A 62,214-nucleotide genomic window follows, 5' to 3' on the forward strand; every position below is an offset into this window, starting at 1 on the left:
TACCTGTCTACCCTCCTGGGAAACGGCCTCATCATCACCACCATCGCCTGCGACCACCATCTCCACACCCCCATGTACTTCTTCCTCCTCAACCTCTCCCTCCTCGACCTCGGCTCCATCTCCACCATTCTCCCCAAAGCCATGGCCAATTCCCTCTGGGACACCAGGGGCATCTCCTATGCAGGATGTGCTGCCCAGATCTTTTTATTTATTTTCTTCATTGCAGCAGAGTTTTCTCTTCTCACCATCATGGCCTATGACCGCTACGTTGCCATCTGCCAACCCCTGCACTACGGGACCCTCCTGGGCAGCAGAGCTTGTGTCCACATGGCAGCAGCTGCCTGGGGCACTGGGTTGCTCTATTCTCTCCTGCACACTGCCAACACATTTTCCCTACCACTCTGCAGAGGCAATGCTGTGGACCAGTTCTTCTGTGAAATCCCCAAGATCCTCAAGCTCTCCTGCTCTGACTCCTACCACAGGGAAGCTGAGCTTCTTGTGTTTAGTGCCTGTTTAGCACTTGGATGTTTTGTTTTCATAGTGCTGTCTTATGTGGAGATCTTCAGGGCCGTGCTGAGGATCCCTTCTAAGCAGGGACAGCACAAATCTTTTTCTACATGCCTCCCTCACCTGACCGTGGTCTTCCTGTTAATCAGCACTTCATTTTTTGCTTACCTGAAACCCCCCTCCATCTCCTCCCCATCCCTGGACCTGGTGGTGTCCGTTCTGTACTCGGTGGTGCCTCCAGCAGTGAACCCCCTCATCTACAGCATGAGGAACCAGGACATCAAGGATGCACTCAAGAAACTGATTCAGTCAATTGGCTTTCATCAGGAATGAGCTGCCCATGTCTCTTCAGAAGACGTTTGCAACACTTATTTAAAACCTTGTCTCCTCAAAATAATTTCAAATTTTTCTCTGAATACTTCTTTGTATTCAGCATTTTGTCTGTGAAAATCTTGTTTCTTCCAAACTGTCTGCATCCACTCCTCTTCCTCAGAGACATGAACCAGCCTCTCTGACCCAGAGCCCTTTCTACATGTGTCTGGTAGGACAGTACAGCTGGCCTCCCATGCCGCACATCTGTAATAAACAGGTTTTCTCTGTGCTGATATCTGGAGGTTGGTCTCTTCCTCCCAAGCTGAGGTCAGGAACAGGCTGAAGGAATTGCCCCTCTGAGCGTGCTGCTGTGCTGGGGTTCTCCAGGGGTTCAGGGCAGGAGGGCATGGGGGGATGTGTTAGGGAATAGGCCTGTGCTGCCCCTTCACGTGGGGGTGCCCAGTGCAATGGCAATGATGGCTGATCCATGGGGATCTCCCTGGGACCATCTCCCCGTGGCTTTCAGCCACCACTGCCCTGCAGAGCAGCACTGCCAGCTCAGGGCTGTGCCTGAGGTGACATCCCGCGACAAGAGCAGACCTATTTCTGGAGGCACCAGTTTGGGCAGCTTTTATCTCGCTGGCACAGCAGGAGCTGCCTGGGGAGCCCCCAGTGCAGGAGTCTTGTGCTGGGGAGAGGGACGGGCACAGAGGGGCTGCCAGCACTGGGCAATCAGGATCTCTTGGAGAGAAGAGCAGCAGAGAGAGGGAGACGCTGGCCTGCGTCTGCTCATGGCATGGCTGGCGCCAGCCCTGGGGCTGATGGGGAGGCTGAGAGCCCTCTGTGCCCCAGGAGCTGCTGTGACCTTCCGAGGGGCTGGGGCTGTGGGGTGAGTGCCCAGAGCTCTGCAGCACCCTGCGCTGGGCAATGTCATGGGGACAGCCAAGACTGGGATGTTGTGCTGGGATGGGCTAGGGAGGGTGTGGTGGGCATGGGGAGTTCTGGGAAGGTGCTGGACTGGGTTGTAAACTGTCTGGGAGAGAAAACGCCATTGCACAGCTTATACTGAGTGAGCATGCAGTGAGAGCACTCGTGCTAGTGGTTGCAATTATGAATAGCAGTTATCTACACAAAGCGGATAAGCAGTCACTTCTTTATTCCAGCACTCAGGAACATGGGGGATAGATCCACCAAAGACATGTTCACCAACAGGTACAAGGCACAATACATTTATACACTTTTTTTAGCAGAGTCATGGTTACTGTTGTGATTTGAGCCTGGTCGGCAGCCAACCACCTCACAGCTGCTCACCCACCCTTCCCCCCAACCTGGGAATGGGGGAGGGAATTGGAGAGGGAAAGGGAGACTCACAGGTTGAGATAGAAACAGTTTAATAATGCTAATAAAACAAAAACAGTGTCAGTAATAGAAAATATAAACAAGCAATGCACAATGCAATTGCTCACCACCTGCTGACCAATACCCAGCCCGTTCCTGGCTAGCAATCCCGAAATACCAAGATCCTGCAATCACAATCATGGAAGCGAGACGGAAAGAATCCCTTCCCGACTGCACCTCCTCTATATAGTGAGCATGACGTTCCATGATATGAAATATGTCATTGGCCAATTTGGGTCTGGTGCTCTGGCTGTGCTCCCTCCCTGCTTCTTGTGCACTTGTACACGGGCAGGACTTGGGGAGTTGGAGAGTCCTTGAAATCTCAGCAGCAGCTGAAAACATCAGTGTGCTATCAGCATTCTTCTCATACCAAACCCAATGCTGAATCTAAAACACAGCACTATTCTAGTTACCAAAAGGAAACATTAACTCTATTCCAGCCCAAATCAGGACAGTTACATAGCATCAACAAAATTCATAAAGTTTAATTTAACCTCTATAATGATTGGCTTTCAGTTACCTCACCTTACCTCTATTTCTATTCTACAGAAATCATTGGTCATCTTTAGTGATTGACTGGAATAGAATGAGGGGAGGGTAATGATTAGCATATTCATGTTATTCCTGGAAATAATTGTCATATGCTAATGTCTCTAATGCATACGTAGTTATGTTGGATGCGGGTGCTCTAGTAGTCGTCGATATTCTTCATCACTGTGTCTGATGATTGAATTCCATCCCTGTGCATGCTTATTTCTTCTTTGGCTGATCTTCCCAACCAAAACCAGCATCTTCTGGTACTTATTGTTTTGACTCAAGGTCCATAACCAGTACCCGTTGTTTTAATTCATAGTCCATAACGATTCTCATAGTGATCAAGGCACACGCCATACTAGCTACCTATTCCTAAGGGCCTTAACATGCTTTATATTCTCATAGCTGCTATAACTCCATTTTAAAATCAAAATCATATTCTAAACTAAAATCAAAATACTAATCTAGGATTCAAGCTATTTTATTAGGGTAACTGCAACATTTCCCTCTTTTGAAAAGCTTGATAATCGTACTCAATACTTTCACATATTCAAATTGTGGTCTCATTGAGTGCCAAACTGTCATATGATGGTGGATCTTTTAATGACTTGTCTCGTTGCTTCGCCTCTGCTTTTCAATTAAACTCTGCTCTATGGGTCAATTCATGTTTCAAACAATTGTATGTCAGACCAAGCCCTACGAACACCATTGGTCACCAGTGTCAGTCCTGATAATGATTTATTTTTCCTTCATCCATGTGTCCACCATCATACACTATAAAATTTACAGGAAAAAAAAAAAAAAAAAAAAAAAAAAAAAAAAGAATCAGATACTTAATCATGCTTCAGAGTCAATTGTTAAGGTTTCTGGATCTCCAGTTTGTAGACAATGGCTTCTTCATTCTGGTATAATGGATCCAGGCATCTGATTCAGCAATCTTGATTGTGGTGAATGTAGTTAGCAGCACTTGGCAATGTCCCTTCCACTTCTCTTGTAGGGGCTCTGCTGTACAGGTCTTTATGTAGACATAGTCCCCAGGTTGGCAGTCTTATACGGGATTCCACACCACCACACTCCAGAGTCTAACTAAACTTTTTCCAAGGGAAAGTAAGTAATTATACACTTTTTATTTTCTTGGTACATGCATATTTGTATTGGTTTCCAGTGTCTCATATGGTTTTCCGTAAAGTAATTCATAGGGGCTGGCTGACATCTCACTCCTCGGCTGTATTCTAATATGCAGTAATGCCAGTGGGAGTGCTCGAGGCCATTTCAAGTTAGCCTCTTGACATCTTTTGCTAATTTGTCTCTTGAAAGTCTAATTCACTCTTTCTACTTTTCCACTGGATTGTGGTCTCCAGGGAGCATGCAAAACCCAGGTCATCCCTAGAGCTTTGCTCGTGTCCTGCACCACAGTTCCTATAAAATGCGGACTCCTATCTGATGTTATTCCTATAGGCACGTGAAATTTTGGATTATTTCTTATAAAAGCCACTTAACTGTTTCCTTAGCTTGATTTGTGTGACTGGGAAGGGCTTCCGGCCATCCATAAAAAAGTATCCACCCCATCCAGAACATACCGATAACCTTTGCATTTGGGTAATTCTGTCAAACCAATCTGCCAGTAGTCACCAGGTTCTACTCCTGTTTTAAATTTACCCATTTGAACCCTTTTTTGTACCACCGGATTATTCTTTAAACATACTTTGCACTTTGCAGCAACTGATTTAGCCATTTCTAACATCCTTACTGTTACTATGTGCCTCTTCAGGAATGTCACCAGGGCTTCTACACCCCAATGGCATTCCTGATGTTTTACCTGTTAGTATTGCCCTCATAATTAATGGGGGCACAACCACCTGACCTTCAGCGGTTGTCCACCATCCCTCTGGATTTTTCTCTTAGAAGAAGCACTTAGAAACTGAGCTAATTTCTCATCTTCTTTTGAATATGTTGCTGGTTCTTTAGGGAGAATTACAGTTCTAGTAGGAATTACTGCCATTTGTAACCATCACTGTTTAGCTGCATTATGAGCAGCTGGGTCTGCCAATCTATTTCCTTCTGCTACTTTTGTATTTCCGGAGTGATGTGCTTTACAGATCATGACTGCTATTTGGGCCGGTTCTTGAACCGCCAGTAACAATTGTAAGATTTCCTTTTGATGCTTAATATTTGCCCCCTGGGAGGACAATAGTCCTCGTTCTTTCCATAGAGCTCCATGGACATGGACTACTCTAAAAGCCTATTTTGAATCTGTCCATATATTCACTTTCTTTCCTTTGTTTAGTTCCAGAGCTCATGTCGAGACAATCAATTCTGCCTTCTGTGCTGACATAGTGTTGGGCAGTGCATTTGTCTCTGTCACAGTATTTTCAGTATCCTGCGTAGTGAATTCCATTCTGTACAAAGCTACTGCCATCCCTGACCAGGGTCACTCACATTCAGGGTTTTCAAGAGGGACATCCTTCAGGTCTTCTCGGCTGGAATACACGTGCTCAATAGTCGTTATGCAGTCATGCTCGGGTCCTTCTTCTTCCTGTGAAGCACTCAGAAAAACTGCAGGCTTTACAAGGTTAGTTGTTTTTAGGACCACATCATCTTGTTCCGTAAGGATTACCTGATATTTCATCATTCTGCTGGGGATAACCAATACCCCCCTTTTTGTTCCAGCACTGTAACAGCCATATGTGGAATACAAACCGTGAGGATTCTTCCCAAGGTGAGCTTTCTGGCTTTTTGTATCAGTATTCCTGTTGCCGCTACTGCCTGCTGGCAGGAAGGCCATCCTTCGCTCACCGTATCCAGTTCTTTAGAAAAGTACCCCACAGGTCTCTTCCAGCTTCCCATCCTCTGGGTCAGGGCTCCCAGGGCAAGGTGCTGTCCTTCATGGACAAACAACTGGAAGTCTTTAGTTAAATCAGGCAATCCTAAAGCTGGTGCTGACATTAGACCTTGCTTAAGTGTATGAAAGGCCTCTTCTTGTTGTCGGCCCCACATGAAAGGAACAGACCTCTGGGCCTCATATAACGGTTTGGCTACCAAGCCCATATTCATAATTCAGAGATGGCACCACCCAGCCATTCCCAAAAATGCTCTTAATTCCTGCACAGTTCAGGGCTCAGGAATGGCACCGATTGTTTCCTTTCAATCAGTCCCCAACTTCCTCTGTCCCTTTGAAATCTCAAAGCCTAAATATATTACAGTTTGGCTTGATATCTGTGCTTTCTTCTTAGACATCTTATAGCCATTAATTCCCAAAAAGTTTAAGAGTTCAATGGTTAGCTGAATACAGGTCGACTTTTTTTCAGTATCTACCAAAATGTCATCCATGTACTGTAAGAGCAAGTGTTCTGCTCATGTGGTCAGTGTTTTTTTCCTTTGTCCATGGAAAAATAGGAGAGAGCACAACCTCACAGCAAGTGCAGACAGCCCTTCTCTGGGGTCTGGCAGGGTCTGCACCAGGAGAGAGGCCGGGCAGGGCTGGCCGGTCTCCCCATACAGGCACTGAGACCAGAAGGAGGATGGAGATGGTTTAGCAGCAACGCTCACCCATAAACCCGGGTGAGCAGCCAGTGCTGGAAATGACCAGCGAGATAGGCTGGGGGGTGCTGCAGAGCTCTGGGCACTCACCCCACAGCCCCAGCCCCTCGGAAGGTCACAGCAGCTCCTAGGGCACAGAGGGCTCTCAGCCTCCCCATCAGCCCCAGGGCTGGGGCCAGCCATGCCATGAGCAGACGCAGGCCAGCGTCTCCCTCTCTCTGCTGCTCTTCTCTCCAAGAGATCCTGATTGCCCAGTGCTGGCAGCCCCTCTGTGCCCGTCCCTCTCCCCAGCACAAGACTCCTGCACTGGGGGCTCCCCAGGCAGCTCCTGCTGTGCCAGCCAGAGAAAAGCTGCCCAAACTGGTGCCTCCAGAAATAGGTCTGCTCTTGTCGTGGGATGTCACCTCAGGCACGGCCCTGAGCTGGCGGTGCTGCTCTGCAGGGCAGTGGTGGCTGAAAGCCATGGGGAGATGGTCCCAGGGAGATCCCCATGGATCAGCCATCATTGCCATTGCACTGGGCACCCCCACGTGAAGGGGCAGCACAGGCCTATTCCCTAACACATCCCCACATGCCCTCCTGCCCCGAACCCCTGGAGAACCCCAGCACAGCAGCACGCTCAGAGGGGCAATTCCTTCAGCATGTTCCTGACCTCAGCTTTGGAATAAGAGACCAACCTCCAGACATCGGCACTGAGACAAGCCTCTTTTATTGTGGATATGCAACATGGGAGGCCAGCTGTACTGTCTTACCAGACACATGTAGAAAGTGTCCCTGGGTCAGAGATGCTGGTTCATGTCTCTGAGAAAGAGGAGTGGATAGAGACATTTTGGAACAAACAAGAGTTTCACAAATAAAATGCTTACTGCACAGAAGGTTTAAGATAAGAGTTGCAAATCACTTCTGAAGAGACATGGGCATCTTATCCCTGCTGAGACAATTGACTGAATCAGCTTCTTCAGTGCGTCTTTCATCTCCTGGTTCCTCATGCTGTAGATGAGGGGGTTCACTGCTGGAGGCACCACCGCGTACAGAAATGACACCACCAGGTCCAGGGATGGGGAAGAAATGGAGGGGGGTTTCAGGTAAGCAAAAAATGAAGTGCTGATTAACAGAAAGACCACGGTGAGGTGAGGGAGGCACGTGGAAAAGGCTTTGTGCCGTCCCTGCTCAGAGGGGATCCTCAGCACAGCCCTGAAGATCTGCACATAAGACATCAGAATGAAAACAAAACACCCAAATGCTAAATAGGCACTAACCACAAGGAGCACAACTTCTCTGAGGTGGGAGTCTGAGCAGGAGAGCTTGAGGATCTGGGGGATTTCACAGAAGAACTGGTCCACAGCATTGTCTTGGCAGAGTGGTAGGGAAAATGTGTTGGCAGTGTGCAGGAGAGAATAGAGCAACGCAGTGCCCCAGGCAGCTGCTGCCATGTGGACACAAGCTCTGCTGCCCAGGAGGGTCCCATAGTGCAGGGGTTGGCAGATGGCAACGTAGCGGTCATAGGCCATGATGGTGAGAAGGGAAAATTGTGCTGTTATCAAGAAGACAAAGAAAAAGACCTGTGCAGCACATCCCAAGTAGGAGATGTCCCTGGTGTCCCAGAGGGCATTGGCCATGGCTTTGGGGAGAGTGGTGGAGATGGAGCCCAGGTCGAGGAGGGAGAGGTTGAGGAGGAAGAAGTACATGGGGGTGTGGAGGTGGTGGTCGCAGGCGATGGCGGTGATGATGAGGCCGTTGCCCAGGAGGGCAGCCAGGTAGATGCCCAGGAAGAGCCAGAAGTGCAGGAGCTGCAGCTCCCGTCTGTCTGTAAATTCCATGAGCAGGAACTCAGTGATGGAGCTGCTGTTGGACATTTGTTCACTGCAGGCAGGGAGATTGAACTAGAAGACATTGACAAGTTAGGACAGACTTCTTTTATTCAATCTTATGCTGTTTACCAAAAAGTCTCCTCAAAATTATTTCTCTTTCTTTGGGGAAATATATTCAATTCCTTTACATGAGCTCAGATTTGTGATGTTTCAGAGGGGTCAATCTTTGAAGGGATAGAAATCCTCATCTTTCACATTTCTCTCAGACTGAACACAGGGGAGACCTGAGGGACAAAAAGGCTCCCTGTGCCCTAGAACAGAGTCAAGAGAATGCTGGAGCAAGTCCTGGCTCTCTGCTCCCTGGAGCTGTTTTCTGCCAGGAGCCATTTCTGTGTCCCCATGTCAGCACCCTGACAGTGCTTCCAGCCCCCACCCCACCCTCTGTGTGCTCAGCTCTGCCCTGCAGACCCCTCCTGGCAATAGGGCACTGCCCAGGCTCCTTCCCTACTTCCAGATACAAAGGAGAACAGCAGGCAAAACCAGAACCCTCAAAGGTGATGCTGGTGTGTCTGTAAGTAGAGGAGTAGGTGAAGGCACTTCATAAAGTCTCTGGCAAATGTGTTGATCCCTCAGTTTAACACTTCAGGAGTCTCAGTGACATATTAAAATTTCACCGCCCCTTTCTATGTTTTCTTAGAAGAAACATGAGATCATAGAGCCTAGAAAGGTTCACATTTTTAAGGTGGCCCCTGCTTTGAACTTCCTCTTGAAATGCCAATGTCCTAGAGGTGATCTGGAGCTGTGAGCATCCCTGATCCACGCAGCAGCCTCTGGAGAGCAGAAGGAGCCTGCCCTGGCGGGGGTCTCTCCTTCCCCCCACAGTTTCTCCCCGCAGCACCGTGGGGAGCTCCGCGGGCAGGCTGAGTGCTGACCCTGGCAGGCGGCAGAGTCCCTGCCCCAGCACACAGCCCCCTGGGGTGCAGGGACCCTGCTGGGAAGGACAGCCCTGGGCACCCCTGCCTGCACACTGTGTCTTCACAGCTATTCAAAATTGCCTAAAAAGAGCCCCCTCCTTGCAGATCCCATAATCTGTGGGCTGTTCCAGCTTCAGGAGATGCCTCCAGGAACTACAGACACATCACCCTGCACCCAGAGACTTACTGTGTCAAGGGCTGCAAAGATTTCTCCTCCTTTGAACTCTCAGTCATCCTCCCAGTCCTGACCACCTTTAAACTCTTAATCTCCCTCGCTCATCTCCCTGAGATACCCCAGGAGTACCCTTCATCCTGCTGCGCTTTGCAGAGGAGCTGCTCCTGGGCAGAGCTGTCTCTCTGCAGCACTGCCCGCTTGCCATCAGCTCCCTCTGTCCCAGCAGCTGGGACCAGCTCAGCAGCAGAGGACCAGTCCAAGGCATTTTAATGATCCCTCAGGTGGGCTTGGTGCCCAGTCCATGACCCTGAGAGAAAGCTGATGAAACCTCTCAAGAAGGCAAAGTCAGATGTAAATGCCCAAGTTTCTTGGAGCATTAATGGGTCCCCCAGAGGGACTTTACTGCCAGAGCAAACCTGGGGGCTGGTTAGAGCAGAAAACTGGAGGCAGAGTCAATGTAAAGGTGGCTCTGATGCTGAATAAGCCTGGATGCATTTTATCAAGCCAAAGGGCAGCCCTGGCCCCAGCCCCTGGGAAAGGAGATGCTGTCCTACACCCACGGCTCAGGGCTCTTCCTGGGGCAGAGTTTTGTGGGGATGTGCAATGCCAAGGGCAGGATTGTGGTTGGACACCTGCCAGGCTCTTGGGTGGAGATAAGGGGGCCAAGAGGCCCCAGTGCTGTAAGGATTAGGTGTCTCCTGGTAGGCCTTGGTGACACAGCCAACAGCCAGAGCCAACAGGAGGAAGAGCTCAGCTCTGTTGGGGCTTTCAACCTTGTCAGCTCCCTTGGCCAACTCCACCACAGGCTCTCCTATGGTGGCCTACGCCTGCACTTGTTTTCTTGAAGTCTCCGGACATCCACCGTGCTTACCAGCCTTGCTCTCACTTGACCATCTTCCTACCCTTACTGATATCTCTCCATCCTCACAGGCTGATGGTTGGAATGCAAAGCTTTGGCTAATCCAGACTCTTTCTGGGTGGCCTATTGTACTGCACTTGGAGGGACGCTTCATGTAACTCAACGTAACACAAAATCCTCACATCCAGTCTCAACTTCCAAAACTTCACTTTGTGCCATTCTTTCTTTCTTATGTTGTTTCTCAATTTAGGGAAAAACCTCCACCATCTCTGAAACCACACTTCATCCAGTCTCAGGATAGTCTGGGTGGCCATGCTCATCCTAGTGCAGACCTGTATGCAGGTGGCCTTGTTTGTGGCCAGCATGCACCGCTGTCTTGTATGGTGTCCCTCATAGTGCCCAGGCCCTTCTCCTCAGGGTCCCTGCTCAGCTACTCAGGTCCAAGCCTGCCGCGAGAAATGAGATTATTCTTCCTCCTAATGCAGGACTGGACACTTCTCCTTGTAAACTTCAAGAGGTTTCTGTTGGCCAGAATCCCAGAGTTTCTCAGGTTTCCCTGGGCTGAAGCTCCACTTGGTCAGCTGTTAGTGACTCTGTGCAGATAGCTCACCTTGATGGTGGTGGTGTCTCTCACATAATAACAGCCCTGAGGAGCTGCAGGGCTCTACAGCCCCAGGTAGGAATTACCATCAACACACTCTTCAAAACACCAAATGAGATCACAAAACAAGCAAAGCCAGGGTCAGTGGAGAAAGGGTAAATAAGGGTTGGGCTGTTTGTATGTTAGACCGTGTTAGTGGAAAATATATACCTGTATAGAGATTGAAACAATAAGGATCTCTCCAGAAGCTGGTTTTAGGTCCTCCAGCTGTCTGGGACCTGGATCCAGAATTCCCTCATCCCCCCAGTTCCTCCATACACAGACAAGCACACGCACACTCTCTCTAGCACAGAATCACAGAACCGCTGAGCCTGGAATGCAGTCAGCTTCCACCTCCTCTGTCCTTCCTCTTCATGCTTGGTTTCTGTCAGGAGCTCCTTTTTTATCCATGCCATCCTCCTGACACCTTTTCTTGACTTCCTGCATGTCTGTGTGGACGGTTCTGGAGTGTGAAGTGGAGAACATTAACCATCAATTCTCTGCACCCTTTCATCTTCAGGGCTGTATCCCATGGGATTCTTCCAAGCAGATCCTTCAGCAGGTCAAAGCCTGCTCTCCTGACGTCCTGCCCCTTGCTTTCTTCCCTTCTCTCAGCATCCTACACTCTACTTTCTCACCCTTGATTGTTACAGCCCTGAGCAGCTCTTTCTAGTTTGCAAGTATCAAGTCCTGCTGCAGGGCACCTCACCTCACTGGCTCCTCAGTCACCCTTGTCAGGAAGATGTCACCAGTGAGCTCCAAAATCCTCCTGGGTGGCTTGCACCTCTTCAGCAGTGGCAATTGGGACAGTTTCAGTCTGCCATGAGGTCCAGGGCCTGCAGGCATGAAGCTCCTTCCAATTGTCTGAAGAAGGCCTCATCTACCTGATCAAGAGGTCTGGAGCAGAAATCCACCCACCCTCCCACAGTGCTGCCCATGTTGTTCTGCCCTCTGATCCTGGCCTATCAGCTCTCAGCTAACTCACTGTCAGTCCCCAGGCAGAGCTCCATGCATTCCTGATGCTCTCTCACACCAAGGACAACCTCCCCTCCAGGTCCAGACCTGTGGCCTTATCAGTACCTGACTGCAAGAGCCCACATTTTCTCCAGGTGCTGCTTTGGGCCACTTTCTCCCTTGAGCAACCAACTCACAGATACTCTGGGCTCACCAGGGTCTAGTCCAGACATAGGGTCTCTAAATACATGGCTCCCAGGACTCTCCTACTTGCTGGTTAATTTGGTTTGATGTGCATTAGTGGTTCCTCCCAATGACATAAGCACCAACATGACACATGCACACAGCCTGATCTCTCCAGTTGCTGGCCCTGAAGTTGCATGAGCCCCTTTGACTCGTGCTTCCCACTCCAGGGATGGGCCCTTGGGCCTCTATCCGTACCAAGAGCAGACATCTACTCACCCCAGAAAGTTGTGGAGGATGGAATTTCATAAGAAGACAGGACAGACTTTCAGTTGCATGGTGTGCATAAACAATTATGCTGACCAGCCACACATGACCAGCTCCTTTCATCCCCATTTCCCCCTGTTTTCCGATGCTTCTTTCTCCCCAAACCACCTTGGTCCTTCCCTTTCCCTGCCTTTGGTTCTTTCATAGGCATGCCACAGCAAGCCTGGCACAATCCCCAGTGCTCTCTCTGGCATCCCATAAGGACTCTCAGACCCCCAGAGGCAGAAACCCCCACCCTCGGTCGGCAAGGTCACTCTGGGAGACTCCTCCGATTGACCCACTTGTTAAATGTCACACCCAGATCTTTTGGACCTCTCTGTGAACGAGTATTTTTCACTTTGGGTTTTAAATTGTTTCTCTGAAAACAGGGTGATTCCTGTCCTAAGAAATGGAAATTATTTATGTTTGTGGAAGTGTTGGAGATTAGGTCAGATAAATATGTCCATGGAGGTTATATGTGAAATGGAGCACAGTTTGTCTGACCATGACCAAGTCCTGATGACATCGACTCCACGAGGCATTTACTGGCACTGATCACACATGATAAGGACCGTAACATGCATGAAAATACAACAGGCACGGAGAAAGGAGACTGGAGAAATGTGGAAGCTGCCTGAGGAGCCCCAGGGCAGGGGGTCTCCTGCTGTCCTGGGCAGCAGGGCTGGTGGGGAGGCAGAGGCGGGACAAAGGCAGCCAGGGCTGAGGGTCACTTGCAGCATGAATGCAGGACAGAGAGAGAGTGCCTGGCCTCTGTTTCCTCATGCCCTTTGGACCAGCTCAAGTAGTGGGGACACTGGGGAGGCTGCCATCCCTCTCTGGGTTTTTTCCTCAGTTTTTGCTTAGGTCTTTCTGGTGCTGGTTATTTCTCTCTCTTATCAGTCCCAGGCAGCCCTTTTCACTGAGGGCTACTACATCCACCTCTCCCCTCATCCAAAGGGCCCATCATCTCATTGTAAATGGTATTCAGGTTGGTCAGGCACAATTTGCCCTTGTTCAGTTTTTACTGGCAGTTCCAAATCTCATTCTTGTCCTTCAGGTGCTTCGAAATGGCTTCCAGGAGGATTTGCTCCATCACCTTCCCAGGGACAGACGTGAGGCTGAGCAGCCTGTAGCTCCCTCATCTTCCTTTTTGCTCTTCATGAAGATGGGTGGCATGTTTGACTTTTCCCGGGTGTCAGGAACCTCCCTGACTGCCACGGCCTTTCCAGGGTGACAGAAGCAGCCACACACTGACCTTGGCCACCACCCTCAGCACCCTTGGCTGAAACTCACCTCATAGAGGACCCAGAGAGGCATGTATGGCCAACCAGCTTGCTGAAAGTCTCTCCACATGTTCCTGGTCACTAGGCCCACTGCCACACTGAGTTTAGAGATTTGGGCCCACATATTTTTTTTTTTTAGCCTTGCTGTGGCTGCCAACACCCTTACTGAAGCCTCTTTTGCTACCTTCTTCATCCCTTGTTAGTTCCAGCTTCAGCTCAGCTCTGCTTTTCCTAGCTCCATCCCTGAACACACAGACAAGGTCTTTGTGCTCCCCCAAGGGGATCCTGAACCCCTTCAGCCCTCTGTGCATCTCTACCCTGTCCCACAGGCAGGCTGGTGTCAAGAGGGTGGCATCTGGGGACAGCACAGCAGTGCTGGGAGCAGGAGCACCAACAAGGAAAGGGGGGGTGCGAGACATGCCCTGGGCTGCACACAGGGGCACGGGGGGGCTGGTGCCTCGGTGGTTGGCCAGGCTGTATGGGCTTGGGGTGGATGCCAGCTTGAGAGTAGGAGCACTGGCATTTCCATGGAATTCCAGTGAAAATGTGGCTGCCGCGAAAGCAAGTGGGCAGGTTCAGGCACAGGCAACTGCAGTGGCAAGGGTGCACAAGAAAGTGTGCTGGCCTCCTGCCATGGTTGCTCAGCTTCATCCATAAAATTCCACGTGGGTTTTGCATTTCAACAGGGTTGGCCTTGAAGTTGAAACAGTTGTCCAAGGCCCCTTTGTTCTACAGGGCAGTTTCCCAAGAAATCCAGCCCAAGAACTTCCTGAGCAAGACAAAAATTTCTCCCTTGTACTCCAAGGCTCTGATTCTGGGGTTTATCCTGCGCACCTCTCTTGGGAGTTTAAACCCCACCATCTCCTGGTCACTGCAGCCATGTGACACCGACCCTCAGTGGAAAAGCTCATGTGCCCATGGTTACAAGTTCTTGGTGCTCTGTCTCAAATATTTTCTCCAGAATGCCACGACAGGACACATCAAGCCTCTCATCTTGCTGCACCCATTCCTGGAGGAACGGAGAAGTGACAGGGTTTGACTGTCCCATTTTCAGTGCTGAGGCAGGACTTGGGGAAGTGCGGTGCTTCCCCCTGCATCAGCTCCTTCATCTCACTGAGAGGTGGGGCTACAACATCTGCTGGGCAGCCAGCCCAGGTTCTGGATGCCACCAGTCTTCTCTGGGGACATGCTTCTTTTAGCCACCAGCCGTTGCTGGGTCCTGCTCCACCTGCTGCCAACCCAAGGGCAGCTTCATCGCCCTTCTGGACTTTGGCAACTTCTGCTCCACGTGGCTTCATGCCCCTCCGGGCAGCTCTTCTTGCCTGGCTGAGAGCCACTCACAGGTGACCAACAGCCTCCATAACAGTGGCTGTAGGGGAGAGGGAAGGTGGGCATGAAGGGTTGCACTGGCCTTTCACCACCAGGAATTGTCTCCTTTGTATCAGCCCTTAGGAAGCCCTGCCAAAGCATCTCCCAAATTCAGTGCTGGCAGGAGGATCTCCTATAGACCCCTCTGGTCTGAGCCTCCTCCAGACACCTGCACCCCTGGGCTGGATGCTCTGCCTGGCACGGGAGGATCAGGCCACTCTCCTTGTACCCACACCATCTCCACCTTGGGAAAGAAACACCTCTAAGATTTGAAGACAGGCTTCAGGCCTGCCCATTGCTCCCACCCCCCACTTCTCTGGATATCCAGAACGACCTGAGGGGTGCTTAGGCTCCTCTTTAATAGGACATAACCAGAGTCTTCACATTTGTCTCAGGAGAAAAAATGGCACCATCCAGACCCCAAACTCACCTGTTGCAGGTCCTGTACTGCACGGTGGTGATTGGTGTCAGGACCAACTGCCACTCCCAGCTGTACTTCTCAGGGCTGTGGTCACACCATCAGATGACATTTGGGGCACCAAAAAGGAATATTGTGGTTTACCCCCAGCTGACAGTTAAGCACCATGCAGCCACTAATTCACTATCCCCATATGTCCCCTGGTGGGATGTGGAGGAGAATCAGAAAAAAAAAAAAAAGTGAAAACAGCAAAAATCCTCATGTGTTAAGAAGAATTTAATAATTGAATCAAGATGTAGTAATAATAATAATATTAATAATAATAATAGAAATAATTGCAATAATTGTAATGAAAAGGAAGATAAAAAAAAGAGAGAGGAGTAAAACCAAAGAAGAAGACAAAGGGTGCCCAGTGCAATTGCTCTGTACCCACTGATCCATGCCCAGCTGGTCCCCCCAAGCACTGATCCACATCTCACGGCCAACCCACCGCCTTCCTCCCTCTTGTTTATATACAGGGCCTGATGTCCTGTGGTATCAAATAGCACTACGGCTTGTTCGGGTCAGCTGTCCTGGCCATGCTCCCTCTGAGATTCTTGTGCCCCCCCTCACTGGCAGCATGGGAAACTGAACAATCCCTGACTTAGGATAAGCCCTGCTCAACAACAACTAAAACATCCCTGTGTTCTCAACATTATTCTCATCCTAAACCCAAAGCACAGCACTGTAACAGCTGTTAGGAAGAAAATTAACTCTGTCCCAGCTGAAATCAGGACTTTGCAGATTGCTTTTCTTGGTAAGCCTGGCTCCTTGCAACCCTTTTTGTCAAATAGGCAAGTTCTTATGGGCCCCACTGCCCTCTGCATCTGACATGCACACCAGCTGGTTGGATCATTTGGCCTCTGTGACCAAAGGCCATGGGTCATGCTCATGACCCAGGCCTTTTGCAAGCAACAAATTCCTTCCTGTTTTTCTTTGCAGTCACATGAACTAGGATTGGAAATGTCAGGCTGTGCTCTACCTGTTGTGACAAACTGCTCAGCCCTCATCACGATCTGCCTTCAACGAAAAAGACTTTTCAGCGTGCACAACATTCTTGTCGGGGTGGCTTCTGCATCTGTGCCTCCGCTGCCTGCTGGCAGGAGTTTGCTGCAAGTTTTGGAAAGCAGCAAATGCTACTTTTTGTCGCTCCTATCCCCAAAATTGACGTTGTCATTGCCCAATAAGGTGTGGTACTGACCTTCTGAGTCACATAGATTTAGGTCAACCTCGCTGCTCATTGTCTTCCTGTGAAGTTCAGTGTGACTGAGGATGAGCTAGCTCATTGTTACAGTGGTGCTTTCCACCTTCGTCATCACTTCCATTAAATGAACATTTCTTTTTCTTACCCATACAGCCATACATCCACTCAAGTTATTGTCTTCTCAGAGGAACCATCTGCACACGTGCCTTAAATGCTGATGTGCTGGAGCTTCAGTGCACAGGGACCTTGAGATACTTGGGGCTTTGGCCAGCAGGAACCTCAAGTTGTACAAGGAGAAGGGGAAAAGTGGGACTGGACCAGCAGAGGAGTGAGTCTGAGGAGAAGGCCCTGGGCACTGTGAGTGATGCCATATGTGCTGCTGGTAAAGGCTCACCATGAATAGAGCCAGCTCCTGCATATGGAGTTGCATTGTAGCATGACCATCGAGACACAGGGAGTTATCATCCCCCTCGACTCAACACTGGTGTGGCCACACCTGTAACATACTCCCGGTCTTCCAATTCTGAGGAGCAGGAAGGAACGGGAGAGTGCCCAGAGGATGTCTGCAAAGGTGGGTTTAGGAGCATGAAGCACATGAAGTGTGTGGAGTAGCTGAGTGACCTGGGCTTCCTTGTCCTGATGGTGTGGAAGGTCGTGCGGGAGTAAAAAAGTAGCTTGAAATTAGGAGTTTGGGGTGGTTTCAGAGATGGTGGAGCTTTTCTTTGTAGTGGGAAACCACCTGAGAAAGGAAAAGCATCACAAAGTGTAGCTTGGGAGGTTGAGACTGGACAGGAGGAGAAAAAAATGTCCCTTAAAGGGTAATTGCTGTGATGCCAGAGGTCACCCAGAGCCTGGATCAGTGCAGTGCTTTGTGTTCCAAGGAACAGGCAGGGAGGAAGGAGAGATCTCAGGAAAGGCAGGGAGATGCCATAGGTTGGGTGTCCACAGCCTGGGGGTCTCTGTCCCCTTGTCTATGGCAGTTGTCTCTGCTACCAAGGCCTGAAAGGAGACATGATAATCGCATGGAACTGGGGCCTCCTGGCTTCCTTGAAGCCCCCCAGGGAGGCTGGGAGCTGTGGTATCACTGTCCTCCACTCAGCATTGCCCACCCCACCCCACAGTGCCCCAGGAAGAGCCCTGAGCCAGTGTGAGGGACGGGATCCCCCTTCTTGGGGCTGACCACTTGGCATGATAAAATATATCAAGTTTTACTCAGCATCAACTCCCCTTGCACAGTGCCTTTGCCTACCTGTACTCACAGCCTCCAATTTTCTTCTCTAACTAATCCATGGGGACACCTGATCTGTAATGGGCCTCAGAGGGGCCAATTAACACTCCAAGACACTTTGGCTTTTGCTTCTGACTTTAACCCCTTCAGTGGTTGGTTCAGGTCCTCTCAGTATCTGAGGTTCAAGCACCAAATACACCCCGGGTCTCATTAAAATGCAGAAAACCTGAACGAGCCACATCTCTTCCATCAATTATTTCAGGACTTCCAGGCTTGTACAGCTAATTAGAGAGGCTTCAGCAGTCTACTTAAAGTGGAAGATTTTAATGACAACTTCGTAAATATTTTTTTTTTCTTTGTTCATTTTAAAGGGGTTTTTAATCCTTTCTTAATTTTACAGAAGTGAGAGAAGCTTTCTCCAATTCTGATGGTCTTCTACGGAGGACAGGAAATGTAGCAACAGCGGTCTCCTCATGGTCCCCCACTGTATGGGAAACTTTCCTCCCCACCTCCCCAGCCCCACCATTTCCCTCAGGGGCTGCCTGGGACTTGCATTCTTCTACATCAGACTTCCTCACTGATGTTCACAGCTGAATGTTACAGCTCCTTTGCACCAATTCCCACCTGATTTACCCTGAGACTTGACTGTAAATAGTCACAGGAATATTATTAATTTTGAAGAAACGGAAGTAAAATATGAAACAAATTATTAAAAAACAAACAAACAAACAAACAACATTGAAGTCCTCAACTGTATGCCAAGTCCAAGCCTCCACTAAGGTCTACCTTCCTCAAGTGATGACCATAAAAGAAATATGCTAGACAAATAGATAGGAAATTATAACTATACGCACAATTAGCAAGTTGGCTAAAAAGAGAGTTTGGCAGTTTAAATCAACTTTTCCACCTTCTTGGCCAAATTTCTAGGCCAGAGCCTTGTTACGACCTCATGCCTCTAGTGATCTCCCTGTCTATCTTCCTGTGCCTCCTTATTCCATGCCCACCTCTAGCAAATTAATTTGGGGTGTTGTGGGTAACATTTTACAGGCAACAGAAAAATCATTTGTCAATGTTCAAAGCATTTCTGAGGTATAACTGAGAAAGAAATGCACTTATTTTACATCATGTGGTTGTTAAAAACATTATATTTAACAAAACCCATCCTCGAAACAGCCTGTTCTAAAAGCCCCCCTGCGACTGGACAGAAATTAAGATGCAAGAATAAACTAATTATAGTTTCTGCACTCTAACAAGCTCCCAGGGGAAAGTTACTGAGTCTGGAGAGCTATGGGAGGAATAAAGAGTCTTTGGGGTTTAGTGGGGTATGCTGAGGGGTTTGGGTGAGGAAGCTCCCTCAGGAGATTGATGTGAGCCTCTCTGGGGGCTGATTAGAGCAGAAGAACAGAGGCAAGTGACTTCAGGGTGACAAAGAAAGGAGACAGAGACATCCTGTGTCGTGTACCCCCTTGGATGTGCCCTGCCAAGGGGCTCAGTGCTAATTCCCAGCCCATCTGAATGGTGATGCCTTTGGTCATCAGCAGCTGAGGTTTTCCCCCGGTCACTCTGAGGACAAATACACGCAGAGTGCCACATCCTTGCCCCTCAGGCCTGGCACTTCGCAGCTCCCCCTAAACCTTTGCCTATAGCCTAACACCTAACCCTGAAAGGTGAGCTCTCATCCTTAGCCCTGCCCTGATCACTGAAGCTGAAAACCTCACCAGATACCTGAAATCTAAGCCCTACCTACCTCCCTAATCCTTTCCCTCAACACCCCTCATCTTCAACCAAGTCTTTCCCTGTGCTGGCCTAACCCTGGGCAACAGCCCTGGGTGGGGTGCAGCTCAGCAGAAAAGGCCCTGGGGGTCATGGTGGACAACAAGCTGCACATGAGTCAGCGGTGACGGCTGGCAACCCAGAAGGCCAACAGCATCCTGGCTGTTTGAAGAGGAGCATGGCCAGGAGATGAGGGGGAAGGATCCTCCGATCCCATTCAGTGCTTGCTAGACCACATGCCCAGTACTGCACTGAGTTTGGGGCCTCCTGCCCCCAGTACAGGAAGGACATTGATCAACTGGAGCAAGATCAATGAAGAGGCACCAATACAGTCGGGCATGTGTAGATGTGCAGGGGGATGGAGAGCTTCCCACCTGAGGAAAGGCTGAGGGAACACTCTCCAGTATGGAGACGAGAAGGCTTTGGGAAACCTCGTAGGAGCATTTCAGTACCTGTCAGGCAGCTAAGAAAATAGAGCCAGGCTCTTCATCATGGTGGATGGTGGGAAAAGGAGAGGCAAGGGACAAAAATGGAAAGAATATTCAGGCAGGAGATGAGGACCATGAGGTCATAACCATGAGGTCACTTACACACTGGAAGAGGTTATCTTGAGAGGCTCTGCAACCCAGACCCTTGGAGGTTTCCAAGCCTCCTTTCCCCCTACATATGGTCTCCCAATATTGAACAAAAAGCTCTGGCTCAGACAAGAATGAGGCAAAAGCCTATGGCACCAACACGAGCTCTTCCTCCCCTGGCCCTTCACTTCTCTGTGAGAGGTGTCTGCCACCAATCCCACACTTCTTTCTTCCTCAGCCTTTGCAGCTGCATGTGCCTGGCCTGCTCACTTGACTTTGCAACCATCACCTTTGTATTTAAGGCCCAACACATATCTTGTCACGCCCACTGTAAGCTGGCACCCACCCCGCAACTGGAGCCCACCTGGCCACAGGGGCAGGGAGAGGCCAGGCGCACTCTGCTTGAACTGGGCACAGCTTTTTCCTGGGAACGTCCCCAAGGAGCTCTCCTCATGTGTGTCAGGCTGTGGCCTGGCACGGGTGGCACAGGGACAAGGGCTGCTGGGTCAGGGCTGAAGTAGCTCAGCTGGGAGAGCGTTAGACTGAAGATCTAAAGGTCCCTGGTTCAACCATGGGTTTCAGCAATGCTTTTCTCCCTTAGGGTCTTGCAGAGCCCGTCTGCCTTTGTCCATCCTGCCCTGGCCCTCCTCGCTCCTTCCCCTCTTGCCAGAGCACTGCCCGTGTGCTGTAGCTGCACATCTACAGGTTAGAAGGAGCCTTCCTCTTGCACCACAAGCCCCCAGCCTTCCGCTGGGCAGGACTCTCCACTCAGTGTGTCTTTGGGGTGTTCTCCAGCTGGGTCTCCTTCCCTGCTCCACAGGGATCGGGATCTCTCCACTCAGGGGTCTCTGCAAAGACTGTCTCTCTCCTCATGGTCATTCTCACTGGTGCACAGACTGCTCCCCTCCTCACACACATCCTTCACCTCAACCTCAGTTCCCAGACCAGGGCACACTGCCCACGGGGAGGCCATCGTCTCCGCAGTCCCAGGGAGAGGCACTCCTTGCAGCTGAGCAGCACAATTGTCCCATGTTTACTACCACGAAGATACCACCCCTGCATGTGGTCAGGCTCTCAGCCTTGGAGTTAACAGCTGCCCGTGCTCAGCCACCCTGCCACGGAGACCCCAGCCAGTGCTGTCCCAGGGCACTGCTTTGCTGTCAGGACAGGCCTCAGCACTGGAGGAGTGGGGAGGTCCCTGAGCCCAACCCACACCCGCAGCCCCAGGGAGATGGAAGCCTGCTGTCCACCTCACCTCCTGGGATGCTGGTGGGAGGAGTGGTGCAGGGCAAGGCCCAGTGACTAGAGGAGGGGTTATGGGATTTCTGCCCCTGTGTGCCCCCACCACACACCCTGGGATGTCATCAGAGCCTGGGGGCACCTCGCCCTGTTGCACTGCTCCTCCTTGGGAACAGGGAGCCCAAACTCAGAGAAATAAGGCTGCTCTCCCATGGGCTTTCCACATCTGAGCTCTGCCCAGTGTGGGGCAGCGGTGCTGAGGGCTGGGGTCTCACTGCGACCCCCCTCAGGTAGATCCTCAGGAGCTGCAGGAGCAGACACAGATCTGGGGCACAGTGGCAATCCTGCTTTGATGCAGAGAAGGGACCCATCTGGGACGGGCCATCCTGTTAGGTCCCAAAATGCATGAAACAGGTTCTTTCTGCTCAGGGGTGCTGCCCCCTCAAGCACACCCACGCCTGGGGCTTATTTCCTCAAGGAGAAAGAGGCAAACCTCTACCAGGTGCCAGATTATGGGAAAAATATTACACCTGTGGGAGGGCAGAGCTGGTGGGGCAGTCACACCGGACAGGCACTGGGCTCTTCTCCCCAGTTCCCACTTGGGGCACCTGGAGTGTGCAGATCAGTGTCCATACTGTCCAGAGGCCCCCACCATCCCGTGTTCAGAAGATAACACTCCCCTCTTCTTTACTTCACCTTTATACCTTATTTCTCTGAGATGCAGGGCTGGAGCTTATCCCAGTGGGAGTTGTCCAGGCTGTGTTTGCAATGCCCATGGATGTCACGCATCATTGTGGGGGTCTTGCCCTGGGAACACTGCTCTCCCATGGGGGCTGCCAGCAGGAAGGCTCTCAGGTGTGGGGCAGAGGGATGTGTGAACCTCGGCTCCCCCCAGGTGCCCCCAGGGTCAGCCAAGGGGTGGAGGAGCTCCCAGCAGGGAATGGGGCAACACTGCTATAGCAGAAGATGTTGGCAACGTCTGCCTCCTCTCCACTTCTGCTCCATGGCCAGATCCTGCTGTTTGCAGCACTATGGAGCTGCAGCTACTCCCCACAGGCAATCCTGCCACAGACACCCAACACACCTTCCAGCCTGCAGCAGAGAAGCCCATTGGTGAAGAGCCGGTAGGAGTGCGGAGACCCACCAGCGGGAACAGGGAGGGCAGTTGGGCAGTTTGGGCGCCAGGTCCTGCCCAGGTGCCAAACTCTTCTCCCAGCCTGGCTTCTGCACAAAGTTTCTGTGCCGTGGGTGCTGGGGCAGGTGAAACCCCAGCTGAGGGAGAGGGACCGGGACCCTGGCTCAGCTCCCAGCAGCACCTGTTTTAGTGGAGGGACACAAAATCTCCACTGCCATGGAAATGTGCCCACATGAGCATCCTCCCAGATGGGTCCTTCTACAGGCCAGGGGCTGGAGCACAGCTTTTGGCTGCTGCACGCGTCTTGTGGGCAAGCTTTCTCCAACCCCCTGGCCCTCTAACAGCGCTGAGGGAACGGTGCCCTCATCCTCGGTGCTCCCAGCCCTCACGTACCTGCCCACAAGTACTGCCCCGCACACAACCCAAACTGACATACCTGGCAAGGCAGCAGGGGGGCAGGGGTGGGAGCTGCAGGGGAGCAGGAGGAGGGTTTCCCAGGGCTGCTCTGGGTCTGCAAGGCAGGAGGAACAGCCCATGGAGACTGGGGTCCTGGCAGAGCATGAGGAGAGAGAATCCCAGCCACGTGTTTCCCAGGAGGTGGCTCTGCACCCTGTGCCAGGGCAGTGGGGAGCAGAGCTGCCTCCCAAGCATTGTGGGAAGTAATCCGCGGGCCATGATCCCACCTGGGGCTGGCTGGGGTTTTCAGGGACCTGCGGTCACCTTAGTGCTCGCTTCTGTGAGACAAAAGCCCAGGGCTCACCCTGACATGGCAGCTCTGTCGTGGCCTCTGCATGGTGGGATCAGTGTGGCCCAGGCAGGGCCTGGGGGAAAGAGCAGCTGGAACCCTTGGGGGAAGAAATGGGTGCTCCCACTGGGGTGCATCATGGGACCTATCAGAGAGTCACTTTGATTAGAAACTGCCTGTGGGCAGCAGGATGGATGTCTCTCTCACCAAGATTATTCCCCAGGGACCATGGCCTCACGCAGCCCCACAGGCTGACCCTGAGCCTGCTGTCCCTGAGACGTGTCCCTTCCTTGCCATGGTGTCTCTGTTCTCTGCTCCCCCTGACCAGCCTCAGGGAGATGCCCTGACTACCTGGTAGGGAAGCATCAGCTCTGGGTCAAAGCCCCCAGAGGCTTTTAATAAGCAAATATAAGAATGCACAGCATAAAAATGGGAATAAAAACGGAGGAAACTCCCAGCGGTTTCTGCTGCCCATGGCTCAAGGGAGACAGTCCCCTGGTGCTTTCGGCTCTCCCAGCTGCACAGACCTCTCCTCCCTCCCGGCTGCACCCAGCTGTGCAGCAGGGATGGGCTCTCCTGGCCTGGGGCTCAGGGACTGCTGTGCACCAAGCTCCGGTGTCACAGCCTTTGCGTCCTCACAGGGAAGTGCCACAGGCACCTCTTCAGCATCATCATAGCCCATGCTCCCCGGGGACGGGGACGAGGTGTCTCCTTCAGCTCCAGGGACCTCGGCACTTCTCCAGGAGCGCAGGCTGCCCCCTGCAAGCAGCAAGGCCGGACGTTTCAGTTCACTCCATGGGATCTGTACACCACCACCCTCCCTGCTCCTCACCACATTCAGCTCCTTCTCCCACCCCCGGGCCTTTCAAGGAAAACTCCTATGCCAGGTTCCCCCTTCCCATGCAGGTTTGGGTGTCAGTAGGGTAGTGACTTGAGGGGCACCAGGGATGGCACCCTAGGAACAGGCAGCACTCTCTTTCCCTCTCACCTCCAGGTGCAGCCCTGGGCCCTGCTCCCTCCTCTGGCATCCTGGGCATTTCCCACTCTCCCTGCCCAGGCACAGCATCCTCCCCCAGGTCAGGAACCTTCCCTGGCATCATCGTAGCCATCTGCTGTGTCACCTCCAGGCAGGACAAGGACATCTGAAAGGAGAGGGGAGCTGGTGACAGTGAGAAGATCTGTCCTGAAGAGCAGAGGATGGGAGGATGTGCAGGGACACAGAGCGCAGACACTGGGCTTGGCAGAAGCACAAGAGATGCCCATGTCCTCCCCTTCTCCGATGGTGACACTCAGGGACACCTCTGTCCACCCCATGTCTGCAGGGAGATCAACCCCTTCCTGCCTCCGTTACCTGGTGCTGATCCCAGACCTTTCTCCTCCTCACTGACCCCAGGGTGGGGCTGCAGCTGGGTCAGGGACTCCTCTGAATAGGAGCCTGGAGAGATGCACAGCGGGTGTTATGGAGCAAGCCCCACTGACGTGGTTCACGGTCAGCGCTGCTGGGGAAGGGGGACCCACAGAGCTGGGGCTGTGTGGGGAGGAGGGCTGGGAATTCACCCTGCTCCCCCAGGACAAACCCTGTCTCAAAGGAGCTTCCAGAGCTGGCCCAGGACAGCCCCTTCCCTCGCTCCTCGGGTGTCTCATGGGGTGCAGGGGCAGGAAGAGAGGGGCTGTCCAGCTGGGACAGTCAAAGCTGACTGGAGAAAGCTTCTCTCCTGGGATCAGGACCTGGATGCTCTCCCCACAGCTCCCACAGCCCCAGCACCACAGGGACCACAGGCTGGGGGGCTTCAGGGCGTCAGCTCTGGGTTGGGGCCAGAGGAATGGGTCCTGCGGATGTGCCTCCAGGGAAGACCCACACCCACCTGAGCGATCAAACCTGGCTCGTTTCTCCCACGCTGGGCTGTACCCGATCTCCTCGTACACAGCCTCGGGGAAGGGCTCCTGGGCTCTTCTGGAGCCTGGGGACAGAGGCAGGGCTGGCACAGGGACAGGCAGAGGGGCAAATAGACCTCACTGTGCTCCCCCAAAACGGTTCCTTGGGCCACCTCAGGACAGGCCGAACAGCACAGCCCCACTGTGCTATCCAGGCATGTCTACCACATCCCCAGTGAGGGCAACATCGATGTGAAGATCATCTGGGGCAGCGTCACCCTCACATCATTGCTTTGGAGACAGCGCTCATGCCCCTCTGGCCTGTGCGCCATGTCCCCATTGTCTCACCCTGGATCTGTTACCACCCTTCCTCTCCACCTGGAGCTTGCCCCTTCCTGCCCCACGGGTCTATAGTAGGGCCCCTGTCCTGCCAGGGGGTGGGCAGGGCTGGACAGGGGGACAGCCTGGGGGCCTAACACCACAGTGATGGACCCTGCTGCCCCACACTCCTCCTAGCATCTCTCTTGCCCCAGAGCCCCCTCCAGCACTACCGAGAGCACAGCCAGCCTTGGCCATCCCCACTCTGCCATTTCTCTCCTCACCCCATGGCTAACTGCCCCCACCTTGGGGCTCTCGCTACCCCTTGTTGCTGGTGCCCCATGGCCAGTCACTCAATGGGGCAGCACATGTGACAGGTAGCAGCACACAGTCTCACCCTCCCGCTCTGCCTGTGCCCCTTGCTGATACCCCCCGCCGCACCCCACAGCCCTGCCAGGAGGTATCTCCCCCCAGCACCTCTGGGCAAGGACCCACCTCTGCGCCCAGCCCCGGCGCTCAGCACTTGTCCAGCCAGGAGGGCCAGGAGCAGGCAGACAAGGGTCCCCAGGATGATGCACATGATGACGGGCACTGAGACTCTCCCGCTGCTGCTCTGACGGCCTTGGGTGGGATCTGCATGGGAGAGAACTTGGAAGGGGCAGCACCAGTGCTGGCCCCATCACGCAAAGCAGAAGCAGGTGGATGGCCCCAAGGGTGAGTGACAGGGAAGCTTCCACCCTCCTGGGTAAATTACAGCTCTCCCCAACCCCCTGCCACCACTCCAGTATCTCCTCCAGGCAGTTTCACACCCCAGCAAGGAGCCCCTTCCATCCAGCTGTGGGTCACAGCCTGGCCCTGGGGTACCCAGCCTCGGGGGAGGACAAGTTACCTGCTCGGGGTGGGGGTGTTGTCATCCTGGGTGTAGCTGCAGAGGAGGAAAAGGAGAGCTGGGCTGAGACACTGGGTGTGTGGGTATCAGGAAACCTCCTCCCCAACACACCGTGTTTGTGTGTGTGTGTGTGTGTGTGTGTGTGTGTGTGTGTGTCTCTAGATGTCCCTGACACATCCCACCCAAATTGCCCCTCCTGTAGTGCCAGAAAGGGAGGCCGGGGCAGAGCCCAGCACCTCTGCTCTGGGAGGCAGGCAGGATGGCAGAGGCAGCCCAGGGGATAGCCCTGGGGCTGCAGGGCCCCACGGGCAGTGGCCAGAGCACGGCCAGTTACACCGAGGCTGCTCCCTGCCTGGCACCGGGCTCCTGCACTCCACAGGAATGTTCTTTCTCTCGGAAGGTCGGGGGCCATGCCCGGACCACGTGAACAAAAGGCCTTCCCTAGCTTCCCTGCCAATACCCGAGCAAGGGCTCCCAGCCCTGCCACTCACCTGAGCAGCGCACGGCAGCATCTTCCTTGTGCCGGCAAGCCCCGCTGTCCCCGGGCCGGGCCCAGCAGTCCTGCAGGGACGGCTCCGTCCCCCGGCACTCCACCTGCTCCAGCCAGATGGGGCCCGTCCCCATCCCAAACGCAGCCTCATGCAGGGCAGACACCACAGGGCCACAGCCCAGCTGCCTGCACGCCACCTCGGCATCCTGCATGTCCCACGAGTCGTCGCACACCGTCCCCCAGGAGCCACGGTGCCAGACCTCCACTCTGCCCGAGCACTCGTCCTTCGCCTCCCACGGCACGAATCTTCTCCCTGGCTGGAGAAAGGAAAGACCTCCCATGGCACCGGGAGAGCAGGAAGAGCCCTTCCAGACACAGAGGGGACCTCCCTACCTGTGCAGCTCGTGGAGTTGGGGCACGGCACCAGCGGAGTCGGGTGCATTTCTGGCTGTCCCCCTGAAGAAGGAAACACTGTGGTGACGGGGCTGGTTTGGGGGATCATGTAGAAGAGAGCAGGGCTAAGCTCTGCTCAGGCCTCCCTGCACCATCTGGGGCACGGCAGCAACTGAAACCCCATCATCCATGGGACACGTGCAGGACTGTGGGGGGACCCTGATTGCTCAGCCCCAGAAGGTCCCTGGTTCACAGAGCAGCAGTAGCTTGTCTATGGAGGGGAGGCTCTTCTGAAGCCTGTCGGGTCTCTTCTGAGACCTCACCTGGAGATGCCTCTGCTTCCTGCAGGCACTGCTGGCAACCCCCAGTTGCAGGCAACTGCTGCTGGACATGTGTGGCCGCGGTCATGTTTCTGCCACTGGGTCTGGCATGGAAAGTAAAAGCCTCTCCAAGCTCTTTCTCTGTGTTTGGCCATGCCCCGTGGGGAGCAGGAGCTGGGGTGACACTGGTGCCTGGGTGCCTCAGAGTTACCATTGCAGGTGATGCGGATCTCCTCTTCCAGGTATTCACATGACTGTGGGTTCCAGGGTGTGGAGGGACACTGCCAGAAAGAGCTGTTTGTCTCCCCACACTGCACGCGATCCAGCCAGGCAGGGCCAGACACCCTGCCAGAGGGCAGGCGTGTTTCCAGGGATCCTCCGTCCCCGCAGCCCAGCTCCTTGCACGCCAGTGTCACCGTGTTGTCAGTGATGGAGTTAGAGCAAATGCTCCCCCATGTCCCGTTGTAGAAAACCTGCAGGCGCCCGGAGCAGCCGTCGCTGTTCTCCAGCCTCAGGGCCACGAACTCTGGGAAGAAAAGGCCCCAAAGCGGGAACAGGCTGATCTGGGGCTGTGGGAGCCAGGACACCTCTGTACATCCCCCAGGACCTCAGCCAGGCAGGGGCAAGGCCTACCACATCCCCCTTGCACCCAGGGGCAGAGAGAAGTCCCGGATTTACAGCCAGCCCTGCCCTTCCCGCGAACCCTCTGGGGACAGCTGAGCTCCCCAGGGACCCCCCGTGGGACTGAGGGTGTCCGTGCACGGGTGGGCCTCGGGCAGGAGCTCAGAGGCAGCCAGGGGCAGCCTTGGCCATGGCCGGCTCTCCCCGCAGTCCTGCCCTCCCCGGGACCAGGCTCCCACCACAGCTCCTGAGGTGGCACAGACCTGAGCAGATGACTCCCGCATCCTCTTTGTGCCCGCAGTCGTGCTGCCCCCAGGGCCCAGCCGGGCAGTCCCAGAGAGCAGCTTCGGCCCCGGAGCAGTTCACACCATCCAGCCAGATCTGCCCGGAGCCTTCCCCGAAGCGAGCGGAGCCGGCTGCCTCCACTGCCTCTCCGCAGCCCAGCTGGTGGCAAACGACGGCGGCATCAGACAGGTCCCAGCCGTCGTCGCAGACAGTCCCCCAGATGCCCTGGGAGTAGATCTCCACTCTCCCCGCGCAGCGCCCGGCCCCGTTCACCAGCCGGACCCTGCCGGCTCCCTGCAGCGGGTGGAAACCCCAGTCGCTGTCAGGGCCTGCCCGCCTGCAGCAGACCGTCACCTGGGCGCCTGGGCAGTGCCACTCACCCCAGCAAATGACTCCCACGTCCTCCGCAAGCCCTGCCTACCAGCGCACGTGCTGGGCAGGGAGGTGTTGCAGAGAGGTCAGCTTGGCCTCGTGCCCTGCACACCGGACCCCTCGCAGCCCCACGGGAGCCCGTCCCTCGCTCAGGCTTTGGGGGGTTGTAGGCTGTCCCTGCCTCTCCGCACCGCAGCTGCCGGCACACCACGCTGGCCTCCTGCATGTCCCCACTGCTCATCCAGGACTCTGCCCCACGCCCCATCCTGGAAGATCTCCACTCGTCCGTCGCACCGGCTCCCTCCGCCCACCAGCCGCAGGGATCCAAAGCCGGCTGGGCCTGGGGAGAGCAGAGATGCCACGGCCATCGGCGGCACCGGGAGCATGGCACCCTGCAGGGAGCAGGGCGAGGGGGGATTTTCAACCAAACGGGACAAGGTGGAGCTTTGTGCTGACGAGAAGCAAGGGCAAAGCCTGGGCCCTCCCTGCAGCTCACAGCCAGGTCAGCTGCTGCTGGGGGCACCAGCTCCTGCCTGGGTGGGGGGATGAGGCTCTGCAGGGCTCTCTGTGGGGACGGGATGCAGTCGGCTGCAGCCAGAGGGATGGAGCAGAGCCCTGCAGCCCTGTCCTGGGCTCGCTGCACAGTACGAGGACAGAGGAGCCCGGGCCTGGCGGTGGTGCTGGGGCCTAAGCCACTGCCCTGGGGGCAGATGCCTGCCTCCGTTCAGTCCTCAGCTCTCCCAAAGTCGAGCGGTCAGTCGGAGCAGGGAAAGCCCTCCAGACGGTTCCTGGGGAAGCCAGGGTTTCCCCAAGGAGAAATTCAGCCTGATACAGCCATGGAACCCCTGCTTTTAGTGGCTATGTTGCACACAAGTGACAAATGGAGTTCATGCAGCATTTTTCCAGCACTCACCTGAGCAAATGACAGCAGCAGCGTTCCCTTGGGAGCACGGCGAGGCCCCCAGGCTGGTCACTGGGCACTGTTGCAGGAGGGCTTCAGTCCCGTCACAGTGGAATGAGTCTCTCCAGACAGGGCCAGTCTCTCTCCCAAAATGTTCTCCTCCAGGAATGGATTCAGCAAACCCGCAGTTGAGTTGATGACAGAGAACGTGGGCATCCGAGAGATCCCAGCGGGAGGCACAGAGGGTCCCCCAGGTCCCCAGCACCTGGACCTCCACCCTCCCCGCACACACTGTGCTGCCGTTCACCAGTCTGATCCCTGTGTACTCTGGGGACAGATGCGGAGAAAAGAGAGTGGATTAGTGCTTCCTGTACCCTCAGTAGCTGGTGGAGAGGCCAGAGGGACAACAGTGCCCTTGTTCTCCTTCTGCAGTATTGTCATGCTGCAAACAAACCCATCAACCCCTCCTGTCCTCACACCCGGCCCAGCACGGTCCCTGCTCTGTTCCCCAACCCCTACCACAGCCCCGGTGTTCAACAGCCCACCCTGAGTCCTTACCTGTGCAGTTCACAACAGCGCTGTTTGCGTGGGTGCAGGGCTGGTCCCGGGGGGACCCCTGGGGCAGGAGGCGAGGAGGGATTCATTCCCCACACACCGCAGCTCTCCATCCCACATGGGACCCACCCCTTCTCCAACGTGACTTCCTCCAGCGACAGGCAGGGCTGCGCCGCACTGCAACTCCCTGCAGAGCACGTCAGCAGCCTTGGGACCAAAGTGGGAATCACAGACACTTTTCCACAGGTTCCCATCATGGATCTCCACACGTCCTGAGCAGCGGCTTCTTCCCTTCCGACAGACGGAAAAATCCTGGAAATAAATCAACTGGGATGTTCCCAGATCTTGGTGGCATTCCCATGCCCACATCCCACACCACCTCCACTGCAAGCTGTGACCAAAATCACTCACTGCACATTCTCAGAAGAAGCTATTTAAGGAGTGATGGTGTCACAAAGGCATCCATGTCAAGTTACACACTTTCTCTCCACCATCAGAGCTACTCAGGGGTGTGTGTCTATTGCAGACCTCACAGCAGACTCTGCAAACCACGTTGGCAGCTGTTGGGACTAAAGTGTGGGTCACACACCGCTGTACAAAGGGCCTCGTCATGGATCACTATACGTCCTCAGGAGGATCTGTGCCCTTAGAGCAGCCAAACAGATTCTGGACCAACCAATGACCTCTGGGAGTTCCCACAGCCCTCTGGCAGTACCCTGACTACATGCTAGCTGATCTCCAAGGTGGCCACAGGCAAAAAGCCCTACGACATCCTAAGCTGCTCTCAGGGGGTGCTGGTGGCACAAACACATCAGGCCCAGCCCTGCTGCTCCTCAGAAATCAGCACAGCACTTGGGGGTTTGTTTCTCTTCCAACATCCACAGCCACAGGATTCTCTCCAACAAACTGCTGCTGCTGCAGAGACCTTGGGCTGCCCAGTACTGGTCCCTGGGCACTGCAGCCCCCATAGCACTCGGCGTTTGGGGAAATGGGGCCAGGTGCGTTTGGCTGCTGCAGCTTGCTCTGCCCCACTGAGCTCAGCGCCAGGCGTGAGGAGCCCCTTGGTGCCATGAGAAGTGCACCCCATGCCCACAGAGATCTTGAGCTGTTGGGGTGAGGCTGGTGGATGGGACATGTCACAGGACTAAGGGACTGTGAGGATGTACCCATGGTCAGTGGCTGGGCCACCACCCTGCTCAGGAGCCTACCCAGTACAGAGGTTCTCAGCCATGGCCAGAGTGCGCTGCTGGGCATGCATGGCCCTGCCCAGTGGCTGGGCAGAAGGCAGGAGAGTGGACAGAAGAGCAGCCCTGGGCTTACATGTGCTCCTGGTTCAAGGGTGGGCACAGAGGAGAGCCTGTAATTGCTGGCAAATCCCCTGTGGCACAGAGCAGCCAGGGGCTGGGGCAGACAGGAGAGGCTGGGTGGCAGGTCATCACTGCCTGCACGGTGCCATGTCCCCATGAGCAGGCACTCATGGGGTGACCCTGGGAGAGACACAAGGTGCCACGTGCCACCCTGCTCTTCTAGCCAAGCCCAGTGCTCTTCCTCTCTGAGCATCCCCTTTGCTTCAGCCAAGAGACTCGTGTATGCCAGCAGGGGATAACCCAAAAGTAGCTCCCCAGTCTCACGCCCGTCCCCAGGACAGGTGGGTGACCACAGGAGTCACTTCTGGTGCCTCTGGCATGGGGGCAGCTGGCCCGCAGCACCTGCCAGAGCAGCTCCTGGGTGAACAGGAGGAGAAAGATGGCAATCAACAGACCATGCAGGGCAGGGATGGAGGGTTCATCTGCACCAGCTCAGGGACCAGGCATGGTAAGGCACCCTTGGGCAGGTTCCCACTGGCTTTCCCCAGGGCACTGGGGACACCAGTAATGACAGTTCCAGCTCAGCAGTGTGACTGGCCACACTGGGCAATGCTCCGGTGCCTGACTGTTGCTCCTTGAGGCGCAAGCACGGTTCCTTCCACAATCTGAGCCCCAGAGGTATGGAATAGGTTGTCCTCTTACCTGAACACACCACTCCAGCATCATAAGCATGACCACAGTCATGTTCACCCCATCCTCCGTGTGTGCAGTCAGACAGGGCAGATTCGGTGCCATTACAGCCAACATCATCCATCCAAATGGGGCCAGATCCTGGCCCAAAGTGTCCGTACTGAGGAGCTCCAACAGCAGACCCACAGTCCCAGCTGTTTACAAACCACTGCTGCATCCTTCATGCTCCAGGAGTCACCACACACGGTCCCCCACTTGCCCTGTTGTTTCACCTCCACTCTCCCAGCACAGCGCCTGCCGCCGTCCGCCAGCCTCACCTCCACAGCACCTTCAAACACTGACACAGGACCAGTCAGGACAGCGCTCAGCCCCAGCACCACGGGTCTGGGGAAGCCCTGTGCAGGTGGAGTCAGAGGCACCAGGGTGGGAGCCCACTCCCCTCCAGGCTGTCCCCAGGGCAAGTTCAGGAGTCCCTTCTCTCCTCATGGGCTGTGCAAGGCTAGGGGTGCCCAGCTCCAGCCCTGCTGGGTCATTTGTGGCACCACACACTTTGGCACTTCCATCCACCCAACAGCCCCTCGTCCCCTGATCCTGTGCTCACCCAGGGCACCTGCTCCTCCCCAGACAGCACCCTGAAAAGGGACCTGTCCCCACCAGGGCTCCCCCAGGATCACACGGCTACTCCTCCCCAGAGCCCCCAGCTCCCCTGGACCACAGCCTGCCCTGGGCCCCTCCCAACTCACCCTCCTCCCTCAGGACTTTCCGTGTCCCCTGTGGAGCAACATGATGGTCCCAGTGAGGCCTCCCAACCCATGCCCCCTCCTTGTCCTTGGGCATCAGCCCAGACCCTGACCTTGTCTGGGATCCCCGCAGGAAGGTCACCCCTTTGCGAGCCTCTGGGAACAGATTCCCCAGTTCCCTTGTCTCCACAAGCACAACCCACCCCCGGTCAGGCCCGGGATCACTCTGACTCCAGGACAAGAGTGAAGAGCCCACACCCCTTCCCGGGTACCCCGGAGGCTGGCTGTGCCTCTGGGATGACAGAACAAAGAGCCACCAGTTAAGGCACCACCAGCTCACAGGGAACAGAGCTGGCAGAGCCAGGGCCCCAGGGACGGTGCCCAAGGATGACAAATCCACACCCGGGTACCAACGGCCAGAAACGTGGGAGCCCTGGAAGCAGAAAAGCCCTTCTGCCACGCAGAGAAGCACAGGCTCAGTGAACCTGTTCACTTTCTAGCCCTTGTCACATCGACACATGGGAAGAAGCCCCGTTTCCAGAGGGATCCCTGTGCTGCTCCTTGGCCCCAGGGCTTTGTGGCAGGGCAGCAGGCATTTCCCCCTGCACAACTGCACCCAGAGGAGCAGCTACAGTAACTAAGGGGACAGAGGGACTCTGTCCCCATCCTGAACCTTTCGGCAGCCGTGCACCAAATGCAGGAGGACGGAACAGAAGCGAGACATTGGCTTCTGCATCTTTTCCTGCGTAACTGCAGACTGCAGGAGACAACATCACCCCTCCTGTTCTCAGGCCAAGGCCAGCACAGTCCCTGCCCTCCTCCCCTGCCCCCGGCACAGCCCAGGTGTTCAACAGCCCACCCTGAGTCCTTACCTGTGCAGTTCACAGCAGCGCTGTTTGCGTGGGTGCAGGGCTGGTCCCGGGGGGACCCCCTGGGGCAGGAGGCGAGGAGGGATTCATTCCCCACACACCGCAGCTCTCCATCCCACATGGGAGCCACCCCTTCTCCAACGTGACTTCCTCCAGCGACAGGCAGGGCTGCGCCGCACTGCAACTCCCTGCAGAGCACGTCAGCAGCCTTGGCACCAAAGTGGGAATCACAGACACTTTTCCACAGGTTCCCATCATGGATCTCCACACGTCCTGAGCAGCGGCTCTTCCCTTCCACCAGACGGAAAAAATTCTGGAAAAAAATAAAAAGAAATCAACTGGGAGTTCCCAGAGTCCTTGTGGCATTCCAATGTCCACATCCCACACCACCTCTAAGCAAGCTGTGACCAAAAATCACTCACTGCACATCTCAGAAGAAGCTGTTGGGGCATTGTTCGTGTCACAAACACATCCAGGCCCCCCTGCACCCCTTCTCTACACTATCAGAAGATCCAAATATATGTGTCTGTCACAGCACCAGACACTACTCAGACAAGCTGCTTGCTGCACAAGGTGCCCTGTGCTGCCTGGCATGGTCCCCCCAGCACCAGTGGTGTGCGCAGTTTGGGTCCAAGGCCAAGGGCTGTGTGCCACCCTGCTCCTCTGTCCAGGCACAGCACTCATGCTCCCTGAAAAGTACTCATGCCTGTGATAGGGAATGACCCATGGGGACCAGCCACCTCATGCTGTTCCTCCAGTGTGTGATGTTCCAAGTAAGACCTGCACTGCTTTCTCCAGCACAGGGTCCTCAGCACTGTTGGCTGGGAACTGGCAGACTGAGTGGAGTCCAGTGGATACCAGTGGACACACTGGGGCAGGGACAGAGTGTTCATTTGCAGCCTAAGACACTGGCTGAAGAGGGGCTGAGACACTGTGGCAGGGTTAGTTCACCCTGGGGTAGGCTCACTCTGGGCTTTCCCCAGGCACTGGGGTCACCAGTAATGACAGTCCCAGCTCGGCAGTGTGACTGGCCACATTGAGCAGTGCTCCAGTGTCCGCGCGTTGCTCCCTGAGGGCACAGCCAGATCCTTTCCACAATCCCAGCCCCAGAGGTGGGGAATAGGTTGTCCCCTTACCTGAACACATCACTCCAGCATCAAGGTGATGACCACAGTTATGTTCCACCCCATCCTCTGCGTGTGCAGTCAGACAGAGCAGATTCGGTGCCATTACAGCCAACATCATCCATCCAAATGGGGCCAGATCCTGGCCCAAAGTGTCCATACTGAGGAGCTCCAACAGCAGACCCACAGCCCAGCTGCTTACAAACCACTGCTGCATCCTTCATGCTCCAGTAGTGACCACACACAGTCCCCCACTTGCCCTGATGTTTCACCTCCACTCTCCCAGCACAGCTCCTGCCGCCGTCTGCCAGCCTCACCTCTGCAGCACCTTCAAACACCAAGATGGGATGGGTCAGGGGAGCACCGAGCCCCAGACTGTGGGTCTGGAGGAGCCCCCTGCCAGGGTAGAGTCAGAGGCACCAGGGTGGGATCCCACTCCTCTCAAGTCTGTCCCCAGGGCAGTTCAGGGGTCCCTTCTGTCCTCATGGACTGTGTAAGGCTGAGGGTGCCCATCTCCAGCCCTGCTGGGTCATTCGCTATCCCACCACACAAGGCACCTTTTCCCACTCCAATGGCCACCTGCCTCCTGCCCATGCCCACCCGCACACTGCCCTGCCCTGCACTGGGCACCTGCTCCTCCCCAGCACCCCCTGAACAGCCCCGTGTACCCAGGCCTGCAGCTTCCCATGCAACTGCCTGCCCCAGCACCAGCCAAACTCACCCCCATGCCCAGGGCTTTCCGTGTTCCCACTGAGACGATCCAGAGGATCCCCCCACCCACATCCCCTTCACATCCCTGGTGTCAGTCCAGTCCCTGCACTGGGCCGGGTCCCCCAGGAGGGTTGTCTCTCTACGATAGATTCCCTGGTCCCCATCTCTCCGTGGTGTACAAACTGTCTTCATGGGGTCAGGGCTCCCCTGGAACAAGGGGACAGTGAGCAGCACAAAATCCCTTCGGGACCCCCGAGACATTAGCAGTGTCCAGGGGGGGATCTCTGGGTGCTTCCATCACCAGTGAGGCCACCACCGGCTCCAGAGGCACATTACGAGGGGAGAGGGGGTCCCAAAATGTAACCCAGGACAGGGTGTCTGTGAATCCAGCCAGGCACAGGCTGCCCTAGACACTGAAACCCTACAAAAGGAGATACTGTCTCCCACCCAGATGGGCCCAGGGAAGGGCACAGGGTCCACGGAACTTGAGCACGTTGTGTCCATCATCTCTGTAGCACCTGCAAAGAATCCCCGTTCCCAGACAGATCCCGATGACCACGCTGGTACCCGCTATTCCTGGGCTGTGGGACAAGGGAGCCGGCACTTACCCCTGCACAGCTGTACCCAGAGGAGCAGCCCCAGCACCTGAGGGGACAGCAGTCCCTCTGTGCCCATCCTGAGCCTCCTGCCCTGCCAGCACATCCCTGCCGTGCCACACTCCTGTCACAGGCTCCTGGGGACTCACGGGGACAATGATGATGGGAGGGCAATATAGCTCTGCGGATGCCAGGCCAGCTACGGGAGGAGCCAATCAAAGCAGCAGCACCTTTTTAGACATTATCGGGAGTTATCTCCCCTCCGACACAGCCCAGCCCTCCAATGAACGTCTCCAGTGCCATGCATGACCATATATGAGGGATGGCTCTGCTGCAGGTGTCACATCACTGTGGTGGTGCGGTGTCACAGGACAGGGCTGGCTGTAGTGGGGGAAATGGGTTTTTCATGCCTTGAACCCTGCTGTGTGGGCCGGGAGCACTGAGCATCTCCTATACTGGGCACATCCAAGAGCCCAAGGTGCGAGTGCCCAGCCATCCCCTATGTCACTGGGAAGCCACAGGGCTGGGCCTGCACCTGGGGCTGTGTCTGGAGGGAAGGAAAGAGCCCCTGCCCCTGCTTCATACCCCTCTGTGCTGGGAGCAGCAGCGGGGAAAGGGCCTCAGCCCAGGCCAGAGCCCCATCCCAGGAGCGCTGGCTCACCCGTCCCTCCCTGGAGAGCCCCATGGAAGGTCCCTTCAAACGAGCTGGGGCTGGGCCATGTCCCTGTCCTGGCAGCAGACAAGCAGCTCAGACTGGATCCCTGACTCTCAGCATGTCACCGAGGGGCCGTTATTCCCCGCGGGGGACTCGGGAGCTGCAGCCTGCAGGTGCACAAACCACAGCCCACGTGGCCTCGCAGCGCTCCTCGTGCTCCCCCCACAAGCGCCCGGGCAGGAAGTCTGTGGTTTCCTCCTGGAGCCGAGCCCGGGCACATCCCCGCGGTGCCCCCGAGCCACCCCCACCCCGACTGCTCCAGCCAGGGCCGCAGGGGCTGCTCCTTCTGACATAGAAATTCACTCAACACTTAGAATCCAGTAGAACTGCTGAGCAGGTATTCTTTATTAGCAGTGCTGGGCAGCACTGGGGATCGCTCCACCACGAGTGCTCCCACAGACAGGTACAATCGCAGAGAATATGTGCTGTGAGCTTGTACATATTCAGTAGATTTCTGAGAACTAATCTACATATACATAAGATTTCCTAGAATTTATCTACATAGTCCGAGCATGTGTGATAAAATTAGGGTTAGGGTCTTTTCCCCCTCTGGTGGTCACTCATAGTCTTCCTCACAGTGTCCGGTGATTGAACTTTGGGATTCCTTTGCCCACATATGGTCATGCAGTTAGCTCATCCATTCTTGGGCCCTGGGATGCTCCAAGAAGGTCAGTTGAAACTAATTCCCAGGTGATTATCTTGACAGTGGCGTCTTAGGCCCTTGTTATCAGGGGTACTCAGGAAACTTAAGGAACCATCTCAAGGCCTACTTAAATTTCCTGAGGGAGACGTTGCATATTTCAAAACATCTTGATATTAATTCTGCCTAGCAGCTGACTAAACTATGTGAGTGAAAGGAAGAAAATAATATGAGTAGAACATGCTGACCAACAACGATTCTACCATAAACAATTTCTTTGCTCTAAACAAGAGAAATAGTTTTGGCCTTCTCTCACTTCCTTCTCAAACTTTCAGTCCTTCACTGGGCTCCATCTCCACCACTGTTCCCACATCCGTAGTCAATTCCCTGCAGGACACTAGGGACATCTCCTGCCAAGGGTGTGTGGCTCAGCTCTTTTTCGTTTTTTATGTCAGCTGAGTATTCTCACTCACCATCATGGCCTACGACCGCTACGTTGCCATCTGCCAACCCCTGCACTACGGGACCCTCCTGGGCAGCAGAGCTTGTGTCCACATGGCAGCAGCTGCCTGGGGCGGTGGGTTTCTCTATGCTGTGCTGTACACAGCCAATACATTGTCAATACTGCTCCACTAAGGCAATGCTGTTGACCAGTTCTTCTGGGAAATCCCCCAAATCCTCAAGCTTGCCTGCTCAGACTCCTACCTCAGGGAAGTTCAGCTTATCGTGGTTAGTGTCTTTGTTGCATTTGGCTGCCTTGTTTTCATTGCACTGTGCTAGGCACAAAGCTTGAGGGCCGTGCTGAGGATCCCCTCTGAGCAGGGATGGCACAAAGCCTTCTCCACATCCCTCCCTCACCTGGCCATAATCTCCCTGGTTCTCAGCACTGCCATGTTGCCTCCCTCAAGCCCCCCTCCATCTCCTCCCCAACCCTGGACCTGGTACTGTCCGTTCTGTACTCCGTGGTGCCCCCTGCAGTGAACCCCCTCACCTACACCATGAGGAACCAGCAGCTCAAGGATGCCCTATGGAAACTGACCCAAGGGATGTAGTTTCACTGACAACAACCTGTCTCAAGTCACTTCACATTTCCCAGAGTTTATCTTAGGCCAGGAGTCTGCTATTTTCCCTGTAATAATCCTACATATAGATAATTTTCTGGACTTACCCTACCTCTCTTGAGGATTTTTCCTGTTGTGTCTTACTCTTGCACCACACTGTGTCAGGTGTGACGTATCCAATAGCAGCTCTTGAATAAAATGGGATCTCCTGGGTGCAGTGCCTGAAGGCTGGGTTCTTCCTCCAAAGTGGCTGCCAATAAAATGTCTAAGGAATTGGTCTTTTAAAATTCTTTTCTCCTTATGTTCTCCCTGTATTTGGAGTTAAGATCACAATATCATTGGGTTCCACTGGACAAAAAGTTCTGCTTTTAAAGGCTCTCTTCTTGGTGTAAGATGGTGCATGAGCTCCCCACTACCTCCTCAGGCTGCTTCATATATGCCAGGACTCATGGCATATAGCTGTCTTTATGGAAAATAATTTGGTCAGGAGAGGAGTAGGGGTCACCACATGCCCTGGGGTGGGAACGAATGGACACGCATAAAGTGAAACACCCTTGAAGTTGATGTCCCCCAAAAGCAAAGCACTAAATCAAGGTATATGCAAGCAAGGACTCCGCAGTGCCCTGGGGGTCAGTGTGAACGCAGTGGGCATGGGAAAGGGAGACTGGAGAGGTGCAGGAGCTGCCTGAGGAGGCCCAGGGCCAGGACTCTTGTGCTGTGCTGGGGAGCAGGGCTGGTGGGGGAAGGGAAGGGTGTAAATGCAGGTGAGGTTAGGGACAACCTACCAGATGAATGCATGCAGAGCTAGAGACTGACTGGCTTCTGTTTCCTCCTGTCCCTTTTGGCCAGCATCAGCCCTGGTGCTTGTGGGAAGGCTGACCCCCCTGTCTGACCTCCAGGAGCTGCTGTGCCCTTCCGAGGAGCTGGAGCTGTGGTTGAGTGCCCAGAGGGCTGCAGCATCCCTGTGGTGGGCACTGCCCTGGGGCCAGGGCAGGTGGGGAGAGCTGGGCTGGGGCTGGGCTGGGCTGGAAAAGTCCTGGAAGAGGAAACACCAGTGATACCCAACTTTACCACCATTATTAGTAAAAAGGAAACTGGTTTCCTACTGACACTCATGACGCACCAAGTTCCAGAGCTCTTGCCACAGCCGGTCTCTCAGCCAAGAAGCCCCATGTCAGACAGCTCCAGCTAGATCAGGTGCTCATGGGCTTGTCTTGACAAATACTGAAAATATCCATTGAGTGAGATCCCACCAACTGGCCTGGGTCCTTGCTGCAGTGTTTGGCTCTGAGGGATTTCTCAGAACCCCAGCTCTCTCAGCCACTCCTTGTCCATAATGTGCTCCAGGCCCCAACCATCCTTCTGGCCTCCGCAGGACTCGCTCCAGTCTGTCAGGATCTTTCTTGTGCTGGGGAACCCCGTACTGGACACAGCAGTCCTGATGTAGTCCTGTGGTGGGTTAACTTTGTCCAGCAGCCAGACAGCCACCCAGCTGCTCACTCACTCAGCCCACTCAACAGGACAAGAGGAAAAAATAAACCAGAGAAGCTCATGGATTGAGATGTGTGTGGGTCAAAGGAGAAACCAGAAACGATGACACTGTGGTAGGTGTTCAGTTTGGTTTACCCCAGGCAGCAGCTAAGCACCCACAGAGTCATTTGCTCACTCCCCTTTGCCTCTTACCACCCCAGCAGGGCATGGGAGGGAATTGGAAGTGCAAAAGCAGGAAAACTCATGGGTCAAGACAAAGAGAGTTTAATAGGTGAAGCAATATCTGCGTGTGCAAGCAAAGCAAAATGGGAAATTCATGCATTACATCCAATCAGCAGGCAGATGTTTAGTCATTCCTAGGAAAACAGGGTTTGGGAAAACAAATGCCATCACCATGAATATCTCCCCTTTTTCCTTCTTCCATTGAGTTTTGTTTTGTTTTGTTGGGGGTTTTTTGTTTTGTTTTGTTTTGTTTTTGTTTTGTTTTGTTTTGTTTTGTTTTAATTATTTCTGAGCCTGACATCATATGGAATGGAAAATCTCTTTGGTCCTTTGGGGTCAGCTGTCCCAGCTGTGCCCCTGCCAACTTCTTGTGTACCCCCAGCCTACTTGCTGCAGGGGCAGAGTGGGAAAAATAGAAAGCCTTCATGCTCTGCAAGGACTGTTCAGCAACAGCCAAAACTCTGATGTGTTATCAGTGCTGGTTTAGTAACAAATCCAAAGCACATCACCCTATGGGCTGCTATGAAGAAAATCAACTCCATCCCAGCCGTTTACAGGTCATACAGCCAGGGTGAGGAGTCAACAATGTCTTCATTGAATGGTCGCAGGAAATCAGTGGATCACACAACCTGGCTCTTCTGGAGGACACAGTTTCCTTGGTATTCACTGCTCATGTGGGACAGCAGCATGCAAACCACCCAGGACGTTTCTTGTGGAGTTTGTGGAAATATTCTTAGCACAGATGGCAAATAGTCCTTTCAGTCTGCTCACCTGGACCTGGTATTCCCAAAAGAGCTGGTGCAGGGATGTGAATACCATTGTCAGGGCGTGACCATGAAATCCTGGTCTCCCAGATCCCCAGGGACGTGGGGAAGGAGAGGAGCAGAGCACAGGCCCTGGACTTCAGGGCAGGAGAACTTGGCCTCTCGAGGGCACTGCCAGGGGGGATCCCGTGGGCGCAGTGTCAGGGCACTGAGAGCATCCATAGGCCTCCATCGGCCCTGGCCAGCCCAACCTCGGGTCTGGGCCCACACCTCTGTCCCTGGGCCCAGGAGACCATTGAAGCCCAAGCCAGAGTTTCAACACCAGCTTGATCTATGCAGTAGGTGTACTGGTTTCCAGACCAGCCACGGACACAGCCTTGCCTGTCAATGAACCCTGTGGATTTGGGCTTTCAGTCTCACTTCCCAGCTTAGTTCTTTATGGGGTGTACAATGAAATGACACTGTGGCCTCCAAGTGCCAGACCCCCGCTAATTCACAGAGGCCTAGGGCCTTTCTGCTTCCTTTCTTCCCATCACTTGGTCAGGTTTGGGGAGGAGAAGAAGGAAAAGCAGGGCAGGTTTCTGGGTACCAGTGACTGAATGTGGGGAGCAGAGCCTTCACAACTGAAATGATCAAAAAGCTATGTTAGCTCAAAACTTTCATTCTGACCTCCTTTCTCAGAGGCTTAGTGCGGAGCTGCGGACGAACAACACGCCGAGACGGGTTCAATGTGGGTGATAGAGCACCAGTCTACTTGTGTCTTTATTGGTCCAGGGTACATATATTTATACAGACAATGATAATTATTATGCCTACTAGTCACTAGCTGATTGGTTTAAGCTCTAAAGTCGTATTCACACGGTCCATCTACTTGCAGTTAGCTAACAGCACAAGCTTCTCATAACACTAAGTTTCTCATGCCACTATTTCTAATTCCTCTTGACTTGTTTTCAATACACAACAGTACCATAACACAATGTTTCTCAGACCACCGTTACCCTAACACTGGTTTTCTCAGACCACTATTCCCAATTCCTCTCAACCTGTTTTCGACACACCACGGTACACAAGGCTGAAGCATCCTTGACATTCTTCATTTATCAGCAGCTGCGAGCAGCTGCAGGCAAACCCTAGTGAGGCCCAGCATCAGCGAGGCAGCATCAGCCCTTAGAACAGGCTCTGATCGTACCATTACTCGTTGGGCTCATGACCCTTGTCTCTGAGCCATTCTCCAACAGCTTAGATCTTCAGCATCAACATGGAAGCTCTGAGATCCCTCTATCTCCCTCTCTTTTAGTAATTAAGTTGATAGTACCCAAATCAGACTTTCTTTCTTTTTTACAGCCTAGAGCACCCCCTGGTCTGGAGATGTGCCAGGAACCTTACAGAAGAATCTTCTGCAAAAGAAGGTGGATGTTCCCAGGAATCTCAGGAGGGATGGCATACTGATAGCTGTGTTCAGGGAGCTGGTCAAATGTCTCATCTTCGTTTCTGTAATGGTGGCTTAGATGCCTGGCTCATGTGTAAACTCTCTATGTGAATGTTGACATTTACTGAGCTACCTGGTCTGACCTCAGAGCTGGCCCTGCTTTGAGCTGGGCATTGGACTCGAGGCTTCCTGAGCTCCCTTTTACCCTGAATTGTCCTATGACATAGAGGCCCTCACCTCCATCTTAGTTTCTTCTTGTAGGGCATGTTGCAAGGCACAGGCTCATGGAAGGATTGGTGGGGAAGAGATTTCTAGGGGTCTCTAGTCCAGCCTCCAGGCTGGCTGCGACTTTGTAGAGCTGAAACCCGAAGCGCTCCAAAGGTGGAGATCACAGCAATGTTCCTCCTAGTCCATTCTATTTCTCCTGAGGCTCAGTCTAGAGCTCCCAAAAGGTAGTTTGTGACTGGTGCCCCTGTCATATCATTGGCCACTGCAGAAGAGAGCTTGGCTCCACCATCTCTGCAGGTAGCTGTTGGCTTTTATTAGGTTGCCCTGTTGTGGGAATAGAATGGAAAATTGCCGAGGAGGATTGTAAATATGCTCAAGTGACTTGCAGCTGAGGTGCCAAAAAACACATATATCACACTAATTGTGGTTTACCTCTGTGTGCTTGACAGGTAGAATGTCTGTGCTTAGATAACAGAGGCCTGTGAGAAACACAGAGGCACCTTATTGAACATCCTTGAGATTCCTGCCCTGCTGTGGGAAAGATCAAAGCACAATGGAAAAGTAGACCTGTGAAAATCCCAGATATATACAGGCAAAAGCAGTAGGCCAGAGATCTTTTCTTTTTTGATGTAACCATTCTCCCAATAGATACCATGTGGGGTCTAAAGAATTTTTCATGTCTATTTTCCTAATTTTTGTCAATTCATCCACTTTTTGGTTCCAGTTTGTGGCTGGTTTATTGTCACATGCATGTGTGGAGCGACGGAGGAATGACACGCCGAGACGGACTCAATGTGGGTGATAGAGCATCATATATCTTTATTGGACCAGGGTACATATATTTATACAGACAATGATAATTATTATGCCTACTAGTCACTAGCTGATTGGCTTAAGCTCTAAAGGTCGTATTCGCACGGTCCACCTACTTAGCTAACAGCACAAGCTTCTCATAACACTAAGTTTCTCATGCCACTATTTCTAATTCCTCTTAACTTGTTTTCAATACACAACGGTACCATAACACAAGTTTCTCAGACCACCGTTACCATAACAATAAGTTTCTCAGGCCACTATTTCTAATTCCTCTTAACTTGTTTTTGACACACCACGATACACAAGACCGAAGTGTCCTTGACATTCTTCATGTATCAGCAGCTGCGAGCAGCTGCAGGCAAACCCTAGTGAGGCCCAGCATCAGCGAGGCAGCATCAGCCCTTAGAACAGGCTCTGATCGTACAACTGCTCGGTGGGCTCATGACCCTTGTCTCTGTGCCATTCTCCAATAGTTCCCTCTTTTTCTTTTTGTACGAGCAGAGCCTGCCCCAACGTTTGTTCAAAGATTTTCTTAATACATGATAAAGCACAACTTAAACATGCAAGCCCAATAATGACAAAGATCAGAATAAGAAGCAAACTTTGGAAAGGCCTTTTAACCATCCACCTAATCCCATCCAGTTAGTGAGTCCGTCTAGTCCAAAGAACCCCACATCTTGTTTTATCTTTTGGGTATGTTCTACAAGCTGTTTAAGTTCCGTATGAATTGACCTCGATTTGTCTTCCAAATCCATACAACACATACCCTCAAAATCCTCACAGCCATGACCATGCGCCAAGAGTAGGAAATCAATGGCCATTCGATTTGTAATATGGCATGCTGGAGTTCGTTCATACCCTCGGCTAGGCCTGAAAGTACAGTGCTGGTAAGATTTGCCTGTTTTACCACCCAACAAGATAATTTCTCTAACTGTCGGTGCGCTTGGGCAGCAGAAGCACCTGGGACAAAGAAAGAAGAGAATATTACTTCCCATTTGTTCCATAAGCTGACATTGTCATCACAGGCATTAGTGAGGGTCTTTAGTGCGCATCTATATCGCCGAACTGGATGGTTTTTATTAGGGTGATGATGGGGTAAGGCCAAACTGAGACGCCCAAAGGTGCAGGGCCCTCCAGTGGGTCGGAAGGGGATCCCCTGCCATGCCCGATCACCACAAATGAGAAATAGGCCAGGAGGTAACCTCCTGGGCGTGGTAGTACCAGGGGCTGGATGCAGCCTATTTCGGCTCATTGGCTTACACCAATTTCCCCAACAGGCGCTACTGCCTTGTGAGGATACCTCAGTTCCTACTGTGACCTTGCAAGGGTACCGGTTCCCTTCACTGCAGGGGTATTTAGACGCATCTAGGAAAACACAGTAAGAGGCATTCAGTGAGTCTACTAGTTCAAGTTCCTGGGGCGTGGGCCAATGGGCAGGCGGTTAGCCCAAGAATCATATTTGTCAAACCAGCTACTCATGTTTGATGCAAAAGCCCTATACCAGTTCCTGGATTGGTTCCAGCGTTGGGCATATTCCGCAAGTGTTTGGTTTAGAGAACCCCAGTTGGCACCGTTCAGGGGGATGCCTACCAAGCATGTTAGAAAGGGCACACTTGGGGTGGCGAGACTAGTGCAAAAGGTGGTAGTGTTTGCGGCTCAGCCTAATGTTACCCATACATTTTCTCTTGGATCGAACACGGTTCTCTTTATCCCAACCCCAATCGAATTCGCGCCCCCCAAAACCAGTAACAGAAACCACCACATTGCTTCAGTTATCCCAAGGAAATTTAACAGTCTGGAACTTCGGAGTGTCCAACGTCCAAAGCGGCCTTAGTCCACCTGGCAGGAATCCACTGGGAGCCTGAGGGAGTAAGAATGCACATATAGCTCTTACCAAGGAACTGGACCTCAGCAGGTCCCTCCCACTTCCCTGTGGATAGGTCTCTATAATAGACTTTCATGCCCTGTGGTTTGTTGTTCCCGGAGGTGTCAGAATGTTTCTTAACCGGCGCTACATCTGAATCTCCAAAAATGCAAAGGTAATTCATCACAAACAGTGCCTTAGCTACTCTCTCTTGGATATTTTTGACGTCGTGGAATTTTTGCAAATATATTTTAATTGTCTGATGTGATCTTTCAGTTATAGCCTGCCCAGTTGGAGAATGGGGAATAACTGTGTCCTGAGTGAGTGGTGGAGTCTTTTGGTGGCAGGGGAGGGGGCTATCGAGGCAGCCCCCTGTGAGAAGCTTCTCGTAGCTCCCCCAGCTCCACGTCAGCTCCACTTCTGTTTGGGAAATTGAGCCAATTGGCTGCGCCTCTGCGATAACGTATTTAAGAAGGGACGTGGTGATGTGCATTCGGACTTGTGAGGAGGAGTTGCTGCAGCTGCATGAACACCAAGGTCAGTGGAGGAACGGAGGAAGAAAGGAGGGGGGAGGTGTGCCGGAGCAGAGACCCCCCTGTATCCTGTGGTGAGATGGCAGGGCGGCCCCCCCCTGCCACCCATGAAGATCTACAGTGGAGCAGACATTGATTTATGGCCTGTTGCTCCTGCTCGGAATAATCAAGGTTCTGTGCCCGAAGAAGGCCGGGGTCTCATGGGAAAAGGTAGCCCCGCTGCTGTAATTCAGTGCTGGGAGGATTGCAGCATGCGGGGGAGTCCCACGCCAGAGCAGCTCGGGAAGGGCTGCAGCCGTGGGAGGGAATCCAGTCGGAGGAAGTTAGTGACCCATGACGGAGCAGTGTGCGGAACACTGCGGCCCGTGGGAGGAATTCAAGTCGGAGAAAGTTTGTGGAGGACTGTCTCCTGTGAGAGGGGGACCACGATGGAGCAGGGGGAACAAGTTTCAGACACTCCCCTCACCGAAGATGAAGGAAGTGGCAGCGCTGACTGCACCCCCCATTCCCTGCCCCTGCACCACTAGGGGAGGAGGTAGAGATATCGGGAGCAGAGCTGAGCCCGGGAAGAAGGGAGGGGTGGGGGGAAGGTGTTCTCAAGATGTGGCAATGCTTCTCACTGTCTTACTCTGTTATGTGTTGTTAGTGTCTGTAATAAATGTATGGGGTTTTTTTCTTCCCCTAACGAGTCTGCCTTTTGCTCGTGATCATAAAAGGGTGATTTTTCCCCATCCCAGTCCTATCTTGAACCCCAAGCCTGGCTCTCTGTCCCTTCTCATTGCCGGAGGGGAAGGGAGAGAGAGCTGCTGCATTGTGGTTGGCTGACAATCAGGCCTAAACCACGACAACCTGTCATGTGTACAACCCCCCAGCTCTGACAGAACTTTCTCATTTTTTCAGTAATATAAGCCCGACCATTGTCCGTTTTTATCTTCTGTGGAACCCCCATGACAGCGAAGCAGCTCGTCAAATGGCGTACTACGTGCAATACCTTTTCGCCTGTCTGGGGCGTGGCCCATACAAATGGGCTGTATGTGTCAATTGTGACGTGCAGATATCTTAACCGACCAAACTCTGGGACATGCGTCACATCCATCTGCCAGAGGTCACAGGGCCCAATCCTCGGGGGTTAACTCCGACTCCCAGGCCAGGACCATGATGGCTGCACTCTGGGCAGGCTCTTACAATCCCTTTGCTTCTTCAGTGGTTATATTAAACTGTTTTTTCAGGCCTTTTGCATTCTGATGGAAAGTAGCATGAGCCTCGTGGGCCTTGACAAAGTCGCTGAGTGGCACTGTTAGGGTGACGAGTCGGTCTGCTCTTTGATTCCCTTCCCCTAGTCCTTGGGACCACATATGACTTCTTATATGAATGACTGCATACAGATTCTGGCGCTGTTGCAAAGCAGATTGAAGTCGGCAAAATAGTTCATTTAATCTGGGATTTTTTGAGTCCCTGAGTGGTGCATCTTCTATACGGTGTAGGACTCCTGCAACATATAAAGAATCAGTTACTACATTGAGACGTTGATCATGCCATCAAAGGATGACCCAAACCACTGCTGACAGTTCAAGCGTTTGCAATGAGTCCCCTGGAATAGCTGACAAAACATGGTGGTGCCATACTTTATCCTTCAACCAGGTGACGGCGGCACGCTTAGATTTTTTTCCAGCATCAGTGAAAGCAGTAATGGTGTTTGATAGAGGCGTCTCACTGCATTTGGAAGGCATGATCCAGTCGTGTTGGCTTACCCATTGCAGTACTGGCGATTTGATTGGAGTCACTGCTATATCCTGAGCTGCAGTTAGCAGGCTGGCTTACAACTCTTCCGATTGTCTGATGCACCATTCAAGCAACTCCCTCTTGATGGGTAGATGTATGCTGCCTGGTTCAGATCCCGTAATCGGTAGGATGCGAGTTCGGTCCTTTCTAATTAATTCTGCTAGGTTCTCCAGTTTTTGTTGAATGGATTTTTGAGGCTGTAGCCTTGTGTATACCCATTCCAGTACCTTGACCTTCTCCCCCTTTTTCTTTTGGTGTTGAGTTAATGCGCCGATGAGCTGGGATGGGCTGTTTAAGATGGTGGGGTCTACCAGTAGCCGGGGATCTCGGCGGTCAACTCATCACTGGGTAACGTAGTCTGCATTTCGGGACAGGGTTGATCGTTGTTCCTCTGATAAGTGCACCGGGTAAGCAGGATCAACCCCCTGGAGTAAGGGTTGGAGGACATCCAATTCATCATTGGCAATTCCTACCACAGGGCGAAGCCATTGTAGGACTCCAAGCAATTTCTGTGCGTCATGTAAGGTACAGACATCAAGCTGTATCTGTAATTTCTGTGGTTGTGTTTGTGAGTCTGTTATCAGCCACCCAAGGTATTTCCACAGTGCCGAAGATTGAACCTTTTCAGGAGCAATAACAAGGCCTTCCTTTTGAAGAGCGTGAGTCAAAAAGGAACATTGCTGGTCAGAGAAAGGGCATTCTTGAGCAATCAGAATGTCATCCATATAATGATATATAATGCAGTAGGCCAGGCAATTCTGACGGGTAGTAAGGCATTGCTTACAAACAGTTGACAGAGTGTTGGACTGTTCTTCATTCCTTGTGGCAATACTGTCCACTCGAATCGCTGAGCCGGTGCTTCACGATTAATCTATGGGAGGGTGAAGGCAAAACGCTGTGTATCCTCTGGATGCAGTTGGATGGTAAAGAAGCAGTCTTTCAGATCAACAATGAGTAGATGCCAGTGTTCAGGCAGCATAGATGGATTGGGCAGCCCGGGCTGGAGGGCTCCCATGGGCTGCATCTGCACATTTACCGCACGCAGATCATGGAGGAGGCGAAATTTCCCTGACTTTTTCCGGACAACGAATATGGGTGTATTCCACGGGCTAATGGACAATCGTAAATATCCCTGAGACAGCTGTTCCTCAATTAGTTGATGCGCTGCTGAAAGGCTTTCTTTTTTCAACGGCCACTGCTCGATCCAAACCGGGGTGTCTGATAACCACTTCAACAGGATTGGGAAAGCTCTAGAAGCAGTGACTGTCGCTAAAAAGGATCACTGGTTGTCAGGATGACACTAATCTGGTCCAGCACATCACGGCCAATTAGGCCATAAACTCCTTGAGGCAGAGGCATAACTGTTACATACGTATTCGCGACTCTCCCATCTATGATCACTCGAATATGCTCTCTGCTGCGCATCACTGATGAGTGTCCCCCCAACTCCTTTGACTCCGCGAGCCATAGGTTCCAAAGGCTAGTTGGGTGGCCAATGGTTATTGTCCACAATGGTGAGGTCGGCTCCAGTATCCAATAATACAGTAAGGCAAATCTGTGTCCCATTCGAGCAGAAGGTAACGTCAATCACCGGATGGCGATTCATTGCCATAGTTAACAGAGCCAAATCTCCTGTGGATCCAAAGCCAGCGGCTCACCTGGTAGCCGCGGAGATGGCTTCCATCTCTTTGGTCAGTTGGGGCAGAGGCACTAATTGAGCAATTTTACTGTTCACTGGAATATGAATTGGGGGAAACAAAGTCTGCACCATTATGCATATAGTCCCGGTAAAATCAGCATCAATAATTCCTGGCAGAATAAACAGTCCTTTAATGCTTCTTGATGATCGCCCAACTAGTAAAGGACCTTGTGGCTGTCCATTAATTAATATTGGGCCCTTAACCTTAGTTGCAATCCTTTGCGGCCGTTGATCGATCAGTGTAACACCTATTGCTGTCGCCAGGTCCAAGCCAAGGCTCCCTCTTGTGGCTGGCTGGAGAGCACTCGCAGGAACGGATTGTTGTTGGCGGGGGCTGGGACTTGTTGTTGAGGCAGTTTTGGGCTGTTGCCTAGCTGTGCAGGGGCCACCACTGTTGTCGTTGCACGGTGGCCCATCGCGCTCGTTCGGGCGTTTCCCGATCACCCACATGCAGCGGCACTGTGGTTGTGCGAGTGGCAGTTCTCGCACCAGACTCGTCGAACACGGCATTCTCGCCGTAAGTGTCCTTCTTGCCCGCATCGAAAACACTTGGGACGGCGCCGCGTCGGTGGTCGCTGTTGCTTCTCAGATGGACGTAATGGGGCTAGGGCTGCAAAGGCTTGGTGCTGGGCCTGGATCAGGTCCCTCCCTAACTCCCTAACTGCCTCTACCAACATAGCCTGGGGGCCTACAGGCACCCTGCTCATACACTCCAGCATCTGCTCTATCGTAGCATCCCCAGGCAGTGTTGGTATAATAGACTTTGTTTCTGGATTAGTATTTTCTAAAATGCATCGCCTGAGAAGCGCAGGTTTCATCCACTCTTGAACCTCTGCCTGTTCTATAGCTGCAGTTACCCGATCAATGAATTGCGCAAAGGTTTCATCCCGTCCCTGTTTTATTGCCATATAAGACGGAGATGAGGGGGCTGTTTTAACTGCGGCTATGGCTAGCCTTTCTGTCCGCATGGCCTCCAGGCAGACATCTGGGCCTTGCCGCATTTGAGCGTCTATGGTAATATATTGCCCAGCTCCCATAAGCTGTTCCACGGTTACCCCAAATAGTGGGTCATGCTGCTGTCTGGGCTGTTGAGCTGCTATTTCACAGAATCGTTGTCAGTGGGCCTGCCATAGCAACAACTGAGATTGGGTCATAATCATTTTCATAACAACCTTAATATCTTCCTGACACAAAAGGGTGCCCCCCATATGTAATTTAATAACTGCTTCGTGGGTTCACCATGTAACCCAGACTCATTAACAGTACTACGCAACTGCGACAGCATCTTCCAATTCAATGGACTATGGCTGCCATAAACGGCTCCATCTTCAGCCGACTCGAATCGAACTGGAAATCCCAGATTCTCAGACAGGGTACCAACAACGTCATATTGCTTATCCTCTGCCGCCTGGCGCATGATCTCCTGCCAGTCAACATGGCATACCTGCCCCTGTACTTTCGTTATACCTGACTGCATTGAGCGGCCATCATCCCTCTTGGGGCGGTCATCTTCCCTCTCCCCCCCTGCCTCCGAGGTCGGAGGGAATGGGGGGGGGCATGACTGTGGGGGCACTGGGGGGGAACTGGCTTCCAGACTTCCCCTACTCATGTTAACTGGAACCGGTACTCCTGTTGATGGTACAGGAATACGATCACTGTCAAAAAGCATAGATCCGGATGTGCCACTTTCTGGGGTAACGGTGGAACTTTCCCCCCCCCAACTTTGTTGTTGCCATGGCTGCAAGGTTCTTTTCAAGCTCATACCGCTTAACATTATTCACCACCTCCCACCACAGTTTCATCAATTTCCTTGCAGCTTTATCCTCATCAATTACCATATCCCATAAAACATCGCCTAATCTTCTCCACTCCTCGACATCAAAAAGAGAATTAGGATCTTGAAAGCATCCTTTGACCCATCCTAATGCTACTAAACCCACGAGTGATTTTACACAATCTACTCCCCGCTTTTCTAAAAAGCACTGTAATAAATCTAGGGCTACCTCCTGTTCCATATTGCTGGCCCTGTGCCCCCTGATTCAGGCACAGTACCTGTTCCTGCCGACCCTGTTCCCCCTAATTCAGGCATCGTGTGCCCCCTAATTCAGGCACAGTACCTGTTCCTGCCGACCCTGTGCCCCCTAATTCAGGCACAGTACCTGTTCTTTTCGATGCCCCCTCATTAAGGCACGAGTTGCAGCTTTTGCCAGTAGCCCTCGCAGATGGCGAACACCTATGTTGGTTCAGGTCCTCGGAACGACACATCGGAGATCCAATGTTCGATCGTTCTTGACCCCCCAGACGCTGCTGTATCCGGTGCTTATCTGTGTCCACTGCTCTGTCCTTTTATCCTTCTATTCTGGTCCCTGTTCTGGCACCATCTTGCGAGCAGCGGAGGAACAATGCCGAGACAAACTCAATATGAGTGATAAAGCATAATTCCACTTTATTGGTCCAGGATACATATATTTATACAGACAACGATAATTATTATGCCTACTAGTCACTAGCTGATTGGCTTAAGCTCTAAAAGTCGTATTCGCATGGTCCACTTACTTGAGGTTAGCTAACAGCACAAGCTTCTCATAACACTAAGTTTCTCAGGTCACTATTTCTAATTCCTCTTGACTTGTTTTCGATACACAGCGATACACAAGGCCGAAGTGTCCTTGAAATTCTTCATGTATCAGCAGCTGCGAGCAGCTGCAGGCAAACCCTAGTGAGGCCCAGGATCAGCCCCTAGAACAGGCTCTGATCATACAAATGCTCGGTGGACTCATGACCCTTGTCTCTGTGCCATTCTCCAACAGTTGCTAGCACCTCACTAGTATATATCTGGTCAGGAACACTTCGGTGTTCACATCTGTACTTTCTGGTCTTGATACGGGACATTGTATTTTTCGTATTCTTTAATTTGTTTCTGTGCTTCTGAATCTTGTAACTTTGTAACTCTGGTAACACGGGAAACAATGAAACACTGTTGAAATACTGTTGAGGTTTTATGCATAAATGAGTGAATGAGACGTGTAGTTATGCACGAAGCGAGTGTGGAGCTTTGATCCGCGGTTCTGTTATCCCGCGAGGGGTGCAGCTGGAGATAAGCGAAGAGAAAGAATGGAACAAAAAAAAAAAGGCAAAAAAAGAAATGTATACGGTCGGTTTACTATGGCATTTAAATTTTCAAACCTGTTTAAAGAAGGGAGATCGAGTAAGAGTTCTATACCAAGAAACACTCCCTTCGGTTGGCTTTTAGCTCATTGGAAAGAGATGTATGATGAATTAAGCAAAAGTCAACTTACTGAATTTTGTAATCATGAATGTTCATTTAATAAATTAGAAGACGGAGAAATGTGGCCCCTGAATGGGACCGTAAGTTATAATACTATATTGCAATTAATGTTATTTTGTAAAAGGGAAGAAAAATGGGATGAGGTTCCATATGTAGATGTTCTTTTATCTGCGAGAAAAAACGGAGTGGCAAAAAGAATGTGGACTGATTAATCAAGTGATGTCTCTTATGGTAAAGGATAAAAAGGTTCAGGAACGTTGCCCGTCATGTACTTCCACGAAAATGTGCTTTAAACATTTGGCACTGAAGGGAAGGGGACATACAGAAACAGGTCCTGAATTAGATATTGCTCCTACTGCCCCAATAATTCTTGCAGTTCCCATATACCCCCCCCCCCCCATTCCACTGCCTTTCTCTGAATGTGGACCTGACTCCAGACCTAGGCATCCGACTGGGAAATCAGCCCCGGGTGCTGATTTAAGAGAAGGGCACACACTACAATTTTGCAATTGTTTTTACAGATCTCAAGAGGTCCTTTAAGGGGAGGAATACAAGGGGGAAGAGGAGGATTGACTGACAGAACCCTTCTCGGAATAAATCAGTGTGCCTTTTGTAAGAAGGAGGGGCACTGGAAAAAGGATTGTCCAAGGAAATTAAATGGTCAGCAAACAGCAGCTAATGTGATGATTCTAGGAGAGTATGCAGATTTACGGGGACCGGAGGTGAACCCAGCTGAGCCTCTGGTTACAGTTAAGCTGGGAGAGAAGGAGGTTACATTTTTGGTGGACACTGGAGCAACGTTCTCAGTTCTGAACAAACAGAAGGGGATGATAGGATCTAAAACGGTAAATATTGTGGGAGCCACAGGAAAGGAGGAAAACCAGCCATTCTTACAACCGTTGAATTTAAAATTTGGAACTAAAATCATAACACATGAATTTCTTTACGTTCCAGAATGTCCGGTACCCTTAATGGGAAGAGATTTGCTATCCAAATTAAATGCCCAGATAGTTTTTGAAAATGGAGAATTATTGTTAAAAATACCAGAATCAAAAACAGGGGAAATTTTGATGATACAGGAAAAAACAAAGATACAAGAAATCCCCCCAGAAGTGAGTTATGCAGTAGTCCCCATGGTATGGGAAACTGATGTCCCTGGAAAATCAAAATTGGCACAACCAGTGAAAATTGAATTATAGGAAGGAGCAAATCCAGTTAGGATCAAACAATACCCAATTAAACCTGAGGCAAAACAGGGAATTAAAAAGCTGATTGACAAATACTTGAAATATAAGATTTTAGAAGAATGTGAGTCAGAATATAATACCCCTATTTTACCAGTCCGAAAGCCCACAAGTGAGTACAGATTAGTACAGGATTTGAGAGCTATAAATCAAATTGTAAAAGACATTCACCCAGTAGTGGCAAATCCATATACCTTACTGACAGCTCTTAAAGAAAAATATCAGTGGTTTACAGTGCTTGATTTGAAAGATGCTTTCTTTTGCATACCCCTGGAACAGGAAAGTTGTAAGCTGTTTGCTTTTGAGTGGGAAAACCCACAAACAGGGTGCAAAGTACAGTTAACCTGGACATGACTACCCCAAGGATTTAAGAACAGCCTAACAATCTTCAGGCAGCCATCTAGCCAAAGAACTAGAGGTATGGACAAATGAAAAGACAGTGACTCCGTGACCAGAACATCTACACTTACAATATGTGGATGGCATCTTAATAGGTACAGAAGAAAAGACAGCCTGTATATAGGTAAACATTGAACTTTTAAATTTTTGGGGAGACTTAATGGGTATAAGGTGTCTAAGAAGAAAGCCCAAATAGCAAGCCAAACAGTGATATATTTAGGCTTTGAGATTTCAAAGGGGCAAAGAAGATTGGGGACTGATCGAAAGGAAGCAATCTGTGCTATTCCAGAACCTTGGACAGTACATGAATTAAGAGCTTTCTTGGGAATTGCCGGGTGGTGTCATCTTTGGATTATGGATTATGGTCTCTTGGCCAAGACATTATATGAGGCCCAAAAATCCACTCCTTTATGTGGGGCAAACAACAACAGGAGGCCTTTTGAAAGCTTAAGCGAGCTTTAATGACAGCAGCAGCTCTAGGATTACCTGATTTAACTAAAGATTTCCAGTTGTTTCTCCATGAATGACAGCACCTTGCCCTGGGAGTCCTGACCCGGAGGATGGGAAGCTGGAAGAGACCTGTGGGGTACTTTTCTAAACAACTGGACACGGTGAGCAAAGGATGGCCTTCCTGCTGGCGGGCAGTAGCAGCAACAGGAATACTGATACAAGAAGCCAGAAAGCTCACCTTGGGAAGAATCCTCACTTTTTGTGTTCCACATATGGCTGTTACAGTGCTGGAACAAAAAAGGGGGTATTGGCTGTCCCCTAGCAGAATGATGAAATATCAGGTAATCCTTACAGAGCAAGATGACGTGATTCTGAAAACAACTAATCTTGTAAACCCTGCAGTTTTTCCGAGTGCTTCACAGGAGGAAGAACAACCTGAACATGATTGTATAATGACTATTGAACATATATACTCTCGTTGAGAAGATTTGAAGAATGTCCCTCTCAAAGGTCCTGAATGGGAGCTGTTTACAGATGGCAGCAGCTTTGTACAGAATGGAACTCGCTACGCAGGATATGCGGTAACAACTGAAAGTACTGTGGTAGAGGCAGATGCACTGCCCAACACTGCATCAGCACAGAAAGCAGAATTAATTGCCTTAACACCAGCATTGGAATTAAGTAAGGGAAAGAAAGTGAACATCTGGACAGATTCAAAATATGCTTTTGGAGTGGTTCATGTCCATGGAGCTTTATGGAAAGAACGAGGACTATTGTCCTCCCAGGGGGAAATAGTAAACATCAGAAGGAAATTTTACAGTTGTTATTGGCGGTTCAGGAACCAGCCCAAATAGTGATCATGCACTGTAAAGCACATCAATCTGGAAATACAAAAATAGCAGGAGGGAATAGGTTAGCAGATCAAGCTGCCAAGGAAGCAGCTCAACAACGAATGTTACAAATGGCAGTAATTCCTACTAGAACCTAAACTCTCCCAAAGGAACCACCAGAATACTGAAAGGAAGGTGAGAAATTAGCTCAATTTTTAAATGCAAAGAAAAATTTAGAAGGATGGTGGACAACCTCTGAAGGCCAGGTGGTTGTGCCCCCATTAATTATGAGGGAAATACTACAAGTAAAACATCAGGAATGCCTTTGGGGTGTAGAGGCCCTGGTGACATTCCTGAAGAGGCACATAGTATCAGTAAGGATGTCAGAGATGGCTAAATCGGTTGCTGCAGAATGCAATGCATGTTTAAAGAATAATCTGGTGGTACAGAAGAGAGTACAAATGGGCAAACTGAAAGTAGGAGTAGAACCTGGTGACTATTGGTAAATTGATTTTACAGAATTACCCAAATGTAAAGGATATCGGTATGTTCTGGTTGGGGTTGATACCTTTTCTGGATGACCGGAAATGTTAAAATTGACTCTGAAGCATGATTAAGTATCTGAATTTTGGTATTCTGTAAATTTTATAGTCTATGATGGTAGAAACATGGATGAGGGGAAAAATAATCATTATCAGGCCTAGCAGAGGTGACCAATGGTGTTCATAGTGTTTGGTCTGACATACAATTATTTGAAACAGGAATTGACCCTTAAAGCAGAGTTTAATCAAATTATTATACAAGCAGAGGTGAAGCAACAAGATAAGTCATTAAAAGATCCACCATCATATGACAATTTGGCATTCAGTGAGACCACAATTTAAATATGTGAAAGTATTGAGTATGATTATCAATACATTCAAAGTGGGGAAATGTTGCAGTTACCTTAGTAAAACAGTTTGAATCCTAGAATATTATTTTGATTTTAGTTTAAAATTATGATTTTGATTTAACATGAAGCTACAATAGCATTGAGAATATAAAGTACACTGAGGCCCTTAGGATTAAGCAACTAGTATGGTGTGTGCCTTGAACACTATAACAATCGTTACTGACTCTGAATTAACGCAATAGGTACTGGTTATGGATCTTGACTTGAAACAATAGGTACCAGAGGAAAACTGGTTTGGTTGGGAAGATCGGCCAAGGGAGAGGTGAACATTAACCAAAGATGGAGTGAGCATGCGCAAGGATGGAGTTCAATCAGCCGACACAGTGATGAAGACTATCGATGACTGCCAGAGGACCCCCGTCCAGTATAACCACGCATGCGTTAGAGACATTTGCATATGATAATAATTCCCAGGAAATAACATGAATATGCTAATCATTGCCCTCCCCCCATTCTATTTAAATCAATCAGTAAAGATGACCAATTATTTCTCTAGTGTAGGAATATAGGTAAGGTGAGGTAACTGACAGCCAATCATTATTAAGGTCAACTTAAACTTTATGAATTTTGTTGATCTTATGTAACTATGACTCTGCTGAAAAAGTGTATAAATATGTTGTGCTTTGTACCTGTCGGGGAACACGTCTTTGGCGGAGTTATCCCCCGTGTTCCCCAGCGCTGGAATAAAGAAGTGCCTGCTTATCTGCTGTGTGTAGATAAGTTCTTTCGCAATTGCGACCGCTAGCAATACGACTGCTGCTGGTCTTGCAGCTTGTTGGATGGATGGGAGCAAGCCATGTGCGTGCTGCTGTCCCATCCTGTGCTCATGTGGAACAGACATGAGAACCCATGTCCAAGCCCTTTTCCTGGGTAGGGCCTGTGGGGTTACTTTGGCAGAGGAACTTTCCCAGCCGTGTTCCTGCTGCTGGCCTGTCACCTTCCAGAGACAGAAATGACCTCATGGTCCCCTTCACAGTCATATGTTTCTTGTTGGAGTTTGAGTTTCTGAGACACAATTGACCTCATAATACCATAGTCATCCATCACCCCCCTTATGGCCCAGGACCCAACCAGATAAAAGTATGTTTGTTTTATCAAAGTTATAAAATATATTTCCTACTAATGATCTGAGTGGAGAAGCATGCTTTGCAGGAACTGCTTTATTTAAGTTGTCAGCTTTTATATCTCCTTTTCCATACCTCCTGCTTCTTTTTGTTTCTTCTTCCTCAGCCTCTTCTGTCCTCAGGGGTCTCTCCAAGGGAAAGATTCATTGAATTCGTAGAGTAACTCAGATTAGAAGAGATCCCTGAACTTCATCTTGTCTGACATGCCTGCTCAAGGACCAGTGAACTAGATGAGGTTGCTTAAGGCCTGTTCCAGCTTTACATCATCCACAAATGAGCTGAAAGAGTGCTACCTCACATCATACAGGGGGATAATAAACACCTGCAACAGTGACTGGCTGCATGGAGGACTTTGTACCACTGATGACATTTGGGCCTGATTACGGGGCCAACTTCCCACCCACAGTAACACCCACCTCTTTAGCACAGAGAGCATCATTCCAGCTATAAGGACACCATGAGAGACCATATCAAGGGTCTTGCAAAATTCCATGTACACACCACGCCCTTCTTTCCCCTGCCCATTCTGGTTCAGTGATGCCTTTATTGTGTCCTTTAAGTGCCTGCAAATGGCAGCAGGAGGAAGTGTACCATGACCTTCCCAGAGATGCTGGTAAGCTGACCAGCCTGTAATTCTCCCAATACTCCTTCCTGACCTTCTTGAAAATGGGTTTGACATTTTCCTTTTCCATGGACTCCAGAACCTATCTGATTGCTCTGGCACTTTTGAGGGCACAGTCCAGAAAGACAGAGGGGTGTGACAGAGCAGACAGGAGCACTTGCAATGAGCCTGTCCAAGGCAGCTGAGGTGAATCTCACTGGGAAGGTGGGGTTGTTCCTGCAGTCACACACAGAAGTGTCAGGGCTCTGTCAGGTGCCCACAGCTGAGCTGGCCTCAGGCACTCCTCTTACACACAGGGCTGTTCAGAGACACGAGTCCTTCCCTTGCACACGCAGAGGCAGTGCCCTGCAGGAGCCATAGTGTCTCTCTGAACTCCTGCTGCCACCCCCAGAGGCTGGGAGGCACCTCAGCCCTGCGGTGCTCGCCCTGCTCTGCACCCGTGGGAGATGCTCCGAGGCATGAGGAATGGACACAGGGACCGTGGTTCAGGGAAGCACCTCCCAGTGCTGCATTCAGGGGGTTTCCCAGGGGATGTGACTCTCTACATGAAGTGACCTCAAGACACAGTCAGTGTCACAGGCCTTCATGGCACCCCCAGGAATAGCTGATGGCATTTGTGCTCACCAGGGTTAATCTCATCTCACATATATGATGTCCATGCTTACATCTCCTTCCTTCAATGTAAAGATGGACTTCTGACCTACTCCTTCAGTGTCCCTCTGTGGAAGGACAAAATACCTCTCCGATCTGAGATGAGAGGCCAGTGGTGGCTGTGAGGGGCCAGTCCGTTCTGATTGTCCTGGGGCAGCTTCCCCGGGGTGCCCAGCGCACATGGGCACAGCCCAGCCCCTGCTCTTCTGGGCCTTCAGGTCCCTGGCCGGAGTCCTGGCTGTGCGAGGACACTGCTGTGTGCCCACACCCTTCACACTCACACACACTTCCACTCCTCACTGGTGGTTTCTCTCCTGGGAAATTCCCTGGGAATGGTCTTGAGAGCAACTCTGGAAGAAGACCTGAGCCTTCCTGCACTGCCCTGAGGAGATCTCTTTGTCTGATGGAAATGCTGTCATGAAGGCCAGCTCTGTCACAGAAGTGCCCACTGCCTGTCCCTGCCTGCGGTCACAGGACTGTCACACCATGGGACAGTGACCAAGGCACAAAAGCACTCAGACCTTAGACCAATACAAGGGCTGACCCTGGCGGGTCCAGAGAACAACTTGGAGGAAGGATCTCAAAGAAAAATGTATCTACAGTGTCCTTTCTTTTGTTTAAACATAAAGAGAGCATGGGTCCTCATTTACATAGTCTCTGGGTCAAACAAAAGCTTGATAGATAAATAATTAGAAAAGGGAAAAATAATGACACCTCGTAGCAGAGAACATCATGTAAATTACAACAAAGAAAAAAAAAATCATAACCATAAAACGCAACAAAACCTACAGAGTATGACCCTGTATGTAGTGAGTTACATTTTGAGTTATTTACAGAAAGCAGATATTTTATTGTTTCTGAAAATCATCCTGTTACAAGTTTCCTCAGGGCATCCTTGATCTCCTTGTTCCTCATACTGTAGATGAGGGGGTTCACTTCTGGAGGCACCACCGAGTACAGAAATGACATCACCAGGTCCAGGGATGGGGAAGAGATGGAGGGGGGCTTCAGGTAGGCAAAGATGGCAGTGCTGATAAACAGGGAGACCACGGCCAGGTGAGGGAGGCATGTGGAGAAGGCTTTTTGCCGTCCCTGCTCAGAGGGGATCCTCAGCACAGCCCTGAAGATCTGCACATAGGAAAAAAGAATGAAAACAAAACACCCAAATGCTAAACAGGCACTAACCACAAGGGCCCAGCTTCCCTGAGGTAGGAATCTGAGCAAGAAAGCTTAAGAATCTGGGGGATTTCACAGAAGAACTGGTTTATGGAATTGCCTTGGCAGAGTGGTAGGGAAAATGTGTTGGGCAGTGTGCAGGAGAGAATAGAGAAATCCAGTGCCCCAGGTAGCTGCTGCCATGTGGACACAAGCTCTGCTGCCCAGGAGGGTCCCGTAGTGCAGGGGTTGGCAGATGGCAACGTAGCGGTCATAGGCCATGATGGTGAGAAGGAAGTACTCTGATGATATAAAAAATAGAAACAGAAATATTTGTGCAGCACATCCTGCATAGGAGATGTCCCTGATGTCCCAGATACAATTGCTCATGGCTTTGGGGAGAGTGGTGGAGATGGAGCCCAGGTCGAGGAGGGAGAGGTTGAGGAGGAAGAAGTACATGGGGGTGTGGAGGTGGTGGTCGCAGGCGATGGCGGTGATGATGAGGCCGTTTCCCAGGAGGGCAGCCAGGTAGATGCCCAGGAAGAGCCAGAAGTGCAGGAGCTGCAGCTCCCGTCTGTCTGCAAATGCCACGAGGAGAAATTCAGTTACTAAGCTGCTGTTGGACATTTGCTTCATCTTCGGGTAATGAGGGCCTGCCCAAGGAGAAGAAGGCAGTGAATGGTTAGCACTGCCTTCTCTGATGAAAACTTGCTTCATTTCTCACTGAACACCCACCTACTCAGATCTGTCATTCCAGAAGTGCCTTCCTGCCACTCCCTGGCTATATCTCTGCTGTTTGCTGGCTGAGGGTGCAGTGGGGACCAAGGGATTCTGCTGTGGGATCTGCAGGAGTCAGTCCTGCTGTGCCCCAACAGGCAGAGAGGAACCCGCAGTGATTTCTCCTTAAATCCCCTCATGAAATTACAGAGATTTCAGCACTGTCCCTGCCAGGGCACCCGGCTGCAGAGCAGAGTTGTGGGGCTCTGCTTTTCTTGATTTTTCACCTCTTGCCCTGTCTTACCTGAGCAGTGAGGTTTGAAGGCAGACAGCCTTGATATTTCTGCTACACTCAGGAGTTCTGTGGAGATCCCAGGGATGCAAATGGACAGAACCTCAGTGCAGAGTGAGGAGAGCCACTCTGTCCATCAGACTTGCTCTCAGCTGCCCTGGGCTTGTAACTCTTGAATCTGGAGGAGGGTCACCCCCAGCTCTGCCCTTGAAAGGAAACTCCATGCTGCTGAGAGCAGAGGAATCCACATTAAAAATCCCCTCCCCATGGAAGATCTCTGAGCTTTTAGATTGCTAGCAGATGGGGTGTTTGGCAAAATGGTCATCTTTCTCTGCAGCCCATGGAGAGCTTTTCCCCAAGAGCCTCAGGCTAGAAGGGGCTGGGGCACCTTGCTCCCCTGGACACATCTGCATGGTAGGACCTGCAGGGCCAGTGGCTGAGCTGCAGCTGAAAGCCCCATCCCCAGAGAGCCTGCAAACCAGAGCAGCAGCAGCAGGGGCAGGTGGAGAAACAAGGAGAAATGCCCCAATGCTTCTGCCAAGGGAGGCAAGGCCAGGGAGGGACAGACGGACACTCGGGGGAGTCTCCTCTGCTGCAGCTCTGGCTGCAGAGGAGGCAGCTCCTGCCCTGGAGCTCAGGGCCTGGAGGGCAGAGGCTGTGCTGGCTGGGGGAGGAGACCAGGGGGGCTTCTTAGGGAAAATCTCCTTCACTGAAGGGCTAATAGGGCAGTGCCCAAATACCACCCCTGAGCCATTGCTGTCAGCCTGTTTCTGTCCCTCCTTGCCAAAGCCTCTGGTGCCTGGAGCTGTCCCTGCCTGGAGCTGATTCTGTGTCCCCTTATCTCCTCCCTGTCAGTGCTGCCAGCCCCCATCCCACCCACCCTGTGCTCAGCTCTGCCCTGCGGACCCCTCCTGGCAGCAGGACACTGCCCAGGGATAGCCATGCGTTGTCAAGCTGTAAGAGGACACCACAGCAGTGATGGGCCTTTC

General features: G+C 52.0%; 2 protein-coding genes across 2 annotated transcripts in view; one reads left to right on the top strand and one right to left on the bottom strand.

Moving 5' to 3' along the window:
* Nucleotides 1-840, top strand: part of LOC122153599 (olfactory receptor 14C36-like) — a 936-nt gene extending 96 nt beyond the window's left edge. The window contains exon 1 of the mRNA XM_042794001.1: nt 1-840. This exon is cut by the window's left edge and continues 96 nt beyond it. Coding sequence (XP_042649935.1) covers nt 1-840 — 840 coding nt within the window.
* A 23,437-nt stretch (nt 841-24,277) lies between these two features.
* Nucleotides 24,278-50,501, bottom strand: LOC122153600 (antigen WC1.1-like). The gene is made up of 12 exons (XM_042794002.1): nt 49,949-50,501; nt 49,460-49,535; nt 48,838-48,910; nt 28,370-28,685; nt 27,697-28,011; nt 27,424-27,436; nt 27,373-27,391; nt 26,774-27,050; nt 25,889-26,026; nt 25,066-25,161; nt 24,552-24,635; nt 24,278-24,342 (listed from the first exon to the last, which is right to left on the bottom strand). The coding sequence occupies exons 1-12, from the start codon at nt 50,499-50,501 to the stop codon at nt 24,278-24,280; spliced, it is 2,025 nt and encodes a 674-aa protein (XP_042649936.1).
* Between the last annotated feature and the right edge of the window lie 11,713 nt (nt 50,502-62,214).

Source organism: Tyto alba, unplaced genomic scaffold (assembly GCF_018691265.1).
Source record: "Tyto alba isolate M040663 unplaced genomic scaffold, T.alba_DEE_v4.0 Super-Scaffold_200000175, whole genome shotgun sequence".
Classification (NCBI taxonomy): Eukaryota; Metazoa; Chordata; class Aves; order Strigiformes; family Tytonidae; genus Tyto; species Tyto alba.

Excerpts from the sequence above, each read along its gene's own strand:
- LOC122153600 (XM_042794002.1), bottom strand. The coding sequence starts at position 50,501 with ATGCGGCAAGGCCCAGATGTCTGCCTGGAGGCCATGCGGACAGAAAGG. Across the intron at positions 28,012-28,369 it reads TGCGGGAGTCATCTGCTCAG|AGTTCGTGGCCCTGAGGCTG; the intron begins GTCTGTGCCACC and ends TTTTCTTCCCAG. Across the intron at positions 24,636-25,065 it reads AGCCAGGTTTGATCGCTCAG|GCTCCTATTCAGAGGAGTCC; the intron begins GTGGGTGTGGGT and ends GCATCTCTCCAG.